A 72,089-nucleotide genomic window follows, 5' to 3' on the forward strand; every position below is an offset into this window, starting at 1 on the left:
TAACAGCTACTCTATTATTGGTGGTTTAACGTGGCCCACACTTTCTTCCACCTTCCATACAACCTCTAATATATATATATATATATATATTTTAAATTTTAACTCGAAGTTGACGCAAATTATTAATTTCGTTTTAGAACTATTGGTCGCTTTAAAAAACACCCTCTATTTGACTAACTAAATTTATATACACCTTCGATATGCAACATGATATAGTAAGTGGTCTTAAACTCTTATAGGAGCATGAGTCTCTTAATAAAAAGCCAAGAGACGTGTTGAAAGTATCCCTAAATTTAGCAAGGATTTAGGAGTACGTATTTTCACCCAAGTTGCAAGATCATCAGTTAATCAAGTAAAGAGGTGTTTTAAAGATTGTCAATACTTTAGAGATAAAACTAATAATTTACGTCGAGTTTAGGGGTATTTTCAATCCTTCTCTATTTTTTTTTTTTTTTTGGTAAAGGTCCAAATATGCCTTAGTATACAAAATTTATTTAGATTTATCCTCCGTTGGTACTTTAGCTTACTATGATCTTATCATCAAATATTTGATGTTTTTATTTTTTAGAAAATATTTTCCTTCGTATCGAACAGTACTCAGTGTGTTGTCTAACCGGCCCCGGGGGGCCATCCTTGTCTTTTTGAACCTGTTTAGAAAAAGGTATACAAAAAAAAACGTGTATAAAAGAAGGTAGGCAGGCAAGAGTAAAAATAAAAGAAAAGTTTAGTAGCCCTTTTGCTTTAATTTCTCCCTTTTCTTCTTAATCAATTAAGCTAATTTGTGTGCTAAGCAAGAATCCATTAGGAAGTTTCTTACAAACTCCCCACATTTAAAAAAAAAAAAATCTCTTTAATTTCACTTAGCTACTATAAATTAACTCATAATTACACCATTTTCTTAATTCCTCTAAATTTAGAAAGAATGGGCGTTGGAGGAACATTAGAGTATATATCAGAGATGATGAGTATTGATAAGCCAAAGAAGAAGAAGAAGCAGTTTACTACAGTGGAGCTTAAAGTTAGAATGGATTGTGAGGGCTGTGAAATGAAAGTCAAAAATACATTATCTTCCATGAGTGGTAAGTTTTCTTAATTATCTAGCGTTACGTCCTACGTTTTAAAAATTTATCTTCAAATATATATTTAGAAACAATCAATCTAACTTCAAATTTCTTAGTTTACTCTTAATAGTATGGTTTATAGCTACAAAAATGTACGCCCCTCTATCCTATACTTTATGTTGACGTACTTTTTACTTTTCGAGATTCAAACTATGTAAACAAAGTTTATTCTTTCATTGTATTGACATGAGAAGAATTGCAACTCATAGTTTCTTTCATATAGCTCTTGAATATCCAAAACGCTCTACATAAATTGAGACGAAAAAGTATATTATGACTTATTTAAGATCATTTATTTTTTATCAAAGATAATAAGTTTTGGTTTGTTAAATATTTAGGAGTGAAATCTGTGGAGATAAACAGGAAACAACAGAAGGTGACAGTAACAGGCTATGTGGAACCAAACAAAGTGTTAAAGAAGGCAAAGTCAACTGGAAAGAAGGCAGAGATATGGCCTTATGTCCCTTACAATTTGGTATCCCAACCATATGCTGCACAAGCTTATGACAAAAAGGCGCCTCCTGGCTTCGTCAGGAGGGTCGATCAGTACCCAACCACGGGTACTGTTGCAAGATATGATGACCCTTCCTATGTCAACATGTTTAGTGATGACAATCCTAATGCTTGTTCCATCATGTAATTAATTAAGGTACGAGAAAGCTACTAAAGATGGGACGAGAAAACACAAATTCTTTGAGCCAACGGTCTATCAGAAATATAGCTCTCTACCTTACTATATAAGGCGATGAGGGTGAGATCTGCGTACGCACTATTTTCTCTAGATTCCACTTATGAGATCACACTAAATATATTGTTATTGTTCCGGTCGGGTGAGGATGGGATTGAAAAGTTAATTGTTGTATTTTAAGTTTTGCATGGTTTTTTTTTTTGGTGCAATGGTGTCATTAAGCAGTCTCAGGAATTTTGTGTAGTAAACCTACTAGTACTTGTAGTTATTGAATAATAATACTTGAGTGTCCTTTTTTTTAAAAAAATACATAATATTCATAGATAAATTTATATATAAAATTATGTCTAATCGATTAGATAATCTAAAAGATAATTATATCTGATTGTCTATAAAAAAATCAAATTAAAAACTTGAATAAAAAGACAAGCTGCTACAAGGTTAAAAATTAAAATACATCAATGATGTAAATTATTTTTACTACTTTTACCATGTTATTATGGCTTTTATTCTTTTTAATGAATTAATGTAGACTAGGTAGGATGATGAATATTTTCCTCTGGTGGTTGTGTACACAGCTGTAATATTGATATCACAGCAAAGCTAGTTGTTAAGGTTCACCATCTCCTATTTGTTACACAAATATAATTGGGGCCAACACCTATGATAATTAGAAAATATATAAAAAAAGAAGTAACATAAACACTTAGGGACAAATGATTTTGTAATCTTTTACAAATTTGTCATTAGTTTAATATATTTTTTTTATAATAGATTTTCATTTTTACACGTAACATATATGAAAATATTGTTATTTTTTATTCAATTTGTAAGTGTAGCCCTAAGAGATCATTCTGCATGAGGCACGTGTTGGGAGGGAGATTGTTAGGTAATGTCAACATCTTGCCAATGACAAAGCCTACGAGAGATTGGTTGGCTCGGGTCAGAGTCATGGTTGAACATGACGCTTGCTTGATGGACTTAGTTAAGAAATACAGTTGCACCTTTGCTATTAGCTATAACTTTTGGCATGATAGTAAACACTTGAAGCAGGTGTTGGGAGATGAATTGTTGGGTAATACCAACATCCTGCATGTGGCAAGGCCTGCGAGGGGCTAGGTAGCTCAGGTCAAAGTTATGATCGAACATAGCGCTTGCTTGACGTAAACTTGATTAAGAAATAAAAATGTGCCTTTACTATTATCATCTATAGCTTTTGACATGATGATAAATGCTTAACCCAAACTTGAATAAATTAGAGACACAATGTTTTTAAAATGATCACACCTTCAACTTCCCTCAGAAAATGTCCCAAAAATCAAGACAACTAATCTTCATGGGTTCCTTTCATATGCTTAAAAGAACAATTATAAAAGTATTCAAACAATTATTTTTTATAATCATCTAGTATTCAAAATCTGTTTGCTCCGATAAGTTTGATTCACATGGTGTAGGACCCACTATTTAAGGGGATGCGCTCCTTATTGGAAAAAAAAAATGTATTTCTAAGATTCAAATTCAAAAATTCTAGTTAATTATCTCATGAACACATTTAACTCACTGCACCAAAACAAATATTCGATAACCTTTTAAACTTTGGATTAGGATGTTCTAACAACTTACTTTTCAAATTTGAGTTCAATAATTTTAACAAGACTTTCTGACTAAATCAAATGCATGCATCATCCAAAAAGATTGAAGGAGACAAATGGAAGAAATGTCTCTTAGTTTTCTCGTTTTTATTATCAAAATACTGTTTATATAAATTGCTTTCAAGAAGCATTTTGTTAATATCACTAATTAAGATAATCTTAACTTGTTATTAGGTGAAACTGGTCAAATAAAATAAAATAATTCAAACAAAACAATGCCAAAGGTAATAGTGCTGTAGCCTGTAGGGTCCTATAGTAGTGTTATTCTTTTTTCTCTTATATACAATCTATAAAAGAAAATTCTGTGTTATGTGGATTTGTGAAGAGTTCCATATTGATGGTCAATGGGACGAATACAATAATGTATTCAGTGAAATCCCACAAAATGGATTTGGAGAGTGTAGAGTATACGTAAACTTTATCACTATCTCGTGAAGGTAGAGAGGTTGTTTCTGAAAGATCCTTGCCTCAAGTGTAACAAACCAAAGTAAAAGAAGAAGAAAACAATAGAAAAAGCATAGGGGTAAAAAAAAAAAGCAAGTGTAAAGTCTACAAGAGAAAATACTAACAACAAAATAATATGATAATAAAAAAGCAATAATAGCATAACTATGTGGCACAACTAGTCCTATAACATGCCCCAAACCTTCACAAGACAAGACAAACACTCTACCCCTACTAGCCTTTACCCTAATACGCAACCTCCATCATTCTCATCTAAGTCATGTCCTCCGTAATATGAAGTTGCATCATGTCCTGTTTAATCACCTCTCCCCAATACTTTTTCGGCCTACCCCTCAGCGTATCCCCTATATCCAACTTCTCACATCTCCTCATTGGGGTGTCGGCACCTCCTTTGCATATGCCCAAACTATTTCAGTCTCGGTTCCCTCATCTTGTCTGCCACATAGGTCACCCCACCTTCTCCCGAATAACCTCATTCTTAATCTTGTCACTCCTAGTATGCCCACACATTCACCTCAACATCCTTATCTCCGCAATATATGTCTTTTGAATTCATTACTCAACTCTTGAACTAGCGTTTGAGTTGAGTTAAAGTCAAGATCCCTTTCTTAACATGATATTAGACCTATTAAATTTGTTGACAAATTATACGATTCATCAGTATCCTATTTCATAACTTTGGTATATTTTTAATATATATATTATCATAGTTAGATTAACTTTTATGCTAGTCGTCAACTTACTACAATCCTCCTCCTTTACTCACGATGGATGCATAAGCACAAGTCTACGACCATACTTTATCATAGGCAAAAGTATGTTGACAAATAAAGTAAAGCACTGCAAAAACTTTGAAACTGAAAAGGAAGCATCTAAGTATATATATATAGCCCTTTTTCCCTAAGTTGTTTAGGGGAAAATGAATTACCTATAAGGTAAAAGCAAAAAGAGAATCCACTTTTTCTTGTCACATTTCAAGAAAGGTAAAAATATTATAAAGACATTATGAATTCTAACAATACCTCAACCACTCTATATTTTCTTAAGCATTATGTTTCTTTTTGCTTTACTTATTAGTTCTTTATCACCTTCAAGGCATCCTCGGAGCTGAGGGAAACCTCTCGAGGACGTTCACAGAATACTTTAGATTCATATTCTCATCCTTTATCTGCATGCTTTATTTGTTCAAGCTCTTACACACCTAATACATCATTGAATCGATAGTCAAACCGATGGTAAACAAACTAAAAACAAGGGTTAAAGTGAGACGCATTCTCTTGATCGACCTCATATAGATTCAACTGTACTTTAAATAAGTACCCAATAATTGATACTACTAGAGCAGGTCACATAAAGATGATTCACCAAACAATTACATAAGCAAATCGACCTCAAGATTCAGAAGCATCACCCAACTTGCAAATTCAGTGGGCATGTTATACATATATCTCACTTAGAATCCTAAAGAATATGCTTGCACAATATTTTATCAAAATTCTATTATATCATATACATTATTGAGATATAAATGACATAAAAGAATTCCCATAATTTCATCTAGCTTGCAATTTTCTTGCTCAATATCATAGTGACATATTCACACTCTCTATTTCATTTTTTTATTATTTTATTATTATTTTTATTACTTTCTAATTAACATATTATTTTACATATAATTCTATTAATTAAATATCTAATATTCATAATTCTTTTTTAAATGTAATATAATATTTTAAAAATATTATTTAATATATACTATTTTAATTTCAAATTAATAGTATTTAAATTTTTTTTCTAATTTTCGTGAATAATAAATTTTTTATTAATTTTCATTATAAAGAATACACAAAACTAAAATGGCAAGATGAAAAAATTTAATTTATAAATACAATACATGATATGATAATTTAAATACAAGATAACAATAGAATACATAACATAATAATTTAAATACAAGATGACAATACAATATAATACATAACATAATAATTTAAATACAAGATAAAATACAATACATAACATAATAATTAATTGATCACAACAATAATTTAGAAATTCGGTAGGTCATTTCCAGATTTAGCACTATTCGAAAAAAAATTAGGATATGATTCCGAGAATTGTTGCGATTGTGGTTGTGACTACAGTTGTGATGGTATACGATATGGGTTATTATTTAGCTGATGGTATATATCCTAAATGGTTTACAATTGTTCAAACTATTCGTGATCCTCATTCCCAACAAAAGAAATATTTCGCGATGAAACAAGAATTGTGTCGAAAAGATGTTGAACATGCATTCGGAGTTTTGCAATCACGTTTTGCAATTACTGTAGGATTGTCACGTTTTTGGAGAAAGGAAGTACTACATGATATAATGACTACATGTATTATATTGCACAACATGATAATTGAGGATGAACGTGATCTCAATGCACCAATTCAAGATGTCGTAGAGGCTCCAACTCCAACTATAGAAATGATGATAGATGAAAATCTCCGATTTGAACAATTTTTAGCTAGACATAAAAAAATTAAGGACAAAAATGCTCATTTTGAACTCCATAATGCATTAATAAAGCATTTATCCGAGCAACGTAATAATTTTGAAAATTGAGTGTTTATGTAATTGTATGTCACTTTTATTTGAATTTGTCCCCTAATTTATGTATTATATTATATTTTCTTGCAATTTATGTTATTTAAAAATTTAGAATAAAAAACAATTTTATATCACATTAAAAATTATATAAAGTAATTATTTGGGAAAAAAAAATAAAGGATTTATATTATGAAATAAGAAAATAAGAATGAAATAGAAATAATATTATAATATTGAGGAGAGAGAAAAATATTCCTTTTTAGAGAGTAAAATAGAGAATTGGGTTGGAGTTGGTTGTCTGAAAAAATAGAGAACTCTATATTTAGAGAGTAAAATAGAGGATTGGGTTAGAGATGCCCTAAGACCATCTCCAACCCCACTCTATTTTACTCTCCATTCTCTATATTTGGAGAGTAAAATAGAGAAAAGGCTCTCCAACCACCCTCTAAATTACTCTCTATTCTCCATTTATAGAGAGGTGAATAGTAGTTCTCCAAATTTGGAGAACTACTATTCACACTCTCTATTTCACTTTTTCATTATTTTATTATTATTTCTATTACTTTCTAATTAACATATTACTTTACATATAATTCCATTAATTAAATATATAATATTCATAATTCTTTTTTAAATGTAATATAATATTTTTTAAAAATATTATTTAATATATACTATTTAATTTCAAATTAATAGTTTTTTTTTTCTAATTTTCGTGAATAATAAACTTTTATTTTATTATTAATTTCCATNTCCTAAATGGTCTACAATTGTTCAAACTATTCGTGATCCTCATTCGCAACAAAAGAAATATTTCGCGATGAAACAAGAATCGTGTCGAAAAGATGTTGAACGTGCATTCGGAGTTTTGCAATCACGTTTTGCAATTATTGCAGGACTGTCACGTTTTTGGAGAAAGGGAGTGCTACATGATATAATGACTACATGTATTATATTGCACAATATGATAATTGAGGATGAACGTGATCTCAATGCACCAATTCAAGATGTCGTAGAGGCTCCAACTCCAACTATAGAAATGGTGATAGATGAAAATCTCCGATTTGAACAATTTTTAGCTAGACATAAAAAAAATTAAGGACAAAAATGCTCATTTTGAACTCCATAATGCATTAATAAAGCATTTATGCGAGCAACGTAATAATTTTGAAAATTGAGTGTTTATGTAATTGCATGTCACCTTTATTTGAATTTGTCCCCTAATTTATGTATTATATTATATTTTCTTGCAATTTATGTTATTTAAAAATTTAGGATAAAAAATAATTTTATATCACATTAAAAATTATATAAAGTAATTATTTGGAAAAAAAGAAATAAAGGATTTATATTATGAAATAAGAAAATAAGAAAATAAGAATGAAATAGAAATAATAATATAATATTGAGGAGAGAGAAAAAAGTTCCTTTTTAAAGAGTAAAATAGAGAATTGGGTTGGAGTTGGTTGTCTGTAAAAATAGAGAACTCTATATTTGGAGAGTAAAATAGAGGATTGAGTTGGAGATGCCCTAAAGGGGAGTCATTTGAGTATCACATAGAGTAAAACCTCACTAAATTAATACTCGGTAAATTAATAATCTCTTTAAGATAATATTTTCTTCCGAATCTACTTGGGCCAATGGAAAAATTCACTTATTTCGATAAGATAATAAGATAATAAGATAACATATTTTCAGAAGACCCCTATACATATATATATGGTCTCATTAATATTATAAATTAATAATTCTTAAAAAGTACAAATATATCTAAGATGATTTAGTGAAATACGATTATATTGTGTTTTTTTTTTTGTTAAACTTTAAATTAATTTGAAGTTCATCTCTAACTTTTCTTATTGCATCCAAAATTTCTGGTGTTGTCTTTTCGAACTGCACCATAATATTGTGAAGAGTTCTAAATACGATAAGTGTTTCCTTACGCATAACTGGTTCTAAAAGTATTGTATCATCTACAATTTCATTGTCAACATTGTTTTTTATGCTATCCACAATTTCTTCAAAGCCGGACCACTGAATATGTTTAATTTTCACTTGGATAATTCAATAGATTATTGACGTCCATTTTATTGCGTTAATCGAAATCATTAATCATGACCACAAGTTCATAAATGACGTTTTCACAAATGGGTGAGTTCATTCAAATTCTCAAAGATTTCATCCTCCAAATATATTTTGTAGTGTCGAAAATAATTTGTTGTTGTCGTTTGCTGAATAGCAAAGAGTCCGGAGCCAAAAGGGCAAAAAAAATTGTCAAAAATTCCAAAAAGGCACATCAAATTTTTTTAAAACCAAAAGGGCAAAATCGCTCCTGACGAAGCGATTTCCCTCTGACGCAATGACGAAAAATCGCTGCCCTAGCAGCGATTTGGTAAAAAAAAATTATTTTTTATTTTTTTATTAAAAATCGCTGCCACGACAGCGATTTTAAGTCAGAAATTATTTTTTTTTCCTTACACATCGCTGCAGGAGCAGCGTTTTTCATGCCTAGTGCTATTATTTTCATGCCTATTGTTAATTATTAATAATATAAAAATGATAAACAAGACCGACAGTATATTCAATAAAATTGTTGAAGCATGAAGAAAATTGAATTATATATCATAAATAATAATAAAAAAATATTAATTTTTTTTTAAAAAAACTTTTTTTAAAAAATTCTTAACCATTTTGAAGAAAAAAGGATTTTTTTTTTTTTGAGAAAATCGTTGCTATTTTGAAGAAAAAAAGATTTTTTTTTTTGAGAAAGCAGCGATTTTTGTATTTTTAACGTACGACAACTTTTGTCAAAAGAAAATTGCTCTTGACAGAGCAGTTTTGCCCTTTTGGTTAAATTTTTTTTTGATTTGCCATTTTAGTTTTTTGAAAGTAAAAAGTTGTCCTTTTGGCTCCGAACTCAACATTTGTCGTCCAAGTCGGAATTGCAGAATTCATAGCATCAAAAACATTATTTTTTCTTGGATCAGTTTCATGTCCCACTTCATAGCCTCCTAATATCCGACAATACAATATGTTTCGATAATACATCTTGAAAGCTTTTATTATCCGAGCATCACAAGATTGAATCTCAAAACACTCTATAAATTAATAATTATTAGTTTATCAATTGAATAATACCTCTACAAAATAATAATATTTCACGGTCCCAACTATATTAATTTATTGAGATTTTACTGTACTTAGCTTCTATAATGGCAACTAAAAAAGATTAGACAACTCTCCCCTAAAAGCACCAACACTCCAAAAGAAGTATGTACCACCCTCTTCGGCGTTTTAATGGAGAAGAAAAGGATGAATGGCATGTATTTTGCATACATGAAGGGAGAGAGAGAATAGAAGCTGCAATGGTAGTTTTTCAGTGGTGTGATAGTGGATGAAGGAAAGAACAAAGAAAGGAAGTAGGTAGAAAAAAGATTTCAAGTGGTAAATACAAGTGTCGACCACGTGCATTGCACTATTAAACACAATACAGTACGGGAGCTTTAGAATAGTTTTAGGAGGTAACAGGACCTTCGTAAAATATAAGTGTGTAACTTTAGAATACACGATCTATAAAGAAACACTAAATTAACACAAACACTCATTTAAATAGAACCTTCTAGTAATGGTAACATTTTCATGCTATCCATACATATTACCCCATGGAATAGTGCAAGGCCCCAACACCAAGCTACAAGATGCAGCAAACAATCAGGTTTCGGGGTGTACAATAAATGCAAGACATGTAGGGTTGAGGCATATTTGAAGCTTTGCCAAGAGCATTTCATGAAAGAATTATATGCATGTCCTTTCACTTTGGTTCGAGCTGGGAAAACTAAGATCCTATTTCCAGAACTCGTAGGATTTTTACATGTGTTTCCATGCATAAAGATACAGGCAATAATATGGTATGAACTCTAGCAAAATTCGAAGGATGGGCATACACTAAAAACAGCTTCCATTCACCATGGAAACCTGCAGAGCTGTGTTTTCACGAGTTCTCAGTTTGTTTATTTCCACAAACAAGGCATGTATAGAAGATAGTTTGCCCTTCATCAGCAGATCTAATCTGTTCAGAGAAGCCAAAAAGTGTTAGAATAGGATAACATGAAAGGCTAAGCAGTAAAAGGCAAAGATCCGGGAAGAATATGAACAAATGCAAAGAAAGATTTACCTGTCTGGCTATGTATGACATGCCTAAATGCTGACAACCTTTACATTTTGCATTATAATCCTGTAAACCATAAGAACAGACATTTTAACAAAAGAGCGTGTGAACACAACGAATGTTATTGAATACTGCAAACTGTACTAAGTACTAACCATTTGCTTTAGTTCCTTCTCTTCTTCAAGATCATCAAATGAAGATATGCCCAATTCCCTTTTAATAGCCTACAAAAACAACAAATATATGCTCAGAAAAGACACGTTAGCACAACAATGACAAATAACATAGACAAGCTTCCTGCCATCCAGAATAATTCCCATGGCATTAGTCAAAATACTCTAAAGTCTAATATATTTGCTCTATGTATTTTGCATTCTTTCCCGTCCTACTAATATTTCCCATTCTCCATTTTCACCATTTTTCTTTCTTCTATATCAGATCAAAATTTATTCTTAATCCAGGCAATGATAGAGGAAGGCTACTTGGTGTATGGACACAATTTCGTTGACAAAAGCACAATTTTCTAATATATTAAACCATTAAATACAACATAATCCGTAGAAAAATGAGCTTATTTGAGTGAGAAAAGAGATCCGGAGGTGATGGCATATGTAAAACACCTCCATAACAGTTATGGATGCAAGCACGATAACCATGTTGGAGTTTTTCTAATTCATTTTTTTTTTGAAAAGTAACCATTCGTCTAAGATTAGCCCGGTCACCCCTTCCCCACACCCCCAACTGAAATAGGCTACAAATACCTTCAATGTTGTTCTTTTATAACAGGGTGAATTCTTAAAATAAGAGATAGGGTGAACTAACACAATCTGCACTTCTGACTTCTTATAAGGTAAGACTTTCCGAACATAGCAACAATGCCCATGCTTAAATCACAAACTAGTTGGAGTCAGCTATGTAATTCCTCAGCATCAATTATACTCCCACATATGACAGCTCAAATACAACTACCCAAATAAGTTGAAGTCTGCTACATGAATTCTCATTTTGTCGTTTAAGCTCGTATCATAATAAATAAAGTAAAAGTGAAAAATACGTTAAAATATATAATAATGATAAGGATAATAATAAAAGTTCCATACGAGTCTAAAAACCTATCCACAACTATTAGCTATCACCTATATGGACCTTTTTCTTCCATTGTGCTCTATCTTTAGCTAAGTCTATATTGATACAAAGCAATTGCAAGTCTTTCGAGCCCACTTCCTTCCATTTAATTTTAGGTCTACCCGGTCCCCTTATAACATCTTCACTTACCATTGTTCCACACCTACCGGTGCATCTATAGGTCGACGCAGACCATGTCCAACTCATCTCAAGCGAGCTTCTCGCATTTTATCCTTAATATTTGCTACTTGCACCTTCAAAGAATGAGGTCATTTCTAATCTTAACTAATCTGGTATCACCGCACATCCATCTAGCATCCACATCTCAACAACACTCATCTTGTGGATATGTTAGACTTTAGCAGCCCAACATTCACTATCATATAACATAACTAGTTTTATAGTTGTTCTATAGACTTACCTTTCACTTTGGTAGGTATCAGTGTATCACTATCACATAACACCCGGTAGCACTTCTCCATTTCAACCATCCAGTTTTTAATCCTATGACTAACATCTTCATCTATAATTCTATTCTCTTAGAAAAACGAGCCTATATATCTAAATTATTTACATTTTGGCACTGCAATCCCATCTAGTCTCACCTTAATTTCTCTCCTCTCATGCTGCCATTGGGAAAATATGCAAATACACTCCTGATCTGCTAGCAATTATTCAGCAGGTGAACTCTGAAACCTCCTTCCTCTAACAACGCTTTTACAATTTAAGGGCTCTCCATCAGTTTCCAGGGAATTCAATGCCGTTAAATGAGTAAGAATGCCAAGAAACTAGAAGAGTAGTAATGCTATGTAGCTTGTCATTCACTACTAACTGCTAATGCAGAACACATGTTAAATGATCCATTCCTCAAACTGGAGTAGCATGAATTTATTTAGCAAGAGTCCAAAACCATTACTATTACTAGGATGCAAAATGAGTTTGCATGAGCTGAAACTGGACATCTTAAACCAACACTGAGGAAATGACCATCCTAGCAAAAGAATTGACTGGTCCCAGTAACAAGCACTCAAAACTCAAATCAACTCTCTTTTTTTAAATAAGGACTCAAATGACAAATCAACTCTCAGTAGTACAATCACCAATGTACCCACAGAAACCCAGAAAATGAAATGCTAAAGTTTAGAACTACAACTAGAATATATATGGAAATGGAAAGGCCGAAGCAACTTGGATCCTAATGGGCATTCCTCATAACTTTGAACCAGCTTTTGCCAATCTACAGGGGACTTTTTTTTATAAGTAATTAATGTTTTTATAAATTTATTTACTAAGCCAGTGCATCAGGCATAATTACAGGTTGTGCAATCCTTCTTTTATGTCTAAGCATTTCATCAACATAATGTTCGATAACCAGATAACACCAAAAAAACTAACAAAAAATACATCTCTGTTTAAGAAAACATGTTTAGTACTACAAAAAAACTATACAATATTACAAGCTTAAGCAACAATAATTGAAGGAAAGAATATGGGAAACAACTCTTAGAGAAAACATCATGAGATAGAAGGCAAGTTACGTGTACCCAAATTATTTATACAAATTGAAGTGACTCAAGTAGAGGGGAAGAACAAGGGACACGAGAACATTGTAGCAAAGACTATGAAATAGGAGGCGGCAAGAAGAGCAGATGCCTTCTTAGACAACAGAAAGTCAAGCTAGTGAGTAAGTTGATCATTCTTTTTACACATTTTCTTTTAACTTTTGGATGATTTTCTAGTTTTTTCTGGATGACCAAGGTGTCCGTGCCAGCTTTCGCGCACCTCGACTAATTCCATGGATACCTGTCACCTCCCACCTCCCACTTTTGGATGATTTTCTTAGGAGTTCGGCTTAAAACTTTGGGTAGGTATTATAGACAGGGCACAGGCACGTGATTAATGTTACTTTGCTAACATTGACCCAAAAAGTAATCTGAATCACTTGGCACCTGGTGAGTAGAGGTTAAATACAAACTAAAAAAGAGATTCTGATGGGTAAATTATTACAAGTAATACTTGAAGGCAGTTTTCCGTATCCTCACACAGACAAGCACCGTTCTTGTCAAAACTTTTAACTTAAACTACTGTTGGTGGAGATGATCAGACAATCAATTCCACATCATACTACCCCTTAACATCAAATGGAATACTTGAACTACTACATGGCTATGCTTAGTATGATATGGACTTTCCACTATATGCCTTTTTAGTTGCGTAGAACTTATTTCTGATGAAAAGAAAAAGACAGAATAAACATTTCCTGAACTCTAAACACCAGAATATCATTGGATTAAAAACTTTTCAAACAGTTTCTTTAGCGACTTTTGTATTACATTCAGCTTTCTCATTCCCAACTCAATACATGCATTAATTAAAGCTCAATACATGCACTAATTAAAGCATACCTCAGCAGAAACGGTATACTGTATCTCGTTTCCAGCAATCTCTAGAAAAATCAAACAAGAGAAACAATTGTTGTCAACAAAAGAATATTTAATTCCAGTGAAAAGAAACAGAAGACATAAGATGAGTCAGTGTTTTGGATGACAAACATACAATGAGTCAATCTCACAAATTCTTCATTTTGAAGAAATAGACAGATGATTCATTATCATTATGAAAGCATTATTGTGTCTTTCAATCGATCATGGCAAACTAACCTTAAATTTTACAATTAGTCACTATATTAGCGGGTAACAACTTGTAGGCACATGTACCAGCTGCAATAGAAAACAAAAAGAACCTTGGGCAAGCCATTTTTACCCTAAAGGTATCAACTTCATTGTACTGGCCTCTCTAAGACACCCTCAAATCACAGAGAAATAACATGCTTTTTACTAGTACCAAAGAGATGCCTGAGTGGATGAGGTCTAAGAGTAAAATAATGGAGCACCCAGGTTCTGACCTACACTACAACACTCGGTATAAGCCCATCTACTCCATCCATGTTGGACGTGTATACTTGACACCTATTTATTGTGGGATGGAACAAGCTTTCAATGGAATTAGGCAAGGTGTGGCATAACCTGATCCACACACCACAGTCCATTTGGTTGATTTACATGGTAAGAAGGGAGTTTAATTGAATTCCCTTGCAGAAAATTTTCAGTTTTTACAGAAGTAAAAAACATGATTAAAAATATGTGTGACTGGGTGTATATATGCTATTTAACACCCTTGATACAAGAAACATCTGTAGCGTGAGGATTAAGAGGATTAGCACTGCTTCTTTGCCTCTTTACTCTTCTTCAACAAACTATGGCAGCCCCTGCCACTGTCAATTAAAATATGCTATTAACAATTTCTCAGGTTTGATATACAGTGCTTCTTTTCCTCATAGTGAAGGACATAAAAGATCTAGGGTGTGTTTGGGTTGGTAAAAAAAAATTGAAAACATTTTCTCTAGGAAAATGACTAATCTAATGGAAGTAAGGGAAACAAGTTCCATAAATAGCATTTCACATTGATACATTGATTGCATCCTCCCCACCCAACACACCTCATATCCACCCTTACCCCTATAGCCCCCATCCCCACCACCCCCGCCTCTCATAATATTTGCCTAGATTATATACAAGTACTTTTAGAATATCATGTTTTGTTTACCTACATAACACAAGAAAATAACTAAGACACCAACTTATTTTCCTAAACAATAATAATTCAAGAATACATTTTTCGTCATACCGAACACACCCTTACTCTAACATCAATGTCTAGTCACAGTTTGACAGTGCCATGCCCCAAGTATGGACTAACTAAGCAAATAAAACACCTCATATCCACCCTCCCCCCTACAGCCCCCATCCCCACCACACCCGCATCTCACAATACATTTGTCTAGATAATACACAAATACTTTCAGAACAACATGTTTAGTTCACCTACATAACACAAGATAACAACTAAGAAACCAACTTATTTTCCTAAAAATAAAATAAAATCAAGAATACATTTTTCGTCATACCGAACACTAAAATCAATGTCTAGCCACAGTTTGCCAGTGTCATGCCTTCAAACATGGACTAACTAAGCAAATAAAACATGGGCAAGAAAGTTAAAAACAAGGCATATGCTACATTTACTCAACCAATTAACATGTTAGAGCAAGAATTTGCAGTAAAACGCTTCAGAACTGCTTCAATTACAGAGACAAGTAAAGTTTAAGAAAAAGATTGAACCTTTGACACGCTTCTTGAATTTGCATAAGGGACATCGAGCATACTTGGGTGAATCAAAAGCAAGCATTGTTCCACACATTTCACAGAACATAAAATCTCTTTGTCGACAGTATGCCATCTCTCTCTATACAGATTTTCAACAACTGGCTGAAGAATTAAGCTTCTTTTAGAGCAATTCAGTTCAGTTGAGGCGTTTTCAGGGTTTAGGGTTTATCTTCCTCTTTTCCTTTCTTTCATCTTCAATATAATACTCAATATTTGTATTTATATTAGGGAGACGTTTGATTATGAAAATTTTTAATTTTTTTTGGAAGCTTTTGGAAAAACAAATTTTGAAATCTAATTTAAAGTTGAATTTTAAAATTTAAAAAATAATAAAAAGTGTTTTCATATGAAATCTCGATTTGCATTCACAGTCAAACACCATTTTAATTTTTAAATAATTCAATTTTTGTTCAAATCTCAATATGAAATATGTCCAAATGCGCACTAATTAAATGAAAAAAATAACCAAAGTCCCATACGACTTTTGATAAATTACATTATGATACTATGTATTATTCAACTACTCATTAAGGACCCATTTAGGGCTTATTGTAAGTAACTCATTATTTTTAAATATTGAAAGAAACTAAGTGTTGAAACTAATTATATAAATAAATAGTTGTGTTTAAATAAAAATACATATAAAAAGCAAAAGTGTGCATAGATCAATTTAATCATCTTATAAACTTAGTCGAACATTATTACATCATGAAAATTTTACACAAATATTAGTTTGCATAATGTTTCCTTTTTCGATTAAAAATATCAAGTGTTTATTTTTTTTTAAAAACCATGAGGCATATTCACAATTAAACTAAATATATGATCACAAAATTTTAGAAAAAGATTAAAATTACAAGGTAAATGTTCCTATATACTTATTCTTATGGATTTAAGTGGACAAACATTTTTGTTGAAAACATTTATTCAATAAAAGAGAGAATAAATATTTTTTTGAAATATGTATCTTCCGAACTTCTTAAAAAGGAAATGACTATATAATATGTCGAACTTCATATTTAAAATCAAACACATAGCATGAGTATGACCCTAAGGGTCGTTTGGTTTGAATAAAAGTTATGATGAGATTGGTTATGCTGAGATTGGTTTTTATTGACGGTTTGGATTGTTGTATTAAAACTAATATGCATGACATATTTTTTAAGAATAAGTTGTTTGTTTACAAAAATACCCTTCATCTTATTTAGGCTTTTTATATATATTTTTTATGGAGCTTTATTTATTCAAATAAATTACGTGAATATGTTTAAATTTGTATTTCATATGAATTGAAATAGGCCAGTGGGAAGCCTCTCCTCTTCACTATCATAAGTAAAATATTAATTAAAAACAAATCAATCATAATTTGAAGTAAAAACTGTATCAAAATAACTAAAAATATTGGATCAAAACTCCAAAAATGTTTCAAGAAAACAACAATAAAGTGACCAAAATACACCAAGCCAGCTGCAAAAACTGCATTAAAACAGCTAAAACTGGACAAAATTTGCATAAAAATAACCACAAAAATTGAACCAAATCTGAATTCAGACAGCAGCAAAAAATCCACCAAATTAGTAACAAAAACCGCATTAAAACGTCTATTAAGACTTGAAAAAAAAATAACAGCAAAAACTCCAAAAAATTGACCAAAATTGCACTAAAACACTTGCCAAAACTAGAGCAAGCAACTATAAATTTGTGTTAAGATAATTTCTTATTGAGTGTTTGATTTGTTGTATTAAAACAATATATATTGCATAAATTTTAAGAACAAGTTGTTTGTTTACAAAATTACCCTTCGTTTTATTTAGTTAATATTTTCTTTGCAAACTTTAATTATTTATTTTTAAAAATAATATATTTATTTTATTTAGCTTAAATATTTTTGTTTATGCATTCTCATGGTAAGTACCATATGTATTTAAAAATATAACTTTTTTCTTATTTAGCTTAAAAATAGAATTTCCCTCTTTAAGTTTTATTAAAGTGAAAGAAGATTTATGGGAAATCAAATTATAAATAAACATAAGAATTAGTCAAATAAATTCATAAATAAAAATTATATTTATATAGTGTAATTTTTGAATAGAAAAATATAAATAATTATCCTAAAAATAAGAAGTAATGAATATCAGTATACATGATATTAAAAATAATGTAAATATACATAAATGTGAAAAATGATGTATACAAAGGGTTTAAAGGGATATAGTTGTCATTTTCCTATTCTATCCTGGGATAAATTATCCCGGGATTACTATACCACCAAATGGAAGGGATAACTTATTTCGGTACTAATTCCTAATCATGGGATAAGTTATCCCAAGCTTTCCAACCAAACAAGGAAATAAAGAGTACTTAAAATTTATCCCAGGATTAACTCTCCCTATCCATACTTACCCTTCTTATGAGGTATATCTTAGTAAAACTTATTAGTACAATATAATTATTTAAAAAAATATATGTGTATTCATTTGAAATTTTAAGAAGAAGATAAGATACATATTTTTGTTAGAAAAATTATTTTCACCTTTGATTCAAAAAAGGGTAAATAACTAAACATTCTTGAAATATGTATCGTTCAAACTTAATAAATAGAAAACTAAACACAAATAACTTTTTAACAACAAGATGAGTATTAACTATTAGCAACTATTTTGTTGCGCTTTAAACACGTAAAATATTTGTAGTTTTATCTAATTATAAGATATTGTTATATACAGATTTTAGTTTTATTTTAGTTCGTTTGCTCATTTTAAAATTATTTTAAATTTACTTAGTTGGATGAAATTTTATTTGTGTAGAGTTTTCATTTTTTTCATTATATAAAATGAATAATTTTTTTTTAGAGATTCCATCATAATATTTAAGAGCTTAGAAAGATAAAATAATTTTGTCAAATACCTACAAATTTCAATCATCATATTAAGTGATTTTGTCACAATTCAATTCGACATGATTAACACCCACACTAACACTCAAAGAAACAAACCATATCTTACCAACTAAACAGTGACATAATCAATTCATCTAACATGTTTATAAGCATTAAAGATATGAAATAAGAGTTACAAAATTATAAATAAAATAGAGTGCAGAATCTAATTGTTATATTTCTCCAAATTCGAAAGTTATCGCAATCTCTAAAAGTAGTCAAAAATTAAACAAGTAAAACAATGTCCGAAAAGAAATAGACATCAATCATCAATAAGGTATGTGATAGCCTAGCTAGGAATAGCTCCCCTTAGATCAATCAACTAGCTGTGCTAGACACAAGGTCGCATAAAAGACTCCGGATCAAAGAAAAGTAAAGGAGAAACATCAATACAAACACTATGTACTGGTAGACATTATAAGCCAACTCAATTTAGTAACATATATATATACTAGATAATTTAAGGTCCGTGATACGGGACCAATATAATTTCACATATTTTGTTGAAAAAATTACATAAATTCACAACTTAAGATATCATAATCCCCTCTCGGATATATTCTTATTCCCTCTCGGATACATCCATTCCCTCTCGGATCATAGATATCCCCTCTTGGATACATCCCTCCCATGAAGTAATATATATCATTAGTAATGTATCAGACAACAAAGGAATGTATTCGAGATTTTTGTAATTGAGAAAACATTTGGGATAGGGTGTAATTAGCCTCTAAATATATGAGATTTCTATACTTTATACTATTTTTTTTTACAGTAAACAACTTCAATATATTACTTAATAATCTTTTTCAAATGTTCATACGACATAAATGCGTCGTTACAACCCAAACTGAGAAAGTTAAATTCCAAAAAATTCTATGCAGCAAGGAAATAGAGAATTGCTTAGATTATGAGTTAAAACATTTCGCATTCGCGGAATATATAAAATGTTGATATCTTTGAAAAAGTTCATCGATCTTCATATATTTTCGCAAGTGGTATCTATTTTCTACAATGTTATCATCTTGTTTTTGTAATATTTGCACCATAAGTTTTGCATCTGATAAAATACTAATCATTGATCACCAATTCGTAAAGATCGATTCAAAGCCTTTCAAATCTCTATTGCTTCAACTTAAATATAATGTGTTTGTAGTTTACTTTGTCGGTAAATTTTGTGATACATTTCATTATTGTCTTCGATAATAGAAATACTTCTATTTATTTTGGTTTTAACATTGAAAGTAGTTATTAAAAACTTGATTTCTAACTTCCACAACAATAAAAACAATCATGAAAACAAATTTATTTCTATATACAATAACAATTATCATAATATTATATTCTAAATATTGAAAGTATTTATTAAAATATTGATTTCTAACTCCACAAAAATAAAAACAATCATGAAAGCACTTTTATTTCTATATACGATAACAATTGACATAATGTTATATTCTAAATTACATTAATAATTTGTTTTGATAATACACTCTAAATATCATGCCGTAAAAGAAAACTTTGAATCTTACCCCCACAAAATAACCAATATACTTGTTTTTCTTTTTCAAGTTATTATTTATTTTTTAGTTTTTTTCTTCCTCTATAATTCTCATGCCCTTTTCTATTGACATTTTCATTTTTTGTTTTTTCTTTAATTTTTAACTACTCATTTTTCTTTAGTTTGTATTTTAATATTCCTTAGAATTTGAATATTAATTTTTTTTTCTTGTCAAATTTTCCCTGTTAAATGGTTTATCATATTTGATATTAAGAAAATATTCTATATAGAAATGAAAATTTTATATTTTTTAATCTTTTGATGAATACATTATCAAATCATTAATTTCTTGATAGTCAAACATTGTTCATTCTTTTAGTCACGTAATTTTATATTTGTTCAAATTAATTAAAAAATATTGATACGTCATTTTAAAGATTATTTTAATAATCAAGATACGAATTTAGTGGTCATATTATGTAACATAATATTAAAAATATGTTTACGCAATAACCCTTTAAAGTATTTTTAGAAACAAAATATTAACTATTCAAACACATTTTATTTTAAATTAGTTCAAAATTCTTTCAAAAACATGTCAAAACAAGCTTAGCATTTATTGTTGTTTGTAAAAAGTTAATTAATAGAAACTCTTCATTTTAACACAATTATAAAAATATTTTTATGGGCTAATTTTAAAAGTAAAGACATGTATGGATTCTTTTAGATTTTCATTTTGGTCATTAATTATACAATTATTTATTTCGCCCTTAAATAATATTAAAATTACTAAAATGCCATTGTTTAATAGATATTTTTGGTTTAATGAAATTTCATACTACAAAAAAAAAATAAAAAAAATCTATACAATACTCCCTCCGTCCCTTTTTAGTTGTCCACTTTAGAAATGGCACACAGATTAAGGCAACAATGATTAGCGCAGTGAAGTTACAATTTTACCTTTATGACAACTTGTCACTTCAAAATTACAACCACTTCTTTGAATTCAAGTGAAATAAATTGGAGGGAAACAACATACACTTTTACAATTTTCAAGAAGTATAAATAAGGGTATAATAGAAAAAAATTTATTGTCTTTTCTTGATTTGTCAAAATGGACAACTAAATAGGGACAACCAAAAAAGGAAATATGGACAAGTAAATAGGGACGGAGGGAGTATGTGATTGAAAATGTGGGTCCATATTAAATGTCGCATTATTAGGATACACATGACATTTAAGAAAAGACATTTGATTGTATTGTCATTATAAATCTATTACCACTTTTTTGATGCCATAACATAAAAACAAACATTCTAGAATATTTATGAAATGACAAATTTGCCCTTGGTCGTCCTCAACTTGGCTCTTCTATATAATAGATAATAGAAATACTCCCTCCGTCCCTTTTTAGTTGTCCACTTTAGAAATGACACACAGATTAAGACAACAATTATTAGCACAGTGAAATTACAATTTTACCCTTATGACAACTTTTCACTTCAAAATTACAACCACTTATTTGAATTAAAGTGAAATAAATTGGAGGGAAACAACATANTCCCCTTAGATCAATCAACTAGCTGTGCTAGACACAAGGTCGCATAAAAGACTCTGGATCAAAGAAAAGTAAAGGAGAAACATCAATACAAACACTATGTACTGATAGACATTATAAGCCAACTCAATTTAGTAATATATATATATATATATATATATATAGAGGTAGACATGTACCACAATACGTAATCAATAACTCAACAATACGAGTAGTCAACATCAACATGACAAACAACCTCATTCTGACATATCAATGTCAAACCATCACTAGACATCTAAGGCACCAAAAACATATATCGAAGTTATCACAAAACTCTGCAATTAATAAGCAGTGACACACAGTCATGGAATTATATCCACATTGATTCACAACTTTATAGCTTTGGTATCTCATCAGTCTCATCTATCACTCACAGTCACTTATCTCTACACACATGCTAACTCTTTTTTCTTCTGTATCATAATTCAACAAAAACTTCTTGAGTTCTTCTAATTTGAAACTTCACCGGAATAAGCTTGATTATCCCTAAGCCCAATGTGAGTTTTTCTAGTTGAATTTACTCCTACATTGTCATTTAATTAGAACGGATAAGAGATTTTTTCTTTCCCGCATTTATCCTCCGCTTCCTTATGTCTACTATTTAGACAAATTTTACTTTCTTTCTATTTAGAATAGGAAACTATTAATATGTCTTATGATAGTGAAATCTATCAATTCTTTAATCTTGCCAAACTAGCCATGACCTATAGAGGATCTTAGGTGTCTATGTTCTGTACCGTCGTGGTACCTAATTCAACATACAACTACTCGTCCGTAAGCTCACATTGAACTCGAGTCACTCATCATCAGAAATAATATAAATATTTTCAAGGAGATGGCTCAACAGTCGATGATTGGTCAAAATTCAAGAGACCAGAGTTCAATTACTTTTGTTACAAAAACAAAAAAAATGCTAGGTGATTTCTTCCTATCTATGTATGTCTTGAAGGGAAGAGTTGCCCTGCAGTGATGAGAGGTAACGTGTAACCAATTAAAAAGTCGAGATGAGGCAAAACTGGCCCATACATCATTATTATTGAAAAAGAAAGGAAAAGAGGACAAATGGAACTGTCCCAACTCTTTTCGACTTCATGTTATATAGGTGAACGATGAACTTACATTTAATTTCAACGGTATTCGTCACAAAATATACATGATATAATTATACACGATTTTCAAGTATCCGTCACAAAATATACATAAAATAATTATACAAGATTTTCAAGTATTTTGAACATAAAACTCTAGTTTGCATATACTTTAATCAAGTACAACAGTCAATTATACACAATGTTAGGAACTTAGATTACCAGCTCAAAAATGATACCAGAAAGTTGGCACCTGCAAGCATTCCTCACCATTAGTTAAGTTGCATCTTGTATGAAAAAAAAAACATCTGTTTCTTGCCTTACTTTTATTCCCTCTAGAAAAATATTCTGTCACCTTTTGCTCTGTATCTTCATTCAAACTAATTCTGGGTGGATCCTATGTCAAGAGATCAACAAATGTCAGTATATTAAACAAGCCCCAACATCATTGAAGAAATGAGAAGTCAATATTTTCTGCATAAGATCTTCAAGTATTAGTTATGCAACCTACAAGATATTGAAAGTTCTTACTCTGTAAGCCCACAGATTTCAAGTAGCTTTAAACATATATATCATGCCAAATGAGAGGGAACACACAGAGGATGAGTGCTTACTATGCCATTCAAATGAAAATTGATGTTCTTAACGATATGAATACGGCTGCTTTACCGGAATATAGTTTCCTCACATGCTTCCTTGATCTAACCAATTATGGTGCCAAAAGTTAGGAAACCAAATCTCTCTATCTAAAATCACTCTACATTTTTATCACTATTATCATTGAAGGTAACAGTCACCATGATTTCCTATACATCCACAACATACAAAACATTTTGGCGTAGCAGAGTCCAATACTCGAAGAAATTCACCATAAAACTAAACAACTGGTGAATACTTGAAAGTGGCATCTGATGTTCACTAACAACGATGGTTGTTTTTTTATCGTTAACTACAGTGGATATTGTGGATGGGTCAGCATTTCAACTAGAGGTGCTAGCTAGACCAGAGTGCAATAGAGTCGAGGCAGATTGTATGTCCAACCAATATCTCCTTGTTAACGTTTCCAAAGGTGGTGGCGTGATCTTTGGATACTAACTCTGGTGTGTGTTTCTCAACCTTTCTGGAGTCCAATGGGTTACACCAACAAATGTAAAGCAAGTCCTATACAGTTGGCAAAGCCAGAAAATGAGGAAAGAGACAAAGAAGACTGGAAGACCATTCCATTTTGCATGATGTGGAGTATTCGTAGTAGTCCCACATTGTTTGTGGGGTGGGCAATTGGGCAATAGTCACTTCATGAGCTAGCTTTTAGGGTTGATTTAGGCCAAAGTCCATTTTCTTAATATGTATCGGAGCTAGACAATCCCGAATTTTAATTTATTGATGTTGGGCCTCCATTTTATGTTGTCCATGCTCCAATCAGTAAGCCTGGGCATGCGGGGTTTGTAAGTAGTCCCAACAATGTTTGGGGATAGACAATTGAATCTTCACCATGAGCTAGCTTTTGAGGTTGAGTTTGGCCCAATGTCCATTTTCTTAACAAGTAATTGGATTGAGAAAAACTGCAGATGCTTTGAGGGGAAGGAGAAGAATTCTTCACTGTGGAAAAAAATATTTATCCAGAGTTAGAAACATATCGTATACTGCTGATTTTGCTACTGATATTACTGTAAGCTGAACTTTTTGGAATGCTTTCAGCTTTCGGGGTATTTCTTGGAAATGTTTTATTCTTAGCTCAGTACTAGCTTGGTACTACATTTATTCAAAAAATCTACCCTTTACTGATGAAAAAAGGATGTGGTAAACAGGAACAATAACAGGTTGTTCTACTTTTATATTGAGCTTATTACAGACGACTTATCTAGAAAATTGTACTTTATTCTATTTCTTTAAGAAGTGTAACAGACCCAGAGGGAGCGGGATTTTACTTTAGTGTCTTTCTTGAGCAAGCATCACCAAAGCCAGCTAGAGTTCAGAAGATAGAATATTTATATCGAGTCATCCTGAGTTCATTTATTAGAATGAAACAAGGGACTGGGTAAACCTGGAAATCACTCATCAGTCTTTCTTTGACTTTCCTGATATCTGGTTGTATGGCATTTCCTGCTTAGAAAATGAACACACTCCTTTGGTACAATGATGTCGGAGCTCTGTTCTGAAAGTTGCAGGCATTACTCTCCTGCTGAATAACTATGTTGAATATCTAGTTTTGTTGGAAACTCTCTCTAGGCACAGTAATTAAGAGAGCTACCAGTCTGCTAGTAATCAGCAACAGTAACTCATTCTTCCTTTTAATCTTCTCTTTTCGTATTTGCAATTAACTTTTGCTTAATTCATCAATTATAAACATAGTATGATAAGCCACTGGAAAAATCATGCACGGGAATCATTTAGCAATGACATGTTAGTAGATGCAATTTTTTTTTTTATGTCTCATGAAGTTCCCCCCGAAAAAAACGTTGCGTGCTACTTTCTCTGTCCCAGACTCCCAGTTAATCAGCTACTTCTCCCCAACCCCTTCTTTATTTTTTAAGACCTACTTTTTTTCCCTTATCCCCAAGCTACTTGACCTTCTTTGGGAATGGAAATCCCTAATATGATAATTCTAACTTTAAATGTAAACATACAAATCCCGCATATGTGCAAAGTAAACAGGTCACAAGCCTAGATAAAGGAGATGTACAGAACGATGAAGGTTAGCGTAAATATAGTCAAACTAATTCGAGGACTCATACAGTTAACCCAACTAGTTTGGGAATTAGGCATAGTTCATATATAAATTTATACCTTTTATTTTTGTTAGTTTTTTTTTTTTTATGACAAGGGAAACTTGCAGCAGCTACCTTTTGGGTATGCACAGGGTAAAACCCCCGCTCCTATGCAATAGCTCGCAAACAATACAAGAGAGGTAACCCGCACTAGGCAATCCCGGTGCGATGAGCTCGACCCAGAAGGCAAACCCATTGCTTTTGCTGGCAAGGGGTTTTGAACTTGAGATTTCCAACATGGAAGTCCCAAGCCCAAACCACTGGCCACCCCAAAGGGTGATGCTTTTTTTTTTTGGGAAAAGGGTTAAAAATGCCCTTAACGTAGCTCAAATGGTTCAAAAATGCCCTCCTTCCACCTTTTGGTTTAAAAATGCCCTCAACGTTTTTTTAAGGTTTAAAATTGCCCTTTATTAACAGCACAGTGACATGGAAATTGTGACATGGATTTTCTTTACCTATTTCAATATATATGACCCACTTAGTTAGAAACCCATTTCAAATCTGACCCGATATGCCCAATCAATTTTGGATCTTTTGTTCCCATTTATCCCAACTCTCTTCTTTCTTCCTTGAGTTCCTATCTCCTTCAATTTATCTTCTTTTTCCATTTCTCGATTAATTTCAAGAAGAAGAAAAAGGAAGAACTACAAATAATAAGGTAGCTAAATCTTGAATTTGTTACTTGCTGACATTGAAACATTCTTCTATGCTACATCTGATTCCCAGGAATCCACCCCCGAATTCACAATTGCTTCTAACTCGAAATCATGAACATTATCAAACAATCCATCTGTTCCCAACATGGTCACATACCCTGCTATCACTGAAACATTGATTTTCTCAGCTACATTCGGATCATCAGATGTACTCTCATTCCCCAATTGAACCTTGATTGCTGAACTTTTGATTTATACACAATTATCCCCTCTCTGATCACTACAAATCCACTATCTCCGACGTTAATAGCGTGCAATGTGTCATCGAAAAGAGACAGAATACAAGCAGTAGAAGAACCCTTCGCCTTTGTATTCGAAAAAGCTTCATTAAGAACTTTCATCAAATTAATAGTAGTAATACTACTACTACTATGCTTCTGAATTGCCAATTCAGCGTTTTTCATCAATTCCCTTGAATACACACTTGAATCGATACCCTTTTTCGCCCACCCACCAACACCAATCGCCTACTTGTTTGCACAAATAAAGCTTGGGTCTTCACCTAATGGCTTTTCTGCGTTCAATTTCGGAATGTAAGAAGACCCAACAACCATGATCGTCCTTCCGGTGACCCCAACATTGAACTTGTCTTTACTATCAACCTCTTCAGGAATGAATGTCTGAATCAGCTTAATATCTTCATCCATAAAGTCGTATGCCGGAGTCAATTCCTCCGGGCATAGCAAGAATTGGAGTTGTTCGTCATCATCGCCGGCGATGACATCAAATTCCAATTCATCCGTGAGTTGGCGTCTCTTCGGAGGTTAATATGAAAACCGATTTTTGGGTGGGTTTGAGTTTTGTAGCATAGATGGGTCGGGTCGTAGGGCTGGATTTTAAAAATTAGGTGGACCAATAAGATGAAGCCATTTGGCTAATTAAATGACTCATCATTTATCATGTTAGTGGGCTGTTAATAAAGGGCAATTTTAAACCTTAAGCAAACGTTAAGGGCATTTTTAAACCAGAAGATGGAAGGAGGGCATTTTTGAATCATTTGAGATACGTTAAGGGCATTTTTAACCCTTTTCCCTATAATAAATATTCATATTAGATTAAATTAAATTATAATTTTTTCTTTGTTGTCTATAGGATGTAGCATTCACGTATCNCTAAATAACCACATGCTCAAATTCTTTGACAACTTTTAACTAGGTGTGATATTTCTTTGACACTCCATTATCTATACATTTTAAGTTTTTAACTATCATCCTGAATCTCATATAGGCAAGTCTCATATAGTAACACTTAATAGGGACATCCAGATTGGAAAGGAGGGAGGGAGTACAAAAGCAAGTGTGACACCATGATATAACAAAACAAGGAAGAAAACCTTAATCACAAGGTGTCTTAGGAACTCACTAGTTGTGCTTGAGCTTCAGATTTCTCATCATATCACATTTTCCTGTTTCCAGAGTATAATTCAACGAATTTGATGTCATATACAAGTGTTGCATTTCCAGGAATATTGCAGTCTCCTACACAGATAAAAAACATTATCTTTATTAATGTGTAAACAACTGCTATCGCGACAAACTGAATATCTTCTTTTTATTTACAGAGATGAAAAAGGTTAGATGAGTAACACAATGAAACTGGGTAGATGAGTCCTTCACAGCCTCACAAGGCCAATGGTAGCCTAGACCATGTAAATGAGGACTATACATTGATTAAGATTATGAAGAGAAATTGCATACCTATTCACATCCATCCTTTAGAACATAGTAAGCAAAGTTGTTTAAGATGCTACTTGCAATTAAGTGTTCTTTATATTTCAACAAAAAATGCAAGTTTTCTTCTCTAATAGTTTTGATACATTCTGATGTCACCAGTTAACCAAAGGTAAAAAAATTACAACTCATTTCTGCTAGCTTGTTTCAAGAGAAAGAAATTAAAGAATAGGCCTTATCATCTGATGTGCGAGATGATATTTGTCTCAAGGAACCAAACAATATAATGCATTTAAAACGTATCACAAACACACCTGAAAAGCAGCCTGCCGGTTCTGGTCCATACGCCAAATGTGGAGGAATCTGAAGCTTACGTTTGCCACCTATGTATTAAAATTTCTAAAGTGAACTATACTGGAATACTAAAAAGAAACAAGCAAAAGATCCACAGGAGGCTCTAATTAGCTGTAAAATCTTACCAACTAGCATTGGTGGTACCCCTTCACCTCCCAAGATTCCCTGATCTAATCCCTTGATCACCTGTCAACAACATGCTCTGGAGTTCACAAATTGTAGATAAGATATTGCAAAAAATTAAACTATATTCTTCATTTAGTTTCTCGTTTATGTTTCTTATTCATGTATACCTTCTATATGAGCCTCAGATAAAGCTCTTGGATGCCATCTTATTGCAATTTGAGGTGTAAATTGGTTATCAGCACATATATAAGAGATTCCATAACAGAAAGAAGTGATGGCTTACTGAAAGAATTGGTTATCAGCACATTATTTATGTCTTCCTTTAGTCAATAATCAAATGAGGTTGTTGACGCTACATGGAAATAAACTTATTTCATTCTACTCCATTTCATATCCCAAAACATGGTTGTTTCCTTTCTGCGAGCTTCTCTTATTCTTCATTCCTTTTCCTTCTCTTTTGTGAGGATAAACAATTTTTTTTTTCTATTTTTTGATAAGCATGGATAAAAGATCTTGGTAGCAAAAATTATGAATTGAGAGAGCAGAGGAATAGGGAAGATGTTAATAGAGGGTAAGACTTGCCTAATAGAGCCGAAAAGTCTAGTGAAGTTGGACGATGGTAGTGCTTGACAGAGACTCGCTTTTGTAAAGTAAGATATTGTATCAAAAGTATAACTACTTTCAACTTTAAAAAATTGAAGGAAGTCAAGAAAACAGTGGAAATGAAAATTGATGATACTACGTGGATGATAATGCCCTAACAGTTGCTAAATCCAATGACAGTGTCTTTTACATTGTTCTCTTCAAACTGCTAGCATATTTAGTTTTGTCAGTACATAGATATTCATCCAGCTTCATACATTGTTTATGATGTTTTGATGCACATAGTGTATTGAACTAAAGATATATGAAAACCTTCTTAACTGTCTGTCTGATAGATAACTGGTCCTAATTTTATAATCTGGGACAGACAAGCAATACAGAAGGTAATACAGATCACATTATATACCACCAGTTACAATAACTTACATCGGACCCTAATGGTAACATACCTTGCCCATGCCGAGGCGCATGGTAAGGGCTCGACCACGTTTATAGCTGCTGTCAAAAACTATACCATCCGCAAACCTTGCAGTATAGTGAATCTGCATGAATAGGATACTCAACAAACCATTCTCAAGTTCAAGAAAAAATAGAGGAGATATTAGATACACAAAACAAAATTTTCTTTTCCTGTGTGACTAAAGAGGCAGTGGTATGTCCTCACGAGGAAAATAAAAAGCAAACAATGACCATTTCTTCTTTCTTCCTCAATCTCGTCTTTAAGCACAAAATACTAGAGATGCAATCCTCTAGTAACTTCAATTTATCTTTCTCATTATTCTCCTCTGTTCGATGAACAATAGAAGACAAAAATCAACTCTTTTTCCTTTTATCCGCCCGTGTATAGAATTTTTACACCATCAGTCTAATTTAACCTGTTATCACAGGTCAATTATCGATTTTACCAAGTTACTGGTTAATCTTCTCACAAAAATTTATATGTAATTACCTTATAGGTAACCTGATTGTTTAAATATTTTTAACATCGTTAAAGTTAACTCTTTTATTTTTATTTTTTTTAATCAAGTTTTTTTTTTTTTGACTTTCAAAATGACATATCAACCACATATTTTTTAATTTCATTTTCACGGTATCATGCCAGAGAAAAGAAATATATTTGTACATATAATTTTTTTCTTTTGTTATTCCAACAATAATACTACAACCTTAGAACCTCATGGAAGAAACTTGTTAGGATAATCAAGAAACGAGAAAATGACAAAAATGATCCTTTAAGTTGAGCTACATTAGCTAGGGAGAGTTATGTGAGCTAGAGAGCAACGAGCTATGCTAACAATATGAAATTTTGATGATTAACAAAATGATTAGCAAAACATAACAAACACATGCAAGAATCATATATCATACATGACTCAAAAAAGGACTGGTAGTGATTATGACAAAGAACTATTGAAGAACCAGTTCCTTAATATGTCTACTACAACAGATGATATCAAGAGTATACTGTTAGGAGGGAAGGAACCAGGTCCTTCACAGTAGACTTGAAGAAGACAGTTGATAGATGGTAAAGCAGATACCAAGTGCGTAGAAGGATTCCTTAAGGAATTAGGATTGCGGCTAATCCAATCAAGCAAGGAACAAGAAAAGAATATGGCAGCATTATCATATTTGGATACATGGGAAAAGCTTTGGAAATAGGAGCAAAACAGTCGTTGATGTGTGAAGGAAGAACCTAATCAAACTTGGATTAGAATCTTGGATTCATGAACTAATCCTTGTTGGAAAAACAAGAAGCAGTCATCTATTCCTATATAAAGTGTCATGATGTTGTTGAAGAAGTGAGCTACAGTTGGGGAGAATTGTAGAAAGGGATAGGTGTACAGTGGTTAGCTCCTTGATTAGTTGTAACCTAAAATTGTAACTCAAATTTGGTGGTAATTTGAGAGGGAAATTCTATGAGGTAGGTCTTACTCTTTTGCTCCTGGGAGAGGAGTTTTTTCATGAAAAAAATTCTTGTGTTGATTTACTTCATTCCGCATTTACTTCTTACATAGTTGCTGAAGAATCTAGTTTTTTCAATACATAGGTGGCATCACAAAATAACACCTTGTGTTTGAGGATAGGTTAAAATAGCTCCTTAAGTATGTACCTAACAATTTTGGTCCTTTAAGTTTGTCAAAAGTTTAGCAGTTTCTCTCTGCAAAAATTTACCGAACTTTGTCAATTAGATTTGATGGACAACAACATACCCAATGAAATCCCACTAACTGAGGTCTGGGGAGGGTAGAGTTGGGGAGGGTAGAGTGTATGCAAATCTTACCGCAAGAGAGGCTGTTTCCGAAGAACCCTCAACTCAAGTGCATCAAACTCAAATAAAAGAAGAAGAAAATGATGAAGAAAGCATAGTGATTAATAAGAAAAACAGTGTAAAATCTACAAGAAAGAAACAATAATAACAATAAAATAGTGTCATAATCGAAACACAATACACTACATAAGACAAGAACTACAAGGGTACGACTAGTACACAACAGGCACTAACAAGCCTAAACCTACGCATGGCAAGACAACACTTCACCCCTACAAACCTTCTACCCTAGTACGCAACCTCCACTTCTTCCTATCTAGAGTCATGTCCTCAGTAATATGAAGTTGAGCCAAAAAAATTAACTATAAACACCAAAAAAATCTCATCAAATCCTAAAATATGCAACACAAAAAATTATAGTAGACACTAAAAAAATACTAAGAAAAATAACAGAAATTACACCTGGAAAACTGCACCACACTCTAGAAATAAATTTAAAGTAGTAGAACAACAAAAATTGTGCTACTTCTTAATATGAGTTCCCGCTTATTTTATTTTCTGCCTAATAGCAATCTTGGTGGATAAAGTTACCCAATAGCTGTTGCGTGTGAAAGGTGAAAGTTATCTCGTGGAATTAGTTGAGTTGCGCGCACAAATAGGCCCCCAAACACCACGATTATCAAGAAAACACAAATCTAACAGGTGGAGTTTCGAAATATTTGACAGAGACCAAAAGTGTTAGGAATTGATTCTAACTCACATCATGAAATAACAACAGACCGCAACATTCTCTGCACCATTGAACTCTTGAAAGCAAAATGTCAATTTTAAATTGTAAAATAAACGAACTTTAGGAGAAATTGTACAGCAATTCCAACAATATGCATCAACGGCAAACGGCAAACACACGAAAATGCTAGTGTTTAAGCTTCAATAAACATACAAACTTACATTAACGAGCTTATTATATGGAGCCTCTTCACCAGACCCAACAGCAATGTCACAATACCCAAGTCCAGAGCGGACAAAATTGAACTCACAAGTGGGTTCAGCAGTAGTGGCATAGTATTCAATTCTGGTAGCATCAGCATTTAAAGGTGCTGAAGCCACTATTGAAGCAGCCAAAATTCCAACACCCATTTGGAAAATTTGCTTCTGGTTGATAAAAGGAGTTGATTCATGTGAAGAAGAAGCCTTAAAAGTTGCTGCAATGGTGGGTTTTGGAGTGAAGGTTTGAAGCTTAGGTAATGTAAAGGATAGTGAAGAAACTGCCATTTCTGCTATCTGATTAATGTGGAACTTGTGGGCTGTATTTGGATATATGGGCAATGGTTGTTTTTTGAGAACAAGTGAAGGTGATGATACATATTTGGGGCCCATTGTGGCCTTTTTTAAAATTAAGATTACTTCTCAATTTTGTCACTTACAGTTTGATTTAACATTTGTTATGAACGTGACTTATATATATCCTATCATTACAAATGATATAAACATATCATTTTTGTCTAAAGATATATCTAGGCCATTTGCGTAAGGATAAAAATATATATATCAGATACTTTTATAATGAGTGATATATCATCTCTAAATTTCAAAGTTGAAGAGTATATTAAGCGCTTTTAAAAATAATAGTTTGTTAAATATTTTATAAAGATTAAAATTTGTTCACTTTTGAAAAATTCTGGGACAAAAAATGTTTAAGAATATAGTAAGGGGCTATTTTAAAATTACTTCAAAGATAAGATTCAGTTTAGCCATTTTCTCAAACAATTTTTTTTTTTTACTTGAGTGGAGCTACACTCAAATCTACATATATACTAGGCTTATTAGTAAAGGTGATGCGATATATTTATAACATCAGAATACCACGTTTCATTATGAAATCACATTTTCTGATGAATAGCAAGCATGTCCTAATTAAATTCAACTACAGATGAATGTATGTGAGGCACGAAAGTTGTGTCAAAATGGGTGGATGAAAGAAACATTTTGAATTATTAGTAAGCCGTCTCACGTCACAAAACAAGTGGAGCAAAGGGGAACTATTTCAAGAAATCGAAGGTACTTCCAGTGGTAGAGCAAGCTCAAATACATTCTCCCTCGCTATCAAGTTCTATTGAAGAAGCATAATTTCCATTCATATCGAACTAATATGATACAAGTAGTTTGTGAATATAAGGCACTCTAAACTATCGATCTAGCACTAGGATTAAGTCTAATTAATACTTGTAGATATAATCTTAATGAAGTTACCACGTCATTTATAGATAAATTAAGGGTAAACTACATAAATTCCACTACTTTAGATCATAATTACTAGAAATCCCGTTAGTTTTCAATATTACTCCTTATACCATTTTTCGTTCATATGATACATGGGTAATAGTAAACCGTAAGATACATGACTCTATTACGGGATACATGTTTTGAAGGATGTGATAAGTGTTTTAATTAATTTGAATTAACTGTTCCCTTAATTACGGGAGTAAGTTCTGGGAAATTAACAACCATAACGTAATTAGTTGTAACAACTCGCTAATTGAAAGAACTAGAAAGAGCTAGAATTAGAAAGAGTCATTTTTGGAAAGAACGAAAAATCTGAAAAATTGGTTAAGTTTGAGTTTTTGGTCAAATTCAAACGATCATAACTCCTAGCTCAATATGATTTACGTGTGTTTCCAGATACCATATGAAAGATCTTTGAATTATTTTTCCAACACCGCTGAGTTTGTGCGATTCCAAGTTCGTATGAGTGAGATATGTCCATTTGAAGTTGGGATGTTTAAATAAGGAAAGTCTAATCCGAATTTTTAAGGGGTATTTTGGTCTTTTCCATGCCCACTTGATTTAATTCGTTTTTAGTGAATTAATTAGGGTCAAAACTGAATTGCTTCAGTTCGCACAATTGAAAATTCACGCTAGGGCTTTAGAGAGAAGAACTCAAGAGAGAAGAGAAGAGGAAAATCAAGTCGTCTTCGTAAGGAATTGATTGCGGATTTCATCAAGGATTTGATTTTACGAGGTATGTGAGACTTTCATAACGTTGGGTTCGTTCACCCACGTGCCAAACATGTTTATTTCAACGTAAAAAATTGGAAGTTTGAATGTTCTTGATGGGTGTTCTTGAATTGCTTTCTGTTTGAATTTGGGTTGAGATTGAGGAGTTCTTGAGAGTCTAATGTCGATTATTAGAGTTTCCTTGAGTTAGATTCTTGTGTTTATGTAGTGGGTACCTGAATCTAAAGAGATATTGAGAAAAATAATCGAATTAAGGTATGAAAACGAGAGGAAAAATTCGTCAGATTCGCCTTGGGGAATATTGGCGCAACGTGCCAGGAAGACTGGGGCGGCGCGCCAACAATGCGCTAGAAATGAGCCCCAGTAACTTAGGGGATGGCGCGGCGCGCCAGGAGCGCGCCCGGGTCGTCTGTCCCCACCCTTTTTTGTCGTTTAGCCCGTTTAAGTCCTTCTAAACTGCACTGACACTTCCTATTGATTCTAACTACTCTAAATGACTTCTAAACACTTAGAAATCATTCATAAACTAGAATCATAACCTTGAATCCATAAATTCCAATTCAAAGAAAATTAAGAGCCAAGTATAGAAAGTTCATAGAGTCTCTTCCAAGAAGTCGTTTACAAATGTTTTAATCTTATTTTAAGACTTGAGTTTTGAGTTAAGTAAGAGTAACTAATGAAGTTCGTTTCTTCAAAAAAAGTATATGGGAACTGAGTATTCCCAAAGAGTAAATGTTTTCACATTTAAACAAGAGAGGAAAAACTGATTTTCAAGAGAGTTTTTGAGTAATTATCTCAAATCACAGAAAGAGTTTTGTTTTTAAAACATATGAGTTGAGTATATTTTGGGAGTAGTATTGAGCACGGATATAGGGACGCGAGTTCATAATAACTCAAGTCTCCATAAACCATGTAGCCATCATGGGTAGAAAGGATCATGCTTTTTAGATGATTCCTTAGTGCTTTTTAGCATAGACTAGTGGATCCACTTAATTGAGGCGTTCTATATGACGGCAAAGTATATGACAGTTCTGGCAGTGTGAACGAGACGTTGTATCATCACTTATGCTCATAGTGGTGGTTGTCGGTTAGAGAAACTCCCACAGTATTACATTAATGTGTAAACTGAGTTGTTATTGTATCTCTTTAATACATTGAGTTACCACTTATTTATTTTAAATGCTTTGTATAAACTGCACCATTATTGTTGTTTTTACTTTGCATTTGAGTTGAGTTATTCATGAGTTGAGTAAAGCCAAGGTAAGTGCTCTTTTTAGATTCCTTTCAAGCTTATGTCTCATTTAGTATTCCCCTCGCATACTCGTACATTCAATGTACTGATACTTTTTGGCCTGCATCATTTTATGATGCAAACACATGTGACCAGGATCAGCATCCAGCGCTTCGTTGATCCAGTTAAGCATTCAAAGTTAGTTGGTGAGCCTCTTTGCTTTCTGAAAGACTCCTTTTACATTGTTTTAGTATTTCAGTTGTTAGGATGATTGGGAATCTTGTCCCAATATCCCTCTTTGTTTTAGAGGCTTCATAGACAAGTAGTCAGAGTTCTTTAGTCTTGTATTTCAGATGTTTTGCTATAAGACTTGAGTTGCCATCTATGGCCATTTTGAATGTTTTATCCTTAAACGTTCTGAGTTTAATTTGAGACAATTATTTTATAAATGCATTTGATCCTTGTAATAATGCTTAAAGTCTTCCGCTGAGAGTCTAGCCAGGCCAAGGATTTGCTTGGGGCCAGAAATGGTTCTCGAATGCCAGTCCTGCCTAGGGTGTACGCTCGGGGTGTGACATTAGTGGATCCATCTTATCAACTGATATCATCAAATATATTAATCTAAAAGGTTGAACTTCATCTTCTTCATCAAATCATTCTTTTGAATCTTAAATTTTTTGAGATTTCTTTTGCAAATGGCGAATATCACAGTATTGTTGAGACATTTCGGTTCATGGGTCTCTAGAATCGAATATGAAAATTATAGAATTGATGGAATACTTTTGAGAGATGATGCAAACTACAACGATCTAGTGGATGGTATTTCAAAACAATTAGGAATCGATTGTACTAATCGAGATCAAATACACGATGAAGACAGTCCAACTCCAATTGAAATCCGAAACTAGATGGGCATGATGTTTTTTATGGAATTGAAAAGTCGTCAAACAAATTGCGGGTTATATCCATTGTGCATAATAACAAAAGATCACAATTTTGGATGTAGCATTAATGTGAAATTGCGTTTGAGCCAGATACATCAATTGTATCTCAGACTAATAATTGTATCTCAGAGTAATAATTTGTACCACGTTATTTAAAGTAACGATCAAGTTTTCATTATTTTAATTTTTTGATGGCTTTCGTTAGTGAAAAAAAGGCAAAAGTAAACTACTTCTTTAGGAAATTGCAATTGAATATATATAGTTTCATCATCAATTATTGCTAATAAATTAATTTGTTTATTTCAATTAATTTGTCAACTCTTCTCTATTGCCCTTTTGCAAAGTCAGCTGTTGTATGGTGACAAAGAAATTTGTTTAGATTATTTATATTGTTGAAGACTGAGCAATATTTAGCCGGAGTAGACATACCATGATATAATTGACATTACCGCTAAAAATATCTTGTTTTTAAAAGCTTTTTCAAAATAGCTTTTTAGAAAAGTGCTTTTGAAAAAAATAATTTGTGTTTGACTATTTATTTGAAAAATACTTTTGATAAACAGATTGTGTTTGACTAATATATTTTTTTTAAAGTGCTTTCAAAATCAAATTACGAAGAAAGACAAGTATCAATGTACTTTTAATATTAAGATTATTTTATACAGTGAAACTATTTTGAATATCTATTATAATTTTTTTAATTAGATTAAAGTGTACGTATTCAAATTTTCAATCAATATTATACATAGAAAAATAAATAAATTAAATATTGATATAATTCTATGAAAATATTGTTGTTATTTTTTTTATAATCTTGCAAAATAATGTATAAAATATAAAATAATAATATGTACACGTAAAATAAATAATTATATAAAAATAAAAAAATAAAATTCTTAAATGAAACTTAACCAAACTTATGAGATATGCTAATTAATAAATAAGTGATATATTGGTAAATATGTATATATGGAAGAGATATTGTGGTCCTGAAAAAAATAATTCTCTACTTCTGCTTTTACATTTTTTAAGAAGCAGATATTTTTAACTTCTTTTCAATCATAGAAAGATTGCTTCTACTTTCATTTAAAAAGCAGTCTTACTGATTTACCTAACCTTTCAATTTTTCAAAAAAATATATATTTTTTCTTAAAATAAATATTTTTGACCTCCTTGTAATAATGTCAAAACATGCTCTAAGAATCTTCTCAGGAATTTCCTACCTATTACTTCTATTAATAAATAATTCAATGATAACGCACCACATATAAGTTGACTACATCCAACAACAATAATTTATTCATAGAAGCTTTCATGTTAAGTGGTACTTGTTTCTTCTAATTTCCTTTATATAACTTTGTCCAAAATATCATCAATTGATCTCATTCATCCTGTTTATTTTTCTTTTCAACAATTAATCGAATCTATGGCATCATCTTCTTCTTCTCTAAGTAATTCACAATATTGTCCTCGATGGAAGTACGATGTCTTTCTAAGTTTTAGTGGCAAAGATACTCGGAAAAAATTTACGAGTCACTTGTACGAAGGTTTGGACAACATGGGAATATTCACCTTTCTAGATAATTAAAGGCTAGAAAATGGCGATTCCATTTTTGAAGAACTGGTGAAAGCTATAGAAGAGTCTCAAGTTGTCATAGTCGTTTTCTCAAAGAATTATGCTACATCAAGGTGGTGCTTAAATGAATTAGTGAATATCATGAAATGCAAGAATTAGTGGACAAACAGTCATACCGGTCTTCTATGATGTAGATCCATCACATGTACGATACCAAAGTGAGAGCTTTGCAGAAGCATTTGCCAAACACGAATCAACGTATAAGGATGAGGGTGATGAGGGGATGCAAAAGGTGCAAAGATGGAGGAATGCCTTAACTGCTGCCGCAGATCTAAAAGGATATGATATCCGTGATGGGTGAGTTAAACACACATAATTGCTTTTAGTGAAAAACGAATTGAAATAAATTCTATTTAAACTTGGATGCTTCTGTGAAACCTAGACATATTCTACTATAGAACAAGAATCTATACCTCCAAAATGAGTTAATTTAGTTACAGAGAATACATAAAAATCCTTCTAAGCTATTCAAGTTTTGCAACTTTCATACTTATATTGGAAATCATGGAAACTTTTTTAGCTTGAGAGGTGGTTAAGGAATACCCTTTTCACCCGATATAGGTGTATCCCCCAAAATTAATTTATGAGGAAAATAAAGTTTGGGAAACGGTCTTATTTGACAAAAAATAGTCCTACTTTTTGAGATATACTTATTAAATTATTTTTCCATCAACTTCAACTATTGAATGCTGCTATTACCTTGAACTACAATGTTCCCTATTTGATTAACATATGAAATACTTACTAATACTTGACTTTCTCACATTTTCCACAATCAATCTTCTTATTTATGTAGGATCGAATCAGAGAATATTCAGCAGATCGTCAATCACATTTCTTCTAAATTATGTAAGAGTTCTTATTCCTTATATTCTTTGCAAGATGTTAAGGGAATAAATGTTCATTATAGAAACTAAAATCCTTACTTCATATAGAAATCAATGATGTTCGGATTGTAGGGATCTGGGGAGTAAGTGGAGTTGGTAAAAAGACAACAGCAAAAGCCATCTTTGATACGGGAGGACATAGCCGACTTTGGGACGTTGAAGATTTTGAAGAAGTGATGGTTAACAATACAGTAAGTAGGCTAGATAATGCAATAATATTCAATTTTTAGTCTTCATCTTTTACTTTTCATTTAAAAGATGAAAATTGTTTGTACTGTCTCAATCACAACTTCGTTCTGTCATAATATGTTTTTTTTTTTATCAATTTGACTCTAAAGAACTAATAAAAAAAATTGTATTACTAGAAATTAAAAATATAGAATTAATTGCATAAAGTGTTTCTCTTTAGTGACATTTTTCTCAAGAAAGACCTAATTAATATTTTAATTATTTTTTTTAATGGTGCTAAAGAATGCAAAACATGATGAAATTTGGCATTGGAAGGAGTTAGAAAGTAGTCATATTGGCATGCAAATTTTATACAGACATTTGAAGTTATACTTGTTAGACTAATGAACCTTTTACCAGTGGACCAATGCAATGAAAGCAATTTGGACATATGGTGGTCAAAGCCTATTGAGTATACTTTCTCAATAACTTGTGTTGGTTTTTCTATCATGATTATCCTGAGTCATTATTAGAAAACTTTGAATCTAAAAGGCTTGTTTATCTTGAGAGTCCGACCTCAAAATAGTTATTTTTTGGGTATCACATATCAAAAAAGATTCTTCCTAGAAATACGAATAAAAACGGATACTTCACCCAGAAATAGGAGAATTGTCCCTACCACCATTAACTTCATCTACTTCCACTGCAAAATAAAAAAATAAGTATTTTAAGGGATTCACTCATAAATAGGCGAACTATATACCATTTTTTTTTATTAGCTTTTCACTTGAAGGAATGAATTTTTTAAATTTTAAGTGTATTGTCACGTCTATTTGATTCATAGAATCATGGGTTTCTTCAACAATAAATATGTGTTTCGATTCACTTTACCTTTTCTTATTCATCTTTTATTTTCTACTACTAACATAATTTTGATCTTTGAAAATTGATAGTCATGTTTCAACAATCCGAAAGGTTTGTATATTCAATTGAATCGGATGTATGTAAATGCGAAGAGTATAGTAAAATAAAAACATTGAGGACTACAAGGAATCTCAATCGTTAGTCATGGAATCGTATCGGGGATGACAAATGCTATTAGGTATAAAAATTTAAAGCTGTTCACTTCAAAATATCTAGATATTCACTTGTTTCTTTGTTTTGTTATTTTAGGAAAATGATGAATGCGATCATTTTCGGCGGGTAAAAATCATGCCCATAAGTGAAACTAACACAATTCTTTCACGGGTGAAGAGATCCTCTTTCGATAGTGATACAATGGCGCTATTTAACATCAAAGAAGTTGTAGAAGATAGAGATCTTCTAAGGGCATTGCTAAAAGAATCAGAAGAAAAACAAAATCACTTGAAGAATATGCTTAATGACACCCTGCAGGAGAATGATATTTTGAAAAGAAAATTGAATGAAGAAGAGAAAAGAAGTGATTGTTGGATGTTCGTTTTTATATGGTCTTTTGATTTTCTATTTGATATGTAAATGTTTTATAGTGGATTAGTTATTATGTTACTAGTTTTGGGAACGTGCATTGCACATTTATCCTAATAATTTAATCTAAATATATCGTAAATGATAAATTTGGTACAATATATTATAGGACATAATTGTCAGAAAATTATAAAAGAATGCAATATTTAACTTGAAAAGAGAATAAAATTAAAAACTGCAAATTCAGAACAAAGAAAGCTCGTAATTCCTCAAACTTGCTCTCTTTCTCCCCTGACAAACTACTTCTATATTTTATAACTTTATTCAGGCATAAAACTATAGCACCCCAAAAATTTCTAAGCTAAGATCCAAATCATTCTTCATTTACAAAAAATGTCGTGTTAAGTGATTCTTAAATTGTTCTTAGGTGTTAAGGTCAATTATTTAGTGTGGGAATGAATTTGGATATGAATTAAGGTCACTAGAATCCCCTAGCACAAAGTTGAGTTGAAAGCTTTCTTACCGATTAAGTTCTGATATAAGATTTTACTTAGGTCAACTTCAAATGATCATATCTCTCAAAATATAATGAATTAAGTGGCTCATTACCTACCAAATTAAAGGTCTATGAGTCCTCTTTCCAACTCCACTAAGTTTGCTCATTTCAAGTTTGGAGTAAAAAAATATGTCCGTTTTAGTGAAGCTCTGTCAAGCAGTTGATGTTCTACGACTATCACAACGGATGGTAGAATATTCCAAGAACCATAGAGTGATTTTTTCCAGAAATTTCTTGCATGTGTTCCAAGGTTATTTTGGTCTTTTTTCAAGCTTTTTAGCCCTATTCTAAGTCATTTTTTGAGTGTTTTAACTAAGTATATCATGCAACTAACTAATTTTCCTCTCAAAATCATCAATCTAAAACCTTCAAGTATCTAGAAATTCTTTTAAAACTCACCTAGGGTTCCTCTTCTCCATCAAGAACCCTAAAACCTTCAAGTCTTTGAAGCCTTCCACCCAAGGTTTTCCCAAGTTCTTCCACTTTAGAAACTTCATAAAAGAATTTCTTTTCTCAAGATCAAGCACCAAGATTCCAAGATCAAAGATTTCCTTCAAGAAAGCTAATGTTCTTCCTCAAGCTCAAGAAAAATCAAGTCTCCATCAAGTTTTCGATCTAATAGCTTCATAGTCAGGTATGCAAGACTATTCATAGTGTTGGACTAATTAAGTTCGTCCTCATGCCCGACATCTAAATTCAGTCAGTAAGAGTCAAATACAATGTTCACTCAAAGTTTCATGATTTTCCCTTACTTCAAATTGTGCTCTTATTTCGAGTTTGATTTCCTAATTATGAGATTTGTATATTTTATATATATTAATATCCTTGAGTTGTTGTTCATGCTTATATTTCACATGAACCCTAGTTGATGAGATCTTATAGTTTTGATAATGGACAAAGGATGATGAAACATGTTAGTCAAGGTGTTTCAAAGGAGAGATGTCCCAAGCAGCTAATGTTGGTGTGGGTTCGACTACAATACATATAAAGAAAGAAGTCTGATGAAAGGAGAAGTCCAACTCGAAGTAGAACTCAAAGACAAAAGAGATTGCTTCATATATAGAAGAGTTCAATTTTGATGAGGAATTTGTGAAAAGAAAAACTCTCAGAGGAGTTGTGTTTAAATAGAGGGAGAGTGTTTCTGAACACTCACGGACTTACCGAGCAAAAAGTCAATTGACATATTGACTTCTCATAGGTGTTGCTGAATACTGAAGAAACACTTTGAAGATCCAGGTCATATTACAAAGTCTATGTTCCAAGACTTGTGTTGAGTCCTGATGTATCTTTAGTTCAGTGAGTTATAAACTGAAGTAGGATTATAGTCTTCAACTTGAGGGCAACTTGCAGACTTGGAAACACATACCTTGGGAGGTTTATGTGAGCTTAGGAATTGAATTTTTTGTTTACATAATTTTGTAATCTATTGTTGCAAGGCTCATTTAATTTAGTAAAGTCAGGCAACTCGTTTCATTTAGGCGAAAAAGTGAAGTTAAATAACTTAATTCTAGGTAGTGTAGAATATCAAATTATTTCTATTGCTCAAATGGGAACATAGTATTTGTGAACAAAACTGAATAAAAACGGCACATGAATAAGAGTTTTTGCCGTCTCTACAAAAGATAGATCTCTATCACTCCAAAAAGCTGATGCAAACACCAGATTTCACGTGGATGCCAAATTTGGAGTATTTGAATCTTAGGGGATGCACGAGTTTTAAAGAGGTTCACCATTTCCTAAGATATTCCAGAAAACTAATCCGGTTAGATTTGTATCTTTGTGAAAGCCTTGAGAGCGAGGTTTCCACGTGTTAACATTAAATTAAATATATCTCTGGATCTAATGGGTTGCTCTAGTTTAGAGAAATTTCCAGAAATCCTCGGAAGAATGAAGTTAGAGTTAGAGATTCACATGCCATTCTGTGGGATATATAAGGGCACTACCACTATCTATTATTCAACACCAAGCTCGTCTTAAAGAGCTAGATTTGAGTTATATGATCATTTTCCTTGTAGCTTTGGAAGAGTTGTATCTCTGTGGAAAGAATTTTGAGCATTGAACTTATCACACCGCAAGAGGCTCAAAGAGTTTCCAGGTTTCATGGGGATGCATTAATACTTGGATACATCGAATCTCAGTTACTCTAATTAAATAGATGGGTGTACTTCTCGAATAGTCACCTTTGTAGCCATGGATCAGAGGTTACGTACCTCTGGGAATACAAAATATTATTTCATCATGAAATAAAATTACATCTTAACATTTGCTAATGAGTAGCCTGTCTAAAATCCATTTGTAGATGAGCATTTCAACTATTAGTAAGTCGCTTCACATCACCAAGCTAACAGAGCAAAAGGAACAATTTCCAGGAATCAAATTCATAGAACATTCACAAAGATTAGATCAAAATATGTCAAGTCTTCTTGATAATCAAACACTTCAAAGAAGATCCACAAATCCTTTCATGGAGATAAAGTCCAAATCATCCTAGTTCGAGAAATACTCCACTAACGGTTCTCGAATTACGGAGAAAATCTAGCAGAGAGAAGAATCAAGGAGAAAATCCAGAGAGGAAGTTCTAGAATTAATGCGAGAAACAAGAACGAAGATATCAGTGTTAAATGAAATAAAAGTAATGGTTTACAAAGAATTTTTAATTAAAAAAACTAATCCTTATTTGTCATCCGAATCTTTTAAAACACTCGTTAGATATAAGTCCTCCAGTAAACTCCCAACTAGGGAACTATATATGTTCTAGTTATGAACCCCATCCTGAGGGACCTGGGTGCACAAATAGAATCTAGGAGGAACATGTATAGTCCCACCCAGCATGAACCGATCAATCAATTTAACATATGAAATTGTAAAGGAGGTATATGGATCAGACTTTAGGAGAAATTTTCGTTTATTCTTAGATTGACATAAACCCCCCTCAATTTCCCTATTAGAAACTAAAATGAAAAATCATCAATCTCTTATCCCATTTCGATCCTTCACCCTGAATATGATTAATACTCAGAACCATTGTTGGTTCAAAGCGAACCCTTAGCTTGGCCTGGGTCATTACTATACTGAGACTATAAATACTATGCGAAAGCTTTATAAATGCGAGCATCACAAAGATATAAACACAATTAACACCTCTTAACACTTTATCTAAAAGTCTGTAAAGAAGTTTCAATAGTTATAATAATAATAAGTGTTTGAAAACATTGGAAAAGCAATAACTTGATTGGCTCGTCTAAAAGAGGCCTCTACCGACACTACAAGAAAACTGCCCAATAGCGAAGGGAAAACTGGTCGCTATAAGTAAGAATCTGGTCCCAAAAAGGACAATAGTGACCAACTGCACTTGTCCTTATAGCCTTAGTCGCTAAGGACCTTTAGGGACGAGATTATCGGGCCGGTCGCTGATTCTTTTTCGGGACTAGTATAATGCTGGTCCCTAAAATTCATTTACGGACCATATATCTGGTACCTATTCGCACATATTGTAATTGAAATTATGGTCGTTAAATCATTTTGCGACTAGATTCTAACTAGTCCATATATCATTTTGGGACGGCTTCTATGCTGGTCCATAATCATTTTGCAACCAGTTTGAAGCTGGTCTGTAAATCAGTTTGCGACCAGTTTTTAGCTCGTCTATAAATCAATTTACGAAAACTTTTAAGCTGGTCCCTAAATCATTTCGGGACCATTTTGAAGGTGATCCATAAATCATTTCGCAACCATTACATATATCCTACTCAAAAGGATTTACAATCTAGTCCTTAAATCACATTGCATTTGCACCTAAAAAATACGATAATTAATATAAACTTGTCACTGTCATATAAAATATATAATGTAATTACAAAATAAGGTGAGTATAAGGCATCTGACTATATACAACAATGAGGAAGCTAGTAACAACATTGTGATCATGAACGCTTAGCAAAAAAATCATATACTAGCCTTAAACTATAATCCAAAGTTGCCTTCACCTTCCCATCAAAAAATGGTCAATCTACATGTTGTTTAACATTGATTTTTTGCAAATTTCAGCATCCAAAATTTGTAAAAGAAATAAAACTTTCATTTAGAAGACCTATATATAAATATAAACAGAAAGATGTGATTAAATTAAATAACAATTTCTGCAGCAGCTGTAACACTAATTGTTGCAACAGTCCATTTTTTGTGGGAAATTGTTGTACACAAAATAGTGGTAGCAGCTGCAACACTAATTGCTGCAACAGTTGGAACTTTGTAGGCTATTTTATTTTAGGAAGTGTTGAACACAATATTGCCGTGATCAAAGATTATATAAAAGAAGCTCAAGGAGAAAGGTATCCATGGCATCTGCAACAAATCCGCAAGACCACGGAGGAGCAATACGCTGCAGAAGCAGGGGTAAACAACCCCCTAAATACTTGGACCAATATGTGGTCCAAAATGCCAAGCAAGGACCACCTTTGCTAGTACCTTTTCCAGCAAGTAGTGGTACAAAGAGTTCTCCAGCATAATACCTATCTATATAAGTAGAAGAGATACAACCAAAGAGAAGCAATGAATGAGTTGTCTTTCATATTTTAATTGTAATGCGAGTATCACTTAGTAGACAGATGTGTTATGCTGCACAATTAAGCTTGCTAGCATGTTTGTTTATGAGCTGACATGTTTCCTTATAATAGTTGGGTTACTTGAACTAAGTGAGATAGCCTGAAATATCATAATTCACCCTATAAATTTTGATATTTATACAACTTTCAGGAAAAAATGAGAACTGGGGGATGAGAAAAAGAATAAAAACAAAGGTGAGCAGATACAAAAAGAAGATGCTAATAAACAGAACAAGGCAAAGGACAAGGAGGAGGATCATCATCTAACAAACAGGAACTTCAGAAACCAAGAGCAAGCAGACCAACAAGAAGAAGAAGGATGTAAAACACAAAAGAGAAATCACAACAAGCAACACAAAGACAAAGTGCAGAAAACAGTCTGGAAGCCAACTTCACCACAAAACAGGATAACAGGGCAGCATCACCAAAAAGCAACACGACAAGTAGGTACAAACTCTAATAAATTTTTTTATGCTAACCTAAACATGCAGGAGCATCAAATGAAAAACAGGGATGAGGCCACCACAAATGGAGGGACACCACCACATGGGGCACACACAAGAAATGAGACAGATTCTAACCAAAATGTACAGACCAAACAAGCTGGAAACAAGAAGAAACAACCCTTGTTAACTCATGATAACATTTCTTTGGTTAATCTTTTTCTTCTCCGTCTTTCTAACACTTATAGTAAGTTTAATTTCTTAACTCTTCCTAACGTCATACTAACTAATATCATCATATGAGGTACTCGATGACGTCACAAGTTAGAAACATATTGTCATAAAATAGTCTGAGTTTCCAGTCAGCTTAATGTTGCTATGACGATTGTATAGTAAAACATCAAGAATTACTTATATCGTGACGAGTAAACTGTAATCGAAAACGAAAATTTACAAGGAAAAAAACTTAGTCAAAAAGTTAAAGTTAAGAGAGGAAGAAGAGCTTACATGTTCTAAATGAGTTTATTATCATCACTTGAAAATCCTTAAATAACCAAAAGTCCATTTTCTCTGTAAAATTTTATCACAAGTTAGTGTGCTGAAAAAATATAGCATTACATTGTACATGCTCTAAACAAGAGGGAAAGTCTAAATGTATTCACAAAAAGAGGAACCACTACATGTACCGTATACAATTAAATTTTCACTCTCAAAGATACAACTAGGACAATGTAGATATTCAACTTTTAATAAGCATAGGACTTACACCTTACTCGAAGCCACTCTGAACGACTCAAGAGAAATTGATTTGAGAAACAATTTTTCTTAGTGTGATCACTCGATCATTGAAATTACCTTTTGGTATTTGATCGATAACATTTGTATAAATATCCAACAAATAATTGTATGGCAAATACAGAAATTCGAAGGAATGCATTAAATAGCTAGTATTATAAGATGTTGTACTTAAAGTAGGAAATTTCGAGAGAAGCAAGAGCAGTGTACAATGCAGGTGAACTAAATGTGAACATAGTAAGGGATCCAAGATGGGGGAGAGCACAAGAAATAGCTGGGGAAGACCCTACGATGGTAGAAAAATATGCAGTGGCTTATGTAAAGACTTCAGGGGGATAGTTTTGACAATGGGAAGCTCAAAGATGGGCATCTTCAAGTTTCAGCTTGCTGCAAGAACTTTGCTGCTCAAGATTTAGATTACTGAAATAGTCACCACCGTTTCACCTTTGATGCTCAAGAAGGAAAAGTTGCTAGAAATTATCTGTTGAATCTTTTTACAAATGTTATTAGAAGCAGAAACTAGAAGAATCTAATATCAAGACTTGTGTGGAAGAAGGAAAAGCCACCAGAAACCACAGGATATGGTAGATTCATTAGCTTTGGAGAAGCAGAAATTTGAAGAATCTAATATTGACAGAGTTCTTCGCAATATTTTCTCCATTAGAATGAGGTTAGGACTATTCAATAGTGATCCAAATTTATAGACTATTTATCATTTTAAAATTTATCAAACGTGCAAATATATTTTAAGATAAAACAACCAGCAATTAATAGCTTTGCTACGCAGAACCAGAACAATAAATTGATGTTCCAGGTAAGTTTTTACTCACATGGTATAATCAAGGATTCGAATAGTCATTCTCTTGAATTGGAGGCTGATAATTAGGGTGTTACGCTAAAAAAAGTTCTTCCAATTCCTTCAGTTCTTTCATCTCATTTTGAAAGTTAGACATGCAATCCTTCAAAGACTGATTTTCCTTTTGAGTTGAACGTAGCTCAGCCAACAATTCAGCTTTTGAGAAAGTCCCACCTTTCAAATCTCTTGCTTTTACTCCACCTCCAAAGCCAAATACATGACTGCGATTTTGAGGTCCAAAGCATTTCTCAACAATTTCTATGCTAGAAAGTGATGGTTCAGACTCCACCAATTCTTGAATTTGAGCCCAGAGTGTATAAAGGAGATTTTTTTTCAGATCCCATAATACTAAATGTAAAGAACATGTTCAATTAACCAAACGCACATGCTTCTCGATTGTTTCAAAATCAACAAGTGTGTTATTCTTCTTGCGAGTCTCATAAAAGATAGTTGCCAAATCTGGTGGATTGCCATCTTTTCCGCCCTTTACATAATAGTAAACATGTCAAAGAACGGTTATCAATATTAAGACAGAAAAAGATTTGATGATAACACCCTTTTGATAAATAATCTCTCTAATTGGCCTGCTACCAATATGATGAAGCATCTTCAGCTTAGCTCTATTTATTGCGTTTCTATTGCTTCTCGCCTATATTTGAGTAACAACATTAAATTCAAATGCTATAAATAAATTATCAAAATTAAATCATAGTATGAAACAAATTACATTATTAGGTAATATGTCAAACCTGAAAATCTTTTGAAGTAAAATGTTCTTTTACCAACCACTCCCATTGCTTCTTTTCTACCCCCTTAGGCATATTCGTAAGAGCCTCTTGGATAGGCTTATCCTTCACATACTTTTCATGCAATTGACCTCTCCATTTATTCCATAACTCTTTCATCCATCCCAAAACATGATCTCGATGACTATTCATGTCATCACTATCAAATTTATCCTACAATGTATCAAATTGAAACATGAATGAGCAAACTAATTAAGCAACGAGAATTCTATTAAGAAGAGAGTAGCCCAAGAAGAAATTGAAATACTTAATCCAATTATCTTAACAACAGCCCACATGTGATTTAGCTTTTCCTCCTTAATGTGTTTCCATGATGATACTCCCAACGGACATATATTACGATCACGAACTATTTTTCCAAGTGCCTCGAAAATAGATTACTATTCTTCCCAACTGTTCGATTATTGTAAAATGTCACTTTTAGCTTTTGTCCAATATCAAGCGATGCAACTTCTTTGTACTTGTTACTTCCTCGAACCTTTTTATTCATTCCAGTAGCACATGAACTTACATTTACATAATTTATAAATGGTAGACAATATCGTACATATGATAAACTTGTGATTAAATAGATATCAGAAATGAAAGCATACTTGTTTCAGCTGTTTGGGCAGACTGTTTAACTTGATCAATAGGAGAAATTGAATTATCAGAATGCAAACTCTCTTTCTCATGAGCCAAAACAATTTTATCTGTTGTTCTCCATCCTTGAGAGAAACCGAATGCAAGAAATTATATCAGTAAAATTACTTGAATTAAATTAAATTCAATTCTGAAAAAGAAAAAAATTTAAAAAATCATACTTGGTTCAAATGTTGGGATGGACTACATTTCATTATCAGTAGAAAAAGAAAATACAACATCAGTTTGCATATGCTCTTTCTCAAAAGTCAAAAACTTTTTATTCATTGTTCGCAATCCTTGAGAAAAACCTAATGCAAGAAATTGTATCAATAAAAGTACTTGAATTAAATTAAATTCAATTTTGAAAAAGAAAAAAAATTAAGAAATCACACTTGTTTCAAATGTTGGAGTGGACTCCAGAACATTATCTGTAGAAAGAGAAATTGAAACATTAGCTTGCTTATGCTCTTTCTCAGAAACCAAAAACTTTTTATTCATTGTTCGCCATCCTTGAGAAGCAGAAGGTCTTGACATACTTTGACTAACATAACGAGCATTTTGATTGAAAGATCGCTTCTCATTTTCAGAATCTTCAATTGAGCAAATAGATTTAAGCCCTTGAGACTTCCCTTGAGTACCTAGTGCAAGAAATCATATCAGATAAACATTAGCAATAAATTAAATTCAACTCTAAAACATAATAAATTGTAGAATCATACTTGATGAATTTGTTTTGATGTATTGCATAAGTTCCTCAGTAGATGAAAAAGATGGAATATGTCCTTTCTCAACACTCAAGTAGTTTTTGTTCATTGTTCGCACTCCTCGAGCATTAGACATAGATCTAAGACCTTTTCCTCGTCCCTTTGCAACCACACCTAGTATAAGAAAAGCGACAATAAAAAATTAGTATTAAAATTCCTCGTACAAATTAATAACACAAATAAAAAAAAATTATACTCGTTTCAGTAAATTGATTGTACTGCATAACATGATCAGTAGATGGAGAAAATGGAATATCAATTCTTGACACCCCTAAAGACAACATAGATTTATGCCCTCTTCCTCGTCCTTTCCTTACAGCACCCGGTGCCACATATGCATATTTGGTAGTAGCTTTCACCCTAGATGCCACCTCATTTTCATCCTTTGATGGTTTCATATCAAACCTACCAAAAAACAAAGATGATATGTTAACAAAAAAAAATGAAAAACATTCTAAAAATCATATACTTGCCAAAAAAAATTAAGACACTATAAAAATAATGTACTAACAAAAATCATATATCGAAATGTATAATAATGAATATGCTAAAGCTTAAGAAGATACTTCACCTCAGTCATTCTTTTTCGTTTATTTTGTGAAGAATTTTCTAAATCTTCAAATTCATTGTCCTTTTATTGCACAATTTCATAGGAATCACAAGGTTGTACCTTTCTCGCTACACACCAACCTCTATTGGAGTTATCATTAGCAAAAAATAGTTGAGAGGCTTGATCAACTAATACAAAAGGCTCATTTATTTTCAGAAATCGCCCCCAATTTACACTTACAATGCCATACTCATCTATTTTCACTCCTTTTGTCTTATCATATGCATCGAACCATTTGCATTCAAACAAAACAACTCTTCTACATGTGAATTGCAATTCAAGAACATCGGTTAAAACTCCATAGTAATCAATGTTCTCACTATGTTTATCAGTTTCACCAACAACAACCACACCACAATTTTGAGTCCTTAAATTTTTATCATAATCTTCTGCATGGAATCTATATCCATTGACAATGTAACCATTATAATGTAATACATATTTAGTAGGACCACGTGAAAGTGTGAGGAGATATTCCATGATCCGACTATCATCTTCTTTATGCAATTGTGCAACCTATCAACAAGATAAAATTGATCACTTTTAAATGAGTAACTCAATATTAGATTTCTAAATTTGATGTGTATATATTACTCACCTTATCTTGAAACCATTCAATAAATTGTCTGTTCCATTCATCATCAGACAAGTGTTGAGTAGAATCTACATGAATTTGTCTAAACTCTCTACAAATTTAAATTGAACCACAATTGTCATACAAAAAAATAATCCTAAAGAAACAAGGCAATGAAGTATGATATGTAGAAAAAAATCATACTCTAGAAATGATAGAACTTCATTGTAATTCTTCGGTATGTATATATGTGCTTGCTCTAATTCATTTGTTTCAAGATCACGCCGTTTTGGAGCCCCCAATGTTTTTCCAGATTGACAAAATAGAGATAATCCTCCATCAGACCACCATCATAGTTTCGTTCTAGCCTATTAAATTTTGTGTCAATTGTATGCAAATATCTTGAACATAAATTCATACATTCATTTGCAATGTAACCCTCTGCAATACAACCTTCTGGCCAAGCCCTATTACCAATGAGAGATTTTAAAAAGTATAACCATCGTACTATGGGATACATCCATCGATACTGGACAGGTCCACCAAGCATAGCTTCATTAGCTAAGTAAATAGGCAAGTGCACCATGACATCAAAAAATGAAGGAGGAAATACCTTTTCTAACTTGCAAAGAGTTATAGGAATTTGAGCCTCAACCTGCTCCAAGTCATCAATCCTTAATGACTTAGCTCCAACCATAATAAAAAATAAAGATAATTCAATTAGTGGTTCACACACTTCTTTGGACAACATACCACGTAGTGCAAGAGGGAGTAAATGTTGGAGAAGAACATGACAATCATGACTCTTTAAACCAGAAATTTTGTGATCTTTCAAGTTAACACACTAAGAAATATTGGATGAAAATCCATCTGGAACCTTTAATTCTTCAAACATAGGCAGAAATTGTGCTTTTCTTGTAGAGATAAGGTGTAACATGCAGTTGGAACTTCATATTTTTCACCTTTCTGAATAGGGTGCAACTCCGGCCTTATATTCATTTTTTTAAATCTAGCCGAGTTTTAATAGTGTCCTTGGTATTTCCTTTGTCATTCATAATTGTCCCCAAAATATTATCACATATATTTTTCTCAATATGCATAACATCCAAATTATGTCGCAACAAAAGAGACTCCCAATATTGAAGTTCAAAAAAGATATTTTTCTTGTTCCAATTATCTTTTTGACTATCATGTGATATTTTGATTATTTTCTTTGGTTCCTTTGTTAATTGCAACCCTTCAAGATCATGAACTTGATGAAGAATCTCAATACTAGAACGTTTTTGGGTGGGAGCCTTTTCTCTTCTGTGCCATCAAATGACTTCTTATCATTCCTCCATTTGTGATTAAGAGGAAGATAACGCCGATGACCCATAAAACATTATTTCTTACAATTGGCCAATCTGATTGAGGAAGTATCTTTGTTGCAACATGGGCATGCCAATTTTCCTTTGGTACTCCATCCAGATATATTTTCATATGCTGGAAAGTCATTGATGGTCCATAATAAAGAAACATGTAGCTTAAAATTCTGTTTGGTTGATGCATCAAAGGTCTCAATACCAATATCCTATAACTCCTTCAATTCTTCTATTAAGGGTTGCAGATATATGTCAATTGCATCACCTGGACCATCTGGACCGGGAATAAGCATGGACATGATAAAGTTTTCTTGTTTCATACACAAGCAAAGTGGTAAGTTATATGGAATAAGTACCACCGGCCAAATGCTATGTAAGGTTTTTGCATTCCGAAATGGTTGAAAACCATCACTCGCAGATCCAAGTCGAACATTACAAGGCTCGGCTGCAAATGAAGGATGAAGTTCATCAAATGATTTCCATGCTATTGAATTAGCTGGGTGCCCATTATTCCATCATCAACTCTTTCAGCATGATGCCATGTCATTAGAGAAGATGTCTTGGAAGACATAAATAACCTTTGAAGCCTAGGCTTTAATGGAAAATAACGTAAAATCTTTGATGCTATCTTTTTACCCTTTTTGTTCTTTGCTTCCCCGTTACGTTTATCGACTTTTCATCTGGATTCGCCACAAATTTTACAAGAATCAAGTAATTTATCCTCCTTCCAATATAACATGCTATCATTTCTACAAACATCAATCCTTTCGTAGGAAAGCCCAAGATTCTGAATTTCCTTCTTTGCCCCATAATATGTATTCGGCAAATCGGCTTCATCTGGCAACAACTCCTCTTTTAACATTTTTAACAACATTGTAAATGACTCATTACTCCAACAACCCATACTTTTTATGTGAAGCAACTTAATCAAAGTTGAAAGTTTTGAAATTTTTGAACCTTGATAAAGTGGCTTCTCAAAGTCTCCCAATAGGCTATAAAACTTTTTGGCTTCAACATTTGGTTCCTCTTCATGTGAATCATTACAATCAACATCTGCAGTGTGCCCATATTGATTAGGATAGAAATTTCTCATATTTCATCCTCATTTTCACAGTTTTCTACTTCATTATCATCTCTATCTTCACATTCTGATTCTGGCTCACCTAAGACTTTCCCATGATGATATCAAAAGGTATAATTTTTAATTATTCCATATACATTCAAGTGTGTTCTGACTGTCTCACGTGTTCCTAATGTGGTATTACAACATTTGACACACTGACATCGTATTTCATATATTTCTCATGTTCTTTGAAAAGCATAATTCAAAAGAATTTCCACCCCGATAAAGTAGGCCTCATTAAGTCGATCATCAACAAGTTGCATCCATTGCTTACTTGGTGCCATAACCTTTGATTATATATAAGAGTCAGATGAATAATAATTTAGGATAACAAATTTACTAAGATGAACATAAGTTTCTATTAAACATGTCAAATCATCATAATGATAAAAAAATATATATGTAAAATGAATTAATAACATCTTTTTCTTTTAATTGAATATGTGTTGCTATATATAATAAAACTCAAAGGTCTTAGCAAATGCATAATCTTAAACCTACTAGTGAACTTCAAATAAAGACAACATGTCTAGATTCATCAAGAAAAACAACGACGAGACAATATTGATTTGTTGATTTATCTATTTATGACAATATGCTAGAATATTATTCATAAATTTATGTTTCAAGGCTACAATGAGCTATGAAAAACATTCCAACTCAATCAGAATAGTTAAGAACACTACACACTACGAGTTAAACTTAATGGATCTAAAGTTTAATTTTTCATCCACGTGAACTAATGCCCTTTTTCATGTTTCACAAAGCTAAACTCACTTCTCCAATAATTTTTTTATCAAACTACATGAGGATCCAAGCAATTTCAGTAAACATTTAGAATCTAATTAAAATCAAGAATCACAAAATAACAATGACAAATAACCATGGATTTTCAAGTAGCTTAAGATATCAAAAATGCACCACAAGTAGTAACTTTAGAAACCATTATGCAGCCATAGTTTTAGTAGAAAAGAACAATTCAAACAACATTTGAAACACCAAAAAAAGGTTTCTACTATGAAGCATATTATATGACACACATACTTTTGAAGTTCTTGGGATAACTTAACTTTAATCCAATAAAAAATACACTAAATTGATCAAAAGTAAGTAGAAATAGAAGTCACTCAAACTAAATTTTACAAACTTCAATCAATAGAGTGTTGAGAGAAATCAATTTCACTTATAGTAATTAATTATACTACTACTTCTTAACAACTCTCTTAAAGTGCATTTTGCTCAAGGATTCTGGACTCAACTATTCAACTCATGAAAACTGTATAGATCACAAAATAACTTGATATTCACAATATTGGCTGAAAGCAAAGATTGTCAGCTAGTTTCGAGTCAATGTTGTTCAAGAAATTGCAAAAAATTGAAAAAGAGAAAGTATAATTAAACTAGAATGCTACTGAATATTTCAGATGCTTTAACAAAGCTCATTAACAATTTTGTTTCTTTCTCGTCTAATCCTCAAGCTACTCATAGACACATAAATAAAATTTTAGATGCTTTAATAAAGCTCACTAACAATTTTGTTTCTTTCTCGTCTAATCTTTTTACTGTCAGATTATACTTTAAAATTGAATACAATGGTAATACAATAAAAAGAATCATTCAAAATCATAGCATATAAACTGGGAACTGAAATTAAAGACACTAATGGAAAAAATATTCAACTAATTAATCAGCTGATAGAAAAAAATTGCTATGCCAGCCTTACCAAAATTTCGTGGCAGCAAAAATTATGAAACCCTAATAGAGAAAATCGTTAAATAAACTCTCAAATATCTCCTCTTTGAACCTAAACCCCAACCTTGCCTACAAAACTAGCATTTTTCGTCCTAACACAATAACAATGCGTATTCAATTATCAAGAAAGAAAAATGAAAGATTTTATAGAAAAAGAAGAAGGGGGAGATGAATTAGGAGGAATAAAATTACCTTAGATGTAGATACAAGTGGTAGATGAATCGTTTTACTCCCAATAATGCCTACAAGCTTAATGATTTAGGAGATTTTGCTGTCAATAATGCATTCAAGCTTCAAGATTTCGTAGACTTCTGTGCGTGTTTGATAGAGCAAGAGAAAAAAAAATGAAACAGACTTTAGTGATTTTGGCAGATTGCTATAGAGAGACAGAAATATCTGAACCTTTATCAATGGATTTGGGGGGTTTTAGGTTATTACTATAGAGAGAGAAATTATTTTTGTGCCTTTTATTTCACTTCTTGTTCCCGCTCTTCCCTTGTAATTTCCCGCTGAAATTTTTGACTTAGGGACGAGTTATTTTGTTTTTAGAAAATAATATAGTCAATTATGGACTAGTAAATAATATTATCCTTATAGGTATATTTTAGGGACCATATTTATAACTTGTCACAATATTTTGGTCTTTAATAGGCCTTTTTGTTGTAGTGCGAATAAGATAGGGGCCTAAAGTACTCTAATATAAAAGACCAGCAAAATAGTGAAGATGACTAAACAAACTGGAGCCCTCCGAAAGCGAGGAGGTCTCACCAAAAACTGATGGAGAAGATCATAATGAAGCGTCGACTGACGAGCCTGAACACCTGTATCTGTATCATTTAAAAATATTGTGCCGAATGACATGGTATGTAAAAATGGCTTAATGAAACAACATGCTAAAGTGAATATAGTGAAAGGAAATTGTATGATAACTAACTGAAAAGTAAAGCACCCAAGTGTATTGAAAACAATAAAACTTTACATCTGAGATATATGCAATAATAGCCTGGAAATAATATACTTTACTTTTTATTGGGGAGTTTGTCTAACCTATAATCATCATTAATATGAGCATCTTGATGATACAATGTCTTACCCACGTTATCAGAACCATTCAATACTTTTCCTTGGTAGAGGACGAACTTACTAATAGATCCAATATCTAAGCCCTTACCAGTGACTTTATGAGGAGTTGCCTGAATCAACGATACAAATCACGATCCTATCTTACGTTAGCTGTGCAATTATGAGGTTTGGATTATATATTTAACCCTTATCCAACTTAGTGTTCAATACTATTCCCAAATCAATGCAATAATGCTCAGTAATTGTATAAAGTTCCATTTTAGGAAAAAAGGTCCTACTTTAGAAGAAATTAATAATCTCTATCTAATTTAATCACTACTCAAAAAGGTTGCCTGATTATGCTTCCTTCAAAACTAGCCATGCATTTCTTTACGAAAATAACGCTCTTCTAAATCGTAGAGAAACTTCTTGATTAATAGGGTTTAATTTTAGGGAAGTGGTGTTCCACTTGCGGACAATGTTCAACTTTTCTTGTTTTGTGTATTTTAGTTTTTCATCTACGATAATTGTTCATGTTTCCTAAACTAATGTGTATTTTTTGGTACTAGATATATGGTCATTAGTTGTTACATGTACAACGATAATTGCTTGTGTGTTTCTTAAGGTGGTGCATATTTCTAGATAACCCTTATATTTGAAGATTCTAACTCGAAGAGAGACTTCAGAAATTAAGATTTAGATTTAGGGAAGTACAAAAGGAATACATTATAATTAGCAAAAAGTTTGTTTCCATCTATCTGTTCGAATCCCAATTTAAACCTTGCCAATAAGTTTTCATATTTTTGGTGTGAGATAGTACTGAAGAAAATAATGGACCACTATTATTTTCTATGGATCTGATACCACATTATTGAAAAATAATAATTTTATTATTCAAAAATAATATTCACGTTAAATAACAAAAACAAGAAAATAACAACGTACTAAATTTTTTTAACATGGAGAAAATGATACACTTTAGAGGAGCAGTACTATATCATTATAGTGAGAAATTTAATAAAAATTTATAGTCTAAAAAAACTACACCACACTTAAAAGAAAATAACTTTCTTTATTTTTGGGTACCTCACTATAACACCACGGTTACCGATTAAGTTTTGTTTTTGAAAAATAGCAATATACTTAAAAATTGAAAAACAACGACAAACAGTGCTATTTATATTTCAATAATTTGTGTGAAAGTTATAATCTTTATAAAATCTAATGAAAAAAAGATATATCCCTCTGATTCTTCTCTTCACGATCGTCAATTCAATAACTTTGCTTTGTTCTTGAATCGGTGAAATACTTGTTGAAACTTCACCATGAATGTGGAGCCAAACTTTGATCACAATAGCGTAGATATAGGAGTTTGCATCACATAACTTGGAGACGAAGACTTCTTTATATGCGGAAGACTTGTGGATCACCACTAAAGAGCAAAGTTTTTCTATGTATTTTTTTGGTCTTATGAAAGCCCCTTTATATAGACGTGAGTTGAGATTTTGGGGATATTTTGGTCTTCAAATAATTTTACAGTACCTTGGCCTTGAAGAGCATGAGTTGAGCTCGTCTTATCAATTTAACAAACTGACCCAAATATATTTTAAACTTTATTTAAGTCACATAATCTTAACTCAAATATTAATCCTATTTTTTAACCAATAATTTACTTTGATCAACATATCATAAACTTAAAAATTAATCCAAAATTTACTATAAACCACTACTCACACACTCTATTTTCTTTACAAACTATTTTCATTTACTGCCTGTGAAGTGCTCTACTCTCTCTCTATTTCTTGTTGGTGTATTGAAATGAGGAAACAACATCTCTATTTATACATAATTATTTATGTTCCTTCTCTTCAACAATATTTATCCACTATTGATTTTGCACACCTTTTAAGAAATTATAAATAGAAAGATAATTTTACTATATCACTCTTTGAATATAATAAATACAATGTCTTGAAAAATATAATCGTGAAATGATTATAATTAATGATAAGAGTAAATTAGAAACTAAATATAAAATTATTCATTGATTTCATATAGTGGACAAATATATATTGTTGGACATTCCAAAATAGTATAGTGAACAACTATTATTGAACGGAGGAAGTATTTATAAAATTTGGTTCTGTGCCGACCTTTTAATTTGCCAATTTTGCCAATATGCAGTTGCAGCAAATTACTTTATATGGCTAATTTAATGCATATGCCCTGGAATTCCCTGCAGCAAATTACTTCATATTCTAGCAGGTATTTCGTAGCGCTAAATTTAATACAGGTGGTCAATACTCCCATGTTTTGTATAGTAGAAAGAATGTTTTCTCTGAATGATTTAAAATTTCTTTATATTTCTAGTATATATAACTTAAAATTTAATTATATGGCAGGACGCTATGTTTGGGATAAAACAATATTTTCTAAACGTATTAAGAAGAAGTGTATCACAATTTAGCAATATATGATAGATGATAAAATTTATTTGTATTAAATGTTTATATATACACTTTTTACACTTAATTATAGTTAATTAATTCATATTTTTATTTTATTAAATCACTTAATCACAGTAATTTGAGTTAATTTGATATTTTATCGAGGTTGCAAAAAAGGTAAGTACATGTTAAAGGAATTAGTAATTGATTGTTTCTCAATTATGTGTGAAGTACTTTTTCAACAGATATAAATAAAATATTATACATATTTTCTTCTTCAAAATATATATACAAACATTTAAAGAATAGGAAATTCAAATGTTATGGATAAAGAAATTGAAAATGTGCTTACCTAATGACTATATTTATGACACCGAAACTCCTTCAACAAAGGTTTAATACATGGTGAAAACCCCTTTAATTTGTCTTGATATTTAATTTTATTTAGACACTTGAACAAAGTAGTTAGGTTGTAATTGGTCTTCTTGTAAATTTTTTTTAAAAAAATTGGTCTTCTTGTACCACAATCTATTTCTGTCCCATAGTGAAATTAACCTGATATAACAATTGAGGTTGATGTGTATCCTCTCTTTTAATTATATATAACAATCTCAAATCGAAAATGTCTAAGCTTTTACAACTTATTGAGGCGAGTATGTATAATTAAAGAGATGACATATTTTATGTGGTTATTTTAACTATAGAAATTAAAGAATGAGAATTGAGAACACACACAAAAAAAAGTTCAAAATTTAAGCTTAAAAGTATTTAATTGAAACAATATTTTATTAGAAGTTAAGATGTTCAATTGGAAAAATACTTAATCCGACTGTGTTATGAAATGAATTATTCTGACAAGTTTAAGAGGCGACTATAACCATCTATTAAGCCTTCAAAGAAATATAAAATGATACTTATAAATTATAATAAAAACAAGGGAGCATATGATATGAACAACACAAACCACAATAGATACCATTACATAGAAAGATGTTTACACATCAAACTTAGTTACACACTTCACTAGCAAGATTTGATATACAACAACATACTAAAAACACAAATCATAACACACATAGAAAGATGTCTTACACATCAGTCTAGATTACAAACATCACAAGCCAGGCATGCAAATGGTATATAACTACCAAATTTACAGCCAATTTATTTTCTGAAAATAAAAACACACATAAAACACTCGAAACATCGAGATTTCTTATTTATTTATATAATGATTCTCTCTGCATCATCATTGATTTTTCTTCATGTTGGCGCCCTTGCGGTGACACTTGCATTTGCAAAGCCTCGCAACACTGAAAAATAAATAAATATAAGTATTAAATTAAAATTTTGATAATAGAAAAGGAAATAAATAATTAATGAGATTTAAAATTCGAACCCTATCATTCTTTCAGCAGCACGGAGCTCCATCTTAACTTCATTCATCTCACGACGCATCGACTGTGAAAATGAAATTAAATAAAATGTAAAGTTAATATTATTTTTTGTATAATAAGTTGTAAAAAATTTGGAATTATATAATAATTACCTCAACCCTGGAGTTCAATTGAGACGCATTCAAGTTGGGACATGACAAAAAAGTAAAAAATATTAGTAATTAATAAGATTTAGATGATAAAAGAAATAGACTTAATATAATTATGCGCTAAACTATAGTATAATTTTAACGAAAAAAATCAGCAAATGAAAGAGAGAGAGAGAATTAACCATGCGTGCTTTGCAAGACGAAACATACATGCATGATGAGACATCACCCGCAAAATTGCCTGATCAAGTAGATAAATAAATAAATTAAAAATGAAGATAAATAATATTTTTAAAAAGATACAAAAATGATGTAAATATAATAAGATGATGTCAAAAAGGAGGAAATTGTGATTTTAAATATTTTTCCATGTAAAATATGTTTTATGAATCATGTTAATTATAAGATTTAAAAAAAAATAAGTCTAGGAATAATTATGGTTTTTCAAGTTTTTTAAGATACATTTTTGGCTATCAAAATTAAGGTTTTATGTCATTAAAAACATATATATATCTCCAATGAAAACAAGAAAAGTAATATGAAATTAATAGTATAAGATTTCAACCTGTCTGCGACGTGATTCAGTGGGAGGGGCATACTCAACATTAACACAAGTGATGCTACAACAAAGAATAAAAACAAATGTTAATTATTAATCTAAAAAAACTTCAAATAAAATTAGCTCTTTTATCTAAAAAAATAATAATTAAACAAAACACACATATATACACACATACATAGGGAAATAGTTAATTAATTAGAAACATTTAAAACATGATCTTCAATACTAGCACCTATAAAATTGGAAGTTAGCATACATCCTCTCAATTACTCAACCATAAACTATAATTTATGACAACATATATACACGTGACTCATTTAAAAAAAAAGATATATAAAAATAGAATAAATCACAAAAACATTGTCAAAACCACTTCATTTATATCTCCTCTCAACTAACACTTCACTTATTAGTGAAAAAGTAAGGATTTTTTTGTGTGGATAAAAACAATAAATGAATTCTTATTAATTTTATAAGACAAAACAAACATTTAATAGTAAATTCAATTTGTCAAAAACTTTTTACTTTTCAAGAGAAATAATAAATTCAGATGAAACAAGAAGACAATAATTTCTTTTAATGATCTAGGAAGTTCATAGATCTTTTGCATGATCTTTAAAAAAAAAAAGACTAAAAATAAAAATAAAATTAAAGAAAAAATCTGTGAAAATAAGTCATTTTTAGTAATCAAACACCAAAAAAATATTAAAAGGGGAAAGACGAGTTTATGCTTATTAAGGACTGTTGTGTATAGTGAGACAATATTTTTCCCAAAAAAGAAAAAAAAACATCTTCCCAGGGGAAAATGACATAAATGAAAACATCTATAAAAAGAAAAACATTTTTTTGGCGACCAAACATAAAAAAAATATATTAAAAAAGGGAAAAAAAATTCTTAGCTTTTCCTTTTTTAGCAATAGTTTTTTAAAGATAGTTTCTAATTTTTACAATAACAACAACAACGTATTTAATGAAATTTCATAGATGAATTTTGAGAAGGTAAGGTAAGGTAGAGTGTACGTAGATCATACCCCTACCTTGTGAAAGTAGAGAGACTCTTTCCTAAATTTTAAAAAAACAACATATCCAGTGAAATCAAACTGGTTGGATCTGAGAAGGGTAGACTGTAGGTAGACCTTACCCTTGCCTCGTGAAGGTAAATAAACTGTTGTCAAAAGACCCTCATCTCAAGTAGCATAACAAACATATAGAAAATACAACAACAACAACAACTACAATTACGCAGAGAAATCTCACTAAGTAGGTTCTGGGAAGAGCAGCTAGGGTGTATACAAACTTTACCACTACCTCGTGGAGATAGAGAGGCCGTTTCTAAAACATATAGAAAATAGGGAGACAAAATTTCTTGTGGTGGCTCACCTTGACCGCGGAGGGCTGTGGTTGGCTGAGTGAGCATCAAAATCATCATTCTCAGCCATTACACCAAACAAAGAACAACAAGAAAGACTTTAGAAAAATGAAAAATTAGAACAAGTGACTCTCTTTTTTCTCTCTTAGAATTGCTTTGATGAGTGAAATAGAGGAAAATGGGGTGGTTTATATAGGAAATTTTGTAGTGAAGCTCTCATAATTTATTTATTTTTTTAATTTTTTAATTTTGCTATTAATTCAGCAAATTTGGCATCAACTTGAAGTGAGTCATGACGTTGGGTTTGTAGTTTGAGATTTTTCTTTCTTGCATGGATTTAACAAGTGTTGTTAATTCTTTTGAAACTTGTCGGTACCGTATAATGCATGATCACATGAAAACTTCTTCTCACTAATTTCCCTTGGTTTATTTTTTTAATAAAGATAGAAAATAAGTGTTTGAGTATAAAATTACACTACTTTATTTTTTGGCATTTTCTTTTCTTTCTCTTAACTCCTAAGTATATATCATAATGAGGGATAAGAAGTGCGAACAAATCAGTTACGATTGTGATGGTATGAATAAGATTCTCTGCATTCTTAATCAGAAGTATTTTTGGAATTAACCCCATAGATTCCTTTTAGGGAGCGTTTAAGTAGTTTTTGACGATATCAATACTGATTGTGTATGATTCTTTGATGATCATAAATCAGAGAGATTTCATATTCAAGGCCTAAATATTAAAAGAGCATTACCTCTTATAAATGAGTCGTAATCAATCAAAACCTCAATATGAAAATAAAAACAAAAGTGGTTGGAAGAAAAGTTTGCCTTTTTTAGGGGATAGAGTAGTTTGAATTGAATACAAACAATTTAAGGCGTTTCATTTTTTGAAAAGAAAAGAAAAGAAAAGATGGAGAGGTCCGCCAACTGCTATCATTGTTATTTGAAACAATTTATTATTTATCAATGGTCCAAAGTCATGTTTCTGTTACTAAAATTAAAATTAGTATAAATTATAGGAACCACATATTATAAGTACTAAATAACATTCTATCCCTTCTAGTTTTTTATTTACCAAAAATCCCTTAAAAATGATGTTTGCGAGATACATAGCGTTGTGCACGGGATACATTAGGTTTGATACATTCCATATAGAGGGATACATAGCGTTGTGCACGAGATACATTAGGTTTGATACATTCCACATAGCGGGATACATAGTGTTGTACACGGGATACATGCGGGATACATAGCGTTGTGCACGGAATACATAGCGTTTGATACATTCCAAATAGCGGGATACATAGCGTTGTGCACGGGATACATGCGGGATACATAGGTAAATAAGGGATTTTTGAAATTTTTGAAATAAGTAGGGATAAATGAATATTATGGTAAGTAAAATAGTGTAGTTAAGTAATTTGTCCTTAAAATTATAGGTCCAATATGAACAGTATTATTGTATCTACTGAGTGGTCCATTAAACAATTAATTCATATTCCAAATATTTAATTTCAGACTTTCGATATATTGATTCACAAAAGGAAACATACATTCAAGTGCATTCATTTCTTTATCTATTTATAATATATACTAAAATAGTGAAAATATCCTAAATGTAAAACTGAATTACTAAAATAAGGAGAGACATTTTGACAAATCTAATTATAACTTTAGACAACACAATTTTACAATTATAAATGACGTTGTCAAAAGTGTCTCCATTAGTAAGAATTATAAAATAATAAAAAAAGAGTCTAATTATAAGTATAACTTTGTATGCAAGAAGTATTTATTAATTTTATGACTTTGGTTTTCTCCAAAAATAATATAGAACCTATCCCTATACAATAGTGTTAAATATTTAATGAAGTTTAGTGTAACCGTTTTTGTCGAGATATTACCATCAGTCTTTCTTATATTGTATATACAACTTAACCCACAACTATGAAGAGATCAACTTTAGTACCAAAGGATTTGGCTTTTTGGGGTATTAATATAAGTAAGAATTATAAAAGTTTCACTATGTGAATTCTATAAGAAAATAGATTACTGATTACCTAGGATATGAAGAACCTTCTAGCTGAAGTGGTAATAATTTGATGGTCTTTATTTTTATCTTAGGATATGTGGATATATATTTTTATTAAATTCATGAGTTAGCTAAATATAGGAATTTACATTCATCGTTTTCCACGACATGAATTTTTTCTCATCTTCATTTTATTCTTCAAACATATTTTCCAATAACATAATTTTTATGTGTTTCTTTTATTAAAATTTTATTTAATTGTTATGGAATTTACATAAATCTTTGTGTCTTGTGTGATTGTTTTATTCTTGTCTTGTTGTTTTTGTTTGATTAGTATACTTGTTGTCCATTCTTCGTATTGCTTGATTTAGTTTGTCTTCTTTTGGTTCAAATTGAAAGGAAAAATTTAGACTTGGGTATTATTCCGTTGTTATCCTGTCGAACACTTTTTGTTAGTGTCTTACCTTTGCGCGCGTATCAAAAAATTAATCTGGAAATTAATTATGAAATAGTTGAAGCGTTTGAGAGGGTAAAGGTTTTCAATGCAATTAAGTGGTTTTTCCATTTCTTTTACTATCACACGATATATAATAACAAGATCATCAAATAGATGCTTAATTTATTATATAAATTGGGGTAAAAAAAGTAGAGTTAATTTATAATTAACTTGTGGATAATGCTCAACATTTTTATTTTTGTTTACTTTAATTTGTCATGTACGTCGATGTAATTTGTCGTGTACGTCGATGTAATTTGTCGTGTACGCTGATTTATTGTTCACGTGTGCCCTAACTGACGTGCATTTTTGGTAACAGATATATATTCAGGATATGTAAACAATAGTCATACGTACAACAACGGTTGTTCGTGTGCCCTAACTAACGTCCATCATTTGGTAACATGTATTCAATTTGCGGACAATATGTTCGACTTCTCTCTTGTTTTGAGTAGTTTACTTTAATTTGTCGCGTATAACAACTATTCAGGTGTTCCCTAAACTAACAATATATTTTTTTGGTACCAGGTATATTGAGGGAGATGTCAACAACTGTTACGTTTACGACAATAGTTATTATGTATTTCGTAAGGTGTCGTATGTTTTTACGTAACTGTTATATTTAGTGATTCTAACTTGAAGAGAGACTGGTTTAAGTTTAGGAATGTGCAAAAAGGAAATGTAAAGCTTTTTTCCATTTAACTATTCAATTAATTACATTTATGCCACACTTTGAGTCTACATTATGGATGTGGCCAATACTCGGTGTCATTGCTGGTCCGAGCGTACTCATAACATGTCATTAGACATGATCATACATCTAAATATAAGTGGAAAGTATAATTTTAAAACATTTGGAGGGTCAAGTTTTGTAAAAGAAACAATTCGAAACTGGTTCGTCCTTGGGATCATTCGTAATACTTTTTAGGTTGTTACAATATCTGTCCCTTGGGATCATTCTTCCTAGAATGATGATCAAGCTGAAGTGAAAGAGGAAGGAGTTACTTTTTCTTAGAATGATGGTCAAGCTGAAGTGAAAGAGGAAGGAGTTACTTTTAATATCTATCTCACTTCAAAACTTGCCTAATATCATAGATAGAATTGGTTTATACTAAGACTTTGGAATTCAACTAAACCATGTATGACACAAACGTTCACATAAAATTACAAGGTGGCAGACCGTGATATGAAATTTCTAAGAATCATTATAGAAAGGAAGTTACTACCTCAAACGTGTTCATCGAAATTTCTAATAACATTCTGAAAAAAGAATCATGGGCACGATTCATGTGAGACATCATGTATGAAGCACTATTAGGATCTGGGTACCTTAGTCAACTGACATGAGTGGTATAGATTTGAGCATATGTCACTCTCTATATGAAGTTATGCGATATGAAACATGGGTACCTTGGACATGGAGCAAGAACATGGCTACTATGCCTTGAGAGATACATGATATATAACTATTAAGTTTAACAACACTTCTCAATTATGCTCTTCTTTCTGAATACTACACTTCATTAGCTGCAACTCATAGCTCCCATAAGGGTATATGATTATTCTTACCAAGGTCTAAGTCTTATTTCATTCCTCTTACTGTGTTCAAGTCTAACTCGGAGTCACAAGATGCTACACATAAGATGATCATACTAATCTAAATCACATAACCATTTCTGTACTTGTAGGGACTTTCATCCCAAAAAATACTACTTCTTCTTACCACTTCGTTAGATAGGTCTCAAGTTCTAATTAAGAAGTCATTAGTATTATAATGCAATCATCCATCTGCTCTCAACACCACATTCAAGCCTATTACTATACCCACTTCATAAAATTCTAGGTAACTAATTCTTCTATAAATTTCCTATATTCCTATCATCTATACCAGCTAAAATATCATGAATTACTATAAAAGGGAAGCAAAAAGTATTCTTTTCTAGATACTACATATAACTAAGCCTCATCTCAATTTTCCTCCACACTCAAAACTTTATGTAGAATAAACATACTATGATCCTTACCCTAAAGTGTGTCTATCCTCTCATCTAAGTCAATACTCAGTTTTTGTCAACATCACTATAAGAACTTAGAGCGAAAAATCATAAGCACGATTCATTCGAGAAATTTGATATGAGAAAATGCATGACGTAATATTATTTCACTAGCCATTAAAGGTATACCATGAGTTTAAGTAACTGAGCGTATTGTGAAGCATGATTGCATATATATTTCCTGATTTGTGTAGCATAGAGTTGAAAAATTCTTTTAATATAGATTTATGTGTCGTCTGATTTATCGTCGACATGATTTGCAATTGTAAGGAAACACATGTCACCTTGATTCTTTCTGTCACGACCCAGACCATCGTGATTAACACCCACACTAACCCTCCGGTGGGAGAACCATTACTACAACCCATCTACACAACTTAATGAAAACTATAATATTTAAAGATACATAAGCAAGTTTAAATGTCTAAAGGAAAATAGGGAGTTCCCATAAACTCCAAAAGTCTAACAAAACAATTACGGAAAACAACACCTAGAACCTGAAAGTCAATGTACCAAAACTCTAAAGTTCAACAAGTCTAAGAAAATGGGGTACAACCCCAAAACTAAACAAACGAATATCTAAAGTACTAATCTAAGTCCGAAGAAAATGGACTAAGCAAAAGGAGAACTCATGGCAGCCTAGAAGAACTGGCTCACCCTTGAATTCGGTCTCGATCACTAATCTCCTAGCTGAGGTCTATCAATAGACGCTTGAAGATGCTCTGTACTTAACAAAGAACGAGCAAGTGCAGTATCAGTACACAATCACAATGTACTTTTAGGATCACACGACTATTCCAATAAGCGAAACATACATAAGCAGTCACAACATAGTGAACATGACATTTACAGAACATATATACACATTGGTTATCATTTCAAGAGCAATTTACAATTACACATTCTCAATAACAAGTAGATATGACAATTCAATGGCCCTCTCATGGAACTCATACCCAAACTGTTAGTGTGCTTGAATGTGACACCCGATCTCAATTAGTGTGTCGAAACGTGACACCCGCTCCAATATAATTGTCGGTACGTGACACCCGATCCCAATTAGTGTGTCAGAACGAGACACCCGGTCCATTCAACACAACTACAATCACAATCACACTCATATGTCCGTACTCATAGTTATACAATCAAGTGTTGAATCATGACACACATTTGTTCATTCATACTCATTTCATTATGTTTGATCAACAAGGCTTCATTCACATACATACATGCATGACAATGAAGCAATTACCAACATACATCACGCAAAACATGAAATCAAACCATCACCTACCTCGAAATCAAGCTTGAATTCTCTAAGGCCCTTGAATCTTCCCTTTTTGGATTCTTTCCGCTTGTTCTAAGTCTACAAGCATTTAATATACGCAAGGATCAATAAATTAACGTCCAATTATTCGGATTATAACAAACACAATAACCCAAGACCAAAACCATGATCCTAAGGTGCAGCTAGGGTTTTTTCCCACCATAAACTTCAGGCTAAAACCCTTCCCTAACGATAATTACCCATGAATCTAAGTTCTACGAATCTAAAAATGGATTAGGGGAGTAAAATCCTTACCTTTAGCACAAAAAGTCATGTAAAACTGTCAATAAATCACTTGAGGTCATCTATTAGCTCTCAAGAATAAAAATTGCAGAATAATAAAGTTTTTGGGGCTTTTCCCTGACTTAATTCGTGACTGAGCCGTTACAGTGGACCTTACTCTGCCACAACAGCCCCTCCTTGGCGGGAATAATCCCGCCACAACGTCTTACAGAGAGATACAGAGTCGGAATTTGAGTTCCAAACCCCCATTTCATAACACACCATTAACTCATGACATTCAAAAGCTACCCGTTCACGCTAAGGTCAGTTTCGGGAGTTCTACTCACCCGAATTTGATTCCATAAAGTCGTACGGGTTCCTTAACGTCTTAGCTATCTACTTATGTGATCAAATTTATAATTAGATCCCCCATGCATTACCGGATTTCCCTAGACCTCACTGACTCAAATTTCATTCAAATCTGGACTAGGCTAGGAATTTTCATGTCATTATCCAAAAGTTTTATGTCCCTATTCTTTCCCCATTGGCTTTTCCATACCGACGGGATCATGTCATTACAATAAATATCAATTTACCCATCATTCGTCCCCAAGTGATCAACTAGGAAAGACTAGCTAAATCGTTATTGAACAACTAGGGATACTTGTCTCACATGTCCTTTTCGGACTGTCCATCCGTCTATGGATGGAAAGTCGTACTAAAAGTGAGTTGAGTGCCCAACTCATCATGCAATTTTATCCAAAACTTAGATGTGAACTGTATACCATAGTCTGAAATGATAGAAAGGGGAACCTCGTACAACCTCATTATCTCTTTCACATAAACCTTAGCCAACTGCTAAGCATTATAGTCAATTCTGACTGGAATAAAGTGGGCTGACTTAGTCAATCTGTCAACCACTACCCAAATAGAATCAAACTTTCCCAGAGTCTTGGGGAGACCAACCACAAAATCCATAGCTATCCTTTCCCACTTCCATTCTGGAATTGGCATTCTCTGAAGCAAACCTTGTAACACCTTGGAAACTTGTAGGCTTAACTAGAGCTTGTCGTAAGTATTAGAGTCGTAAAACTTATTTCTTGAACGTAGAATGAAGGTTTTAGGGGTTAAACGTCAATGTACGACCCCCCAAGGACCAACCAAGGGTCCTTGAGGAGGACCCTAAAACTGCCCAAAGCAAGTAAACCACAGATGGGACCTACGAGGCGTAGGTCCATCCACGCCTCGTGAGGGAGGCTCGTTGGTCAAGACCCTAAGTGGGGAGTTGCAGAGCACCTCCTATGGACCTGTAGGATGCCCCGTAGACCCACTCACGGTCCGTGGGTCATACCTGCAATCTGCCCAAGGTTCAACCAAGGTAAGGGTTTTTATGTAAATTCCTAATTAAGTTAGTTTAATTTAGGGTCATTTTATATTGTTTTAATAGACCTAAATAAGACTTTTTAAGCCATTAACTAACCCTTACACCTCATAAATCCCAAGACCTAAATCAATAACTAACTTTTCCCCCAAAATCTCTCTCTAGAACTCCAAGGAAGAAGAAGAAGAAAGTCAAGCTAGGGTTTGAAGTAGAGGCCTTTTCAACTCAATTTCATGGGGATTCTCATCAAGGTATGGTAGTCTTTGATCCATAGATTGTTTTCATCCATGGAGTCCCTCCAAACTCAATTTCAAAACTTGTAACTTTACCAAAAAGCTAGGGTTTTACTCCAAGTCATGAATTCACTTAAAAAATGATTCTAATGGTTTAATTGCTTTATGTTATGATCAAATTGATGGTTTACTATTTTTTTTTATGGTGAATTCCTCAAGAATACATGAATTACCCTATTTTACCAAATTGGATCTTAAAGTGTGGATATTGATTGATGATTGTAGAATGCTATAAAATTATGAATGTTATGAATTGATTACTTGACTCATGTTATTATCCATGCCTAATGTAGTAATTCTATGTGTGTTGATTGAATGTGATCCATGGTCCTCGAAGGGAAAATTCTAAGAATTTTGTATAATCATAATGCTTATGTACATGCTTTGTGAATACTTTGAAAGTAATGTGATTATGACTATAATGTAATTGTGATGATGTGGAAGGCTTTCCTCACCTAAATGACTCGGTAGGCCAATGGCATCCCTTTCATGTGTGTATAAAAGTGTTCTTGATTGATATACCTTGAATCGGTAGGCAAGGGCATCCCTTTCTTGTGTAACTAAAAGTTATCTTGACTTAATAAACCTTGAATCAGTAGGCCAATGGCAGCCCTTTCATGAATGACTAATGAAGTATGCTAAGGCTTATCTTGAATCAGTAGACCAATGGTATCCCTTTCATGATAAGTCAATGAACTATTATACTGATGAACCTTGAATCGGTAGACCAATGGTATCCTTTTCATGAGGATTCAATGAGCTATTCTAATGATGTACCTTGAATCGATAGGCCAATAGCATCCCTTTCATGTGTAATAATATTTATAAAGAATTAACTACTCTATGAGAATTTAATGCTTAACACCAAGTGGATATTGTGGGGTGGAAGCTCTTCCTATGTGTGACCGGGTTTTTAGTAACAACCTTCTTATCCCATAACTATGTGCCCACATAGGTTATTAGCTAGTGAATCCACCTAAGCTAAAATTTTACCGGTTCTACCTTAGGCAAGTAGACCAACTCTTTTCGGTGTGAGACATGACACCGGATTCCATGATTTGCTCATATGGTCTATGTCGGTTAAGGCTTATTCCCAATACGAACAAGAATATAAGTTATGTACTATGGTTACTCAAGAAGTTCTATAAAGTTTGGGTGGAGGTATGTGACTTCATCCATACATTGCATAAGTAGGCTTTGAGAGTAGTTATGGTGTGTTCCTCAATGTCTAATGACTTATGAAATGATGAATGCTTAACTTGGATTGTTGCTATGAGTTGCTTTCCTTGACATGACTTATTAAATGTGAATGTTCCTTGTCTAATGAGTATTAACTAAAGATGAGAATAAAGAATGGTAAGTATGATTATGGTGGCCTAAAAGTGGTACTTAGTGTAGATGGGATTATGAGATCTTTATT

General features: G+C 32.2%; 3 protein-coding genes and 1 pseudogene across 4 annotated transcripts; 1 reads left to right on the forward strand and 3 right to left on the reverse strand.

Moving 5' to 3' along the window:
• The first annotated feature begins 722 nt into the window (after positions 1-722).
• On the forward strand, positions 723-2,117 carry LOC125855249 (heavy metal-associated isoprenylated plant protein 23). The gene is made up of 2 exons (XM_049534954.1): positions 723-1,079; positions 1,460-2,117. Exons 1-2 carry the CDS (start codon positions 923-925, stop codon positions 1,759-1,761), a joined length of 459 nt encoding a protein of 152 aa, XP_049390911.1. The 5' UTR covers positions 723-922; the 3' UTR covers positions 1,762-2,117.
• Positions 2,118-10,271: 8,154 nt separating this feature from the next.
• Positions 10,272-16,219, reverse strand: LOC125855251 (uncharacterized). The gene is made up of 5 exons (XM_049534955.1): positions 16,000-16,219; positions 14,224-14,264; positions 10,849-10,917; positions 10,700-10,759; positions 10,272-10,594 (listed from the first exon to the last, which is right to left on the reverse strand). The coding sequence occupies exons 1-5, from the start codon at positions 16,115-16,117 to the stop codon at positions 10,517-10,519; spliced, it is 366 nt and encodes a 121-aa protein (XP_049390912.1). The 5' UTR covers positions 16,118-16,219; the 3' UTR covers positions 10,272-10,516.
• Positions 16,220-23,268: 7,049 nt separating this feature from the next.
• Positions 23,269-32,992, reverse strand: LOC125855243 (photosynthetic NDH subunit of lumenal location 4, chloroplastic). 2 transcript variants are annotated; one of them, XM_049534948.1, is made up of 7 exons: positions 32,629-32,992; positions 29,858-29,950; positions 28,805-28,865; positions 28,640-28,708; positions 27,989-28,133; positions 23,496-23,568; positions 23,269-23,424 (listed from the first exon to the last, which is right to left on the reverse strand). In XM_049534948.1, exons 1-5 carry the CDS (start codon positions 32,950-32,952, stop codon positions 28,051-28,053), a joined length of 630 nt encoding a protein of 209 aa, XP_049390905.1. In that variant the 5' UTR covers positions 32,953-32,992; the 3' UTR covers positions 23,269-23,424; positions 23,496-23,568; positions 27,989-28,050. The 2 variants fall into 2 exon arrangements, with proteins under 2 accessions (XP_049390905.1, XP_049390904.1); XM_049534947.1 differs by having other exon boundaries at positions 28,018-28,133; positions 32,629-32,989.
• LOC125855779 (probable protein phosphatase 2C 55) lies at positions 26,644-27,419 on the reverse strand (annotated as a pseudogene).
• Positions 32,993-72,089: the final 39,097 nt, after the last annotated feature.

This window comes from Solanum stenotomum, chromosome 2, assembly GCF_019186545.1.
Source record: "Solanum stenotomum isolate F172 chromosome 2, ASM1918654v1, whole genome shotgun sequence".
NCBI lineage: Eukaryota > Viridiplantae > Streptophyta > Magnoliopsida > Solanales > Solanaceae > Solanum > Solanum stenotomum.

Excerpts from the sequence above, each read along its gene's own strand:
- LOC125855243 (XM_049534948.1), bottom strand. The coding sequence starts at position 32,952 with ATGGCAGTTTCTTCACTATCCTTTACATTACCTAAGCTTCAAACCTTC. Across the intron at positions 28,709-28,804 it reads GGTACCACCAATGCTAGTTG|GTGGCAAACGTAAGCTTCAG; the intron begins GTAAGATTTTAC and ends TTTAATACATAG. Across the intron at positions 28,134-28,639 it reads ACCGGCAGGCTGCTTTTCAG|GAGACTGCAATATTCCTGGA; the intron begins GTGTGTTTGTGA and ends TTATCTGTGTAG.
- LOC125855249 (XM_049534954.1), top strand. The coding sequence starts at position 923 with ATGGGCGTTGGAGGAACATTAGAGTATATATCAGAGATGATGAGTATT. Across the intron at positions 1,080-1,459 it reads TACATTATCTTCCATGAGTG|GAGTGAAATCTGTGGAGATA; the intron begins GTAAGTTTTCTT and ends TTAAATATTTAG.
- LOC125855251 (XM_049534955.1), bottom strand. The coding sequence starts at position 16,117 with ATGGCATACTGTCGACAAAGAGATTTTATGTTCTGTGAAATGTGTGGA. Across the intron at positions 10,760-10,848 it reads AGAAGGAACTAAAGCAAATG|GATTATAATGCAAAATGTAA; the intron begins GTTAGTACTTAG and ends TATGGTTTACAG. Across the intron at positions 10,595-10,699 it reads TGTCATACATAGCCAGACAG|ATTAGATCTGCTGATGAAGG; the intron begins GTAAATCTTTCT and ends TTCTCTGAACAG.